Source organism: Hordeum vulgare, chromosome 2H, assembly GCF_904849725.1.
Source record: "Hordeum vulgare subsp. vulgare chromosome 2H, MorexV3_pseudomolecules_assembly, whole genome shotgun sequence".
NCBI lineage: Eukaryota > Viridiplantae > Streptophyta > Magnoliopsida > Poales > Poaceae > Hordeum > Hordeum vulgare.
In genome coordinates this window covers 449,464,991-449,537,079 of record NC_058519.1, presented here as the reverse complement: position 1 = coordinate 449,537,079, position 72,089 = coordinate 449,464,991, and positions in this window count along the sequence as shown.

Below are 72,089 nucleotides of genomic sequence, written 5' to 3'. Positions count from 1 at the left end.
CCTCCGGTGTCAGTGAGTTATATGATCTCATGGTCATAGGAATAAATACTTGACACGCAGAAAACAGTAGCAACAAAATGACACGATCAACATGCTATGTCTATCAGTTTGGGTCTAGTCCATCACGTGATTCTCCTAATGACGTGATCCAGTTATCAAGCAACAACACCTTGTTCATAATCAGAAGACACTGACTATCATCGATCAACTGGCTAGCCAACTAGAGGCATGCTAGGGACGGTGTTTTGTCTATGTATCCACACATGTAAATGAGTCTTCATTCGATACAATTATAGCATGGATAATAAACTATTATCTTGATACAGGAATTATAATAATAACTGTACATTTATTATTGCCTCTAGGGCATAATTCCAACAGTCTCCCACTTGCACTAGAGTCAATAATCTAGCCCTCACATCACCATGTGAATTACATTGTAATAAATCTAACACCCATACAGTTCTGGTGTCGATCATGTTTTGGCCGTGGAAGAGGTTTAGTCAGCGGGTCTGCTACATTCAGATCCGTGTGCACTTTGCATATATTTACGTCCTCCTCCTCGACGTAGTCGCGGATGAGGTTGAAGCGTCGTTTGATGTGCCTGGTCTTCTTGTGAAACCTTGGTTCCTTTGCCAGGGCAATGGCACCAGTGTTATCACAGAACAAGGTTATTGGATCCAGTGCACTTGGCACCACTCCAGGATCCGTCATGAACTGCTTCATCCAGACACCCTCCTTAGCTGCCTCCGAGGCAGCCATGTACTCCGCTTCACATGTAGAATCTGCTACGACGCTTTGCTTGGAACTGCACCAGCTTACTGCACCCCCATTAAGAATAAATACGTATCCGGTTTGTGACTTAGAGTCGTCCGGATCTGTGTCAAAGCTTGCATCAACGTAACCCTTTACGGCGAGCTCTTCGTCACCTCCATACACGAGAAACATCTCCTTAGTCCTTTTCAGGTACTTTAGGATATTCTTGACCGCTGTCCAGTGATCCACTCCTGGATTACTCTGGAACCTGCCTACCATACTTATGGCCAGGCTAACATCCGGTCTAGTGCACAGCATTGCATACATGATAGAACCTATGGCTGAAGCATAGGGGACGGAGCGCATATGCTCTCTATCTTCATCAGTTGCTGGGCACTGAGTCTTACTCAATCTCGTACCTTGTAACACCGGCAAGAACCCTTTCTTGGACTGTTCCATTTTGAACCTCTTCAAAACTTTATCAAGGTATGTGCTTTGTGAAAGTCCTATCAGGCGTTTTGATCTATCCCTATAGATCTTTAATGCCTAGAATGTAAGCAGCTTCTCCTAGGTCCTTCATAGAGAAACTTTTATTCAAGTAACCTTTTATGCTCTCTAAAAGCTCTACGTTGTTTCCAATCAGTAATATGTCATCCACATATAATATTAGAAACGCCACAGAGCTCCCACTCACTTTCTTGTAAATACAAGATTCTCCAACCACTTGTATAAACCCAAATGCTTTGATCACCTCATCAAAGCGTTTGTTCCAACTCCGAGATGCTTGCACCAGTCCATAAATGGATCGCTGGAGCTTGCACACCTTGTCAGCATTTTTAGGATCGACAAAACCTTCGGGTTGCATCATATACAACTCTTCCTTAAGGAAACCGTTAAGGAACGCCGTTTTGACATCCATCTGCCAGATTTCATAATCGAAAAATGCAGCTATTGCTAACATGATTCTGACGGACTTAAGCATCGCTACGGGAGAGAAAGTCTCATCGTAGTCAATTCCTGGAACTTGTGAAAAACCCTTTGCCACAAGTCGAGTTTTATAAACGGTCACATTACCGTCAGCGTCCGTCTTCTTCTTAAAGATCCATTTGTTCTGAATAGCCTTGCGGCCCTCAGGCAGTATCTCCAAAGTCCACACTTTGTTCTCATACATGGATCCTATCTCGGATTTCATGGCTTCTAGCCATTTGTTGGAATCTGGGCCCACCATTGCTTCTTCATAATTTGCAGGTTCATTGTTGTCTAACAACATGATTGATAAGACGGGATTACCGTACCACTCTAGAGCAGCGCGTGATCTCGTCGACCTGCGTGGTTCAACAGAAACTTGAACTGGAGTTTCATGATCATCATCATTAACTTCCTCCTCAACCGGCGTTGCAACGACAGAGGTTTCTCCTTGCCCTGCGCCACCATCCAGAGGGATGAGAGGTTCGACAACCTCGTCAAGTTCTATCTTCCTCCCACTCAATTCTCTCGAGAGAAACTCCTTCTCGAGAAAAGTTCCGTTTTTAGCAACAAACACTTTGCCCTCGGATTTGAGATAGAAGGTGTACCCAACTGTCTCCTTTGGGTAACCTATGAAGACGCATTTTTCCGCTTTGGGTTCCAGCTTTTCAGGCTGAAGCTTTTTGACATAAGCATCACATCCCCAAACTTTAAGAAACGACAACTTTGGTCTTTTGCCATACCACAGTTCGTATGGCGTCGTCTCAACGGATTTTGATGGTGCCCTATTCAAAGTGAATGCAGCTGTTTCTAATGCATAACCCCAAAATGACAACGGCAAATCAGTAAGAGACATCATAGATCGCACCATCTCTAACAAAGTACGATTACGACATTCGGACACACCATTACGCTGTGGTGTTCCAGGTGGTGTTAACTGCGAAACAATTCCACATTGTCTTAAGTGAGCACCAAACTCGAAACTCAGATATTCACCCCCACGATCAGACCGTAGGAACTTGATCTTCTTGTTACGATGATTTTCTACTTCACTCTGAAATTGCTTGAACTTTTCAAATGTTTCAGACTTGTGCTTCATCAAGTAGATATAACCATATCTACTTAAATCGTCAGTGAAGGTGAGAAAATAACGATATCCGCCGCGTGCCTCCACACTCATCAGACCACACACATCGGTATGTATGATTTCCAACAAGTCACTTGCACGCTCCATTGTTCCGGAGAACGGAGTTTTAGTCATCTTGCCCATGAGGCATGGTTCGCACGTGTCAAGTGAATCAAAGTCAAGTGACTCCAAAAGTCCATCAGCATGGAGTTTCTTCATGCGCTTTACACCAATATGACCCAAGCGGCAGTGCCACAAAAACATGGCGCTATCATTGTTTACTCTAACTCTTTTGGTCTCAATGTTATGTATATGTGTAGTGCTATCGAGATTCAATATGAACAATCCTCTCACATTCGGTGCATGACCATAAAAGATATTACTCATAGAAATAGAACAACCATTATTCTCAGACTTAAAAGAGTAACCGTCTCGCAATAAACAAGATCCAGATATAATGTTCATGCTCAACGCAGGCACTAAATAACAATGATTTAAGTTCATCACTAATCCCGATGGTAGTTGAAGTGATACGGTGCCGACGGCGATTGCATCAACCTTGGAACCGTTTCCTACGCGCATCGTCACTTCGTCTTTCGCCAGCCTTCGTCTATTCCGCAGTTCCTGCTTCGAGTTGCAAATGTGAGCAACAGAACCGGTATCAAATACCCAGGCACTACTACGAGAGCCGGTTAAGTACACATCAATAACATGTATATCAAATATACCTGATTTTTCTTTACCCGCCTTCTTATCTGCCAGATACTTGGGGCAATTGCGCTTCTAGTGACCCATACCCTTGCAATAGAAGCACTCTGTTTCAGGCTTAGGTCCAGCCTTGGGTTTCTTCGGCGGATTGGCTACAGGCTTGCCGCTCTTCTTCGAATTGCCCTTCTTGCCTTTGCCGTTTCTCTTGAAACTAGTGGTCTTGCTCACCATCAACACTTGATGCTCTTTACGGAGTTCAGACTCTGCGACTTTCAGCATCGCAAACAACTCGCCGGGAGACTTGTTCATCCCTTGCATGTTGTAGTTCAACACAAAGCCTTTATAGCTTGGCGGCAGTGATTGAAGGATTCTGTCAGTGATAGCTTCTTGCGGGAGTTCAATCCCCAGTTCAGCTAGACGGTTTGAGTACCCAGACATTTTGAGCACATGTTCACTGACAGATGAGCTTTCGTCCATTTTGCAAGCATAGAATTTATCGGAGGTCTCATACCTCTCGATCCGAGCGTTCTTCTGAAAGATAAACTTCAACTCCTGGAACATCTCAAATGCTCGATGACGCTCAAAGCGACGTTGAAGTCCCGGTTCCAAGCCATACAAGACTGTACATTGAACTATTGAGTAGTCCTCCTTACGTGCTAACCAAGCGTTCTTAACATCCTGATCAGCCGTAGCGGGTGGTTCATCTCCTAGCGCAGCATTAAGGACATAATCCTTCTTTCCAGCTTGTAAGATTAGCTTAAGATTACGAGCCCAGTCTACAAAGTTGCTTCCATCATCTTTCAACTTAGCTTTCTCTAGGAACGTATTAAAATTCAGGATGACACTTGCGTGAGCCATGATCTACAACACAAAAACATACAAAGTGGACTTAGACTATGTTCAAGATAATTAGAGTTCAACTTAATCAAATTATATGCCAAACCCCCACTCAAAAAGTACATCTCTCTAGTCATTTGAGTGGTTCATGATCCACTTACACTATCCCAAGTCCGATCATCACGTGAGTCGAGAGTAGTTTCAGTGGTAAGCATCCCTATGCTAATCATATCAACTATATGATTCATGATCGACCTTTCGGTCTCATGTGTTCCGAGGCCATGTCTGCACATGCTAGGCTCGTCAAGCTTAACCCGAGTGTTCCGCGTGCGCAACTGTTTTGCACCCGTTGTATGTGAACGTTGAGTCTATCACACCCGATCATCACGTGGTGTCTCGAAACGACGAACTGTAGCAACGGTGCACAGTCGGGGAGAACACAATTTCGTCTTGAAATTTTAGTGAGAGATCACCTCATAATGCTACCGTCGTTCTAAGCAAAATAAGGTGCATTAAAGGATTAACATCACATGCAATTCATAAGTGACATGATATGGCCATCATCTCGTGCTTCTTGATCTCCATCGCCAAAGCACCGGCACGATCTTCTTGTCACCGGCGCCACACCATGATCATCCATCAACGTGTTGCCATCGGGGTTGTCGTGCTACTTATGCTATTACTACTAAAGCTACATCCTAGCAAAATAGTAAATGCATCTGCAAGCACATATGTTAGTATAAAGACAACCCTATGGCTCCTGCCGGTTGCCGTACCATCGACGTGCAAGTCGATATTTCTATTACAACATGATCATCTCATACATCCAATATATCACATCACATCGTTGGCCATACCACATCACAATCATACCCTGCAAAAACAAGTTAGACGTCCTCTAATTTTGTTGTTGCATGTTTTACGTGGTGACCAAGGGTATCTAGTAGGATCGCATCTTACTTACGCAAACACCACAACGGAGATATATGAGTTGCTATTTAACCTCATCCAAGGACCTCCTCGGTCAAATCCGATTCAACTAAAGTTGGAGAAACCGTCACTTGCCAGTCATCTTTGAGCAAAGGGGGTTACTCGTAACGATGAAACCAGTCTCTCGTAAGCGTACGAGTAATGTCGGTCCAAGCCGCTTCAATCCAACAATACCGCGGAATCAAGAAAAGACTAAGGAGGGCAAAAAAACGCACATCACTGCCCACAAAACCTTTTGTGTTCTACTCGAGAAGATATCTACGCATGAACCTAGCTCATGATGCCACTGTTGGGGAACGTCGCATGGGAAACAACAAATTTCCTACGCGCACGAAGACCTATCGTGGTGATGTCCATCTACGAGAGGGGATGAGTGATCTACGTACCCTTGTAGATCGCACAGCAAAAGCGTTTAGAGAACGCGGTTGATGTAGTGGAACATCCTCACGTCCCTAGATCCGCCCCGCGAACAATCCCGCGATCAGTCCCACGATCTAGTACCGAACAGACGGCACCTCCGCGTTCAGCACACGTACAGCTCGACGATGATCTCGGCCTTCTTGATCCAGCAAGAGAGACGGAGAGGTAGAAGAGTTCTCCGGCAGCGTGACGGCGCTCCGGAGGTTGGTGATGATCTTATCTCAGCAGGGCTCCGCCCGAGCTCCGCAGAAACACGATCTAGAGGAAAAACTATGGAGGTATGTGGTCGGGCAGCCGTGAGAAAGTCTTCTCAAATCTGCCCTAAAAGCCCCATATATATAGGAGGAGGGAGGGGGACCTTGCCTTGGGGTCCAAGGGACTCCCAAGGGGTCGGTAGAGCCAGGGGGGAGGACTCTCCCCCCCTAAACCGAGTCCTACTTGGTTTGGTGGGAGGGAGTCCTTCCCCCTTCCCACTTCTTCCTTTTTTTTTCTTTCCTTTGATTTTTTCTCTCTTGGCGCATAGGGGATTGGTGGGCTGTCCCACCAGCCCACTAAGGGCTGGTGTGACCCCCCCAAATGCCTATGGGCTTCCCCGGAGTGGGTTGCCCCCATCCGGTGAACTCCCGGAACCCATTCGTCATTCCCGGTACATTCCCGGTAACTCCGAAAACCATCCGGTAATCAAATGAGGTCATCCTATATGTCAATCTTCGTTTCCGGACTATTCCGGAAATCTCGTGACGTCCGTGATCTCATCCGGGACTCCGAACAACATTCGGTAACCAACCATATAACTCAAATACGCATAAAACAACGTCGAACCTTAAGTGTGCAGACCCTGCGGGTTCGAGAACTATGTAGACATGACCCGAGAGACTCCTCGGTCAATATCCAATAGCGGGACCTGGATGCCCATATTGGATCCTACATATTCTACGAAGATCTTATCGTTTGAACCTCAGTGCCAAGGATTCGTATAATCCCGTATGTCATTCCCTTTGTCCTTCGGTAAGTTACTTGCCCGAGATTCGATCGTCAGTATCCGTATACCTATTTCAATCTCGTTTACCGGAAAGTCTCTTTACTCGTTCCGTAATACAAGATCCCGTAACTTACACTAAGTCACATTGCTTGCAAGGCTTGTGCGTGATGTTGTATTACCGAGTGGGCCCCGAGATACCTCTCCGTCACACGGAGTGACAAATCCCAGTCTTGATCCATACTAACTCAACCAACACCTTCGGAGATACCTGTAGAGCATCTTTATAGTCACCCAGTTACGTTGCGACGTTTGATACACACAAAGCATTCCTCCGGTGTCAGTGAGTTATATGATCTCATGGTCATAGGAATAAATACTTGACACGCAGAAAACAGTAGCAACAAAATGACACGATCAACATGCTATGTCTATCAGTTTGGGTCTAGTCCATCACGTGATTCTCCTAATGACGTGATCCAGTTATCAAGCAACAACACCTTGTTCATAATCAGAAGACACTGACTATGATCGATCAACTGGCTAGCCAACTAGAGGCATGCTAGGGACGGTGTTTTGTCTATGTATCGACACATGTAAATGAGTCTTCATTCAATACAATTATAGCATGGATAATAAACTATTATCTTGATACAGGAATTATAATAATAACTATACATTTATTATTGCCTCTAGGGCATAATTCCAACACTTTGTATCAAAAGTAATTCTTTTTGCCACTTAAGGGAATAACTCTGCGAGTCATCTTCCTAAGGTGCCTCGTTATGGTATGATGGGCAAATTAACTCCTCGCTACTTTGAAACCTCGTCCCCATCTATTTTAAGCGTGGAACTGTTGCATACCAATTGAACGTTTGTTATATGCCTCATTTCCTCATTCCTGTTATGTGTTTTGCGTCTCATCTCAAGGGATGTTCCTACATCTCATTCTATGAGTTGATCATGAGTTGCTCGATCTTCGAGGAGATCGAATCTGGTAGAGTCTTCATGTTGTTTTGTCGTCGTGTTAGATGAAGACCTCGAAGACAAAGATGTCAAGACCAGCATGATGCAATGAACCAATATATCCGAGAAGGGCAATTGGATCATGAAGATTTTGATAGCCAGTGCCCCTCTTCCACTTACCCTAGCCTGAATCTCGGGACGAGATTCTTGTTTAGTGGGGGTGAGTTGTCACACCCCTAGATTAGACTTTCTTGTCATTGCATTTCATGCATGCATTTCTATTTTTTATTTTTAAAAATAAAATGGGGATTGAGTAAACCCTAGCATCACACTCTAACTAAACAAATTCAAATGGTGTGAATTTTCAAAGAACCCAAAATGGCCTTCAAAAATGTTCACCCTCTCTAATAAATGTTGGCAACAACATACCAAGGGTGATTCAATTTTTATCAACGCATTTGGCATTTTATCTAAACCAGCAAAGCTGCTGGAAAATGAGTAATAACATATTATAAATATTCTAGTTATTTGAAAAATTCTGGAAATTGTTGTGGGGCCTAGATATAATATTTATAAACCCCACAAATTTATTTCACGGGTTTTGCCTTAGGGTTTTTGCCAAACAAATAATAACAGAAATAATAAATTGAAAGAAAAGAAACGAAATAAAAGAAAGGAGCTCGCCTGACTTACTTGGCCCAGAACCAGCCCAGCCCACCAGCCTCCCTGTCGTCTTCGTCCTCGCGCAAGTAGGCACAGGAGAGGCGTGGCGAGCTCACTTAGCTCAATCGCCCAGTCCTGCTTGCTCCTCGCCAGCACGACAGGCAAGATAGGTCTCCCACAGCCTTCTGCATCGAGTCGACCCTCTCATTTCTTCTCTCCCTCGCTCTCTCGCCCTCCCATCACCATGGTTGAGCCTGCTCGAGCAAGCCACCGTCGTCAGCTAGCTTCGACCATCGCCTTGCCCCCTAACCCGACTAGAAGCTCCGCCTTGATGCTCTGAAGGTCCTCGACAAATGAATCGAGCTCGAGAGCCCTGTAGCCCCGCCATCGGCATCATCTTCACCGCCGGCCACCCGACGTCTTCGCCGTCAATTCGGCCACCCGAGTCCGTTCCCCGAGCCCGTTTTCTGCTTCTTCCGACTCGCGGTGAGTTTCTAAACCCATTCCCCTCTCCCCAAAGTCGTTCCCCACCTCTAACTCCCTCCTGCCGTCGGAGCCCGAGCTCCTTCCCGCCGGCCATGGCACCGTCGTGGCTAGAGCCACCTTGGGTCGCTGCCGAGCACCTCTCCGCACTCGTAGGAAACCATAGCCGCCTCCGTCTCCTCTTCTTGTTGCCCCTGACCTCGAGCCCGACCAAGCCGAGCTCCGTCCGCCGCCCAGCACGTCGCCGATGCCTATCCCGGCGACCTCGCGATCTCCCATGTGCCCCATTGGATGCACGTGAGCCTGAGCTTCGCATAGATGGCCTGAGTCGTCCGAATGGTCGGCGGATGGCGAAGTCCGTCGAGCCCCGCCTCGTTTGCTGCTGCCAGCGTTGAACCGCTGGTGGCCTTGACCCTGCTGGCCAGGATTTGACCTCGAGAGGTCAATGACAGGCGGGCCCCACCCATTTTTAGTTTTTGTTTAGACAACCATTAGCACTAATTACTATCGTTAGCCAAATGAGACACTGACGTGTGGACCTCACTGCTGGAAATATGCCCTAGAGGCAATAATAAATTAGTAATTATTATATTTCTTTGTTCATGATAATCGTTTATTATCCATGCTATAATTGTATTGATTGGAAAGACAGTGCATGTGTGGATACATAGACAAAACACTGTCCCTAGTAAGCCTCTAGTTGACTGGCTCGTTGATCAAAGATGGTCAAGGTTTCCTGACCATAGGCAAGTGTTGTCACTTGATAATGGGATCACATCATTAGGAGAATCATGTGATGGACTAGACCCAAACTAGTAGACGTAGCATGTTGATCGTGTCATTTTGTTGCTACTGTTTTTCTGCGTGTCAAGTATTTGTTCCTATGACCATGAGATCATATAACTCACTGGCACCGGAGGAATGCTTTGTGTGTATCAAACGTCGCAACGTACCTAGGTGACTATAAAGATGCTCTACAGGTATCTCCGAAGGTGTTCGTTGAGTTAGTATGGATCAAGACTGGGATTTGTCACTCCGTATGACGGAGAGGTATCTCGGGGCCCACTCGGTAATACAACATCACACACAAGCCTTGCAAGCAATGTGACTTAGTGTAATTTGCGGGATATTGTATTACGGAACGAGTAAAGAGACTTGCCGGTAAACGAGATTGAAATTGGTATGCGGATACTGACGATCGAATCTCGGGCAAGTAACATACCGAAGGACAAAGGGAATGACATACGGGATTATACGAATCCTTGGCACTGAGGTTCAAACGATAAGATCTTCGTAGAGTATGTAGGATCCAATATGGGCATCCAGGTCCCGCTATTGGATATTGACCAAGGAATCACTCGGGTCATGTCTACATAGTTCTCGAACCCGCAGGGTCTGCACACTTAAGGTTCGACGTTGTTTTATGCGTATTTGAGTTATATGGTTGGTTACCGAATGTTGTTCGAAGTCCCGGATGAGATCACGGACGTCAAGAGGGTTTCCGGAATGGTCCGGAAATGAAGATTGATATATAGGATGACCTCATTTGATTACCGGAAGGTTTTCGGAGTTACCGGGAATGTACTGGGAGTGACGAATGGGTTCCGGGTGTTCACCGGGGGGGGGGGGGGGGGGGGGCAACCCACCCCGGGGAAGCCCATAGGCCTTGGGGGTGGCGCACCAGCCCTTAGTGGGCTGGTGGGACAGCCCAAGAAGGCCCTATGCGCCATAGGAAGAAAATCAAAGAGAAAAGAAAAAAAAAGAGGAGGTGGGAAAAGGGGGAAGGACTCCTCCTTCCAAACCTAGTTGGATTCGGTTTGGAAGGGGAGGACTCCCCCCTTGGCTCGGCCGACCCCCTTGGGGGTCCTTGGACCCCAAGGCAAGGCTCCCCCTCTTCCCCCTATATATACGGAGGTTTTAGGGCTGATTTGAGACAACTTTGCCATGGCAGCCCGACCACATATCTCCACGGTTTTACCTCTAGATCGCGTTTCTGCGGAGCTCGGGCGGAGCCCTGCCGAGATAAGATCATCACCAACCTCCGGAGCGCCGTCACGCTGTCGGAGAACTCATCTACCTCTCCGTCTCTCTTTATGTATCAAGAAGGCTGAGATCATCGTCGAGCTATACGTGTGCTGAACGCGGAGGTGCCGTCCGTTCGGCACTAGATTGCGGGACTGATCGCGGGACGGTTCGCGGGGCTGATCGAGGGACGTGAGGACGTTACACTACATCAACAACATTCACTAACGCTTCTGCTGTGTGATCTACAAGGGTACGTAGATCGGAAATCCCCTCTCGTAGGTGGACATCACCATGATAGGTCTTCGTGCGCGTAGGAAATTTTTTGTTTCCCATGCGACGTTCCCCAACAGTGGCATCATGAGCCAGGTTCATGCGTAGATGTCTTCTCGAGTAGAACACAAAAGTTTTTGTTGGCGGTGATGTGCGTTTTGCTGCCCTCCTTAGTCTTTTCTTGATTCCGCGGTATTGTTGGATCGAAGCGGCTTGGACCGACATTACTCGTATGCTTACGAGAGACTGGTTTCATAGCTACGAGTAACCCCCTTTGCTCAAAGATGACTGGCAAGTGTCGGTTTCTCCGACTTTAGTTGAATCAGATTTGACCGAGGAGGTCCTTGTATAAGGTTAAATAGCAATTCATATATCTTCGTTGTGGTGTTTGCGTAAGTAAGATGCGATCCTACTAGATACCCATGGTCACCACGTAAAACATGCAACAACAAAATTAGAGGACGTCTAACTTGTTTTTGCAGGGTATGCTTGTGATGTGATATGGCCAACGATGTGATGTGATATATTGGATGGATGAGATGATCATGTTGTAATAGATAATATCGACTTGCACGTCGATGGTACGGCAACCGGCAGGAGCCATAGGGTTGTCTTTAAACTAACATTTGTGCTTGCAGATGCGTTTACTATATTGCTAGGACGTAGCTTTAGTAGTAATAGCATGAGTAGCACGACAACCCCGATGGCGACACGTTGATGGAGATCATGATGATGGAGATCATAGTGTGACGCCGGTGACAAGAAGATCGTGCCGGTGCTTTGGTGATGGAGATCAAGAAGCACATGATGATGGCCATATCATGTCACTTATGAATTGCATGTGATGTTAATCCTTTATGCACCTTATTTTGCTTAGAACGACGGTAGCATTATGAGGTGATCTCTCACTAAAATTTCAAGACGAAATTGTGTTCTCCCCGACTGTGCACCGTTGCTACAGTTCGTCGTTTCGAGACAACACGTGATGATCGGGTGTGATAGACTCAACGTTCACATACAACGGGTGCAAAACAGTTGCACACGCGGAACACTCGGGTTAAGCTTGACGAGCCTATCATGTGCAGACATGGCCTGGGAACACATGAGACCGAAAGGTCGAGCATGAATCGTATAGTTGATATGATTAGCATAGAGATGCTTACCACTGAAACTATTCTCGACTCACGTGATGATCGTACTTGAGATAGTGTATTTGGATCATGTACCACTCAAATGACTAGAGAGATGTACTTTTTGAGTGGGAGTTCTTAAGTAATATGATTAATTGAACTAATTGTCATGAACATAGTCTAATGGTCTTTGCGAATTATGATGTAGCTTGCGCTATAGCTCTACTGTTTTTATATGTTCCTAGAGAAAATTTAGTTGAAAGTTGATAGTAGCAAACTTTGCAGAGGATTGTCCTCGTTGCAGCGCAGAAGGCTTATGTCCTTAATGCACCACTCGGTGTGCTGCACCTCGAGCGTCGTCTGTGGATGCTGTGAACATCCGACATACACGTTTCTGATGACTACACGATAGTTCAGTGCAAAATACTTAATGGCTTAGAAGCAAGGCGCCGAAGACATTTTGAAACGTCACGGAACATAAGTGAAGTTCTAAAGAGATGAAATTGTGATTTCATGCTTGTGCCCTTGTTAAGAGGTACGAGACCTCCGACAAGATTCTTTGTCCACAAAGTAAAGGAGAAAAGCTCAATCGTTGAGCATGTGCTCAGATTGTCTGAGTACGACAATCGCTTGAATCAAGTGGGAGTTAATCTTCCAGATGAGATAGTGATGGTTCTCCAAAGTCACTGCCACCAAGCTGTGAGAGCTTCGTGATGAACTATAACATATCAAGGATAGATACAATAATCCTTGAGCAATTCGCGATGTTTGACACTGCGAAAGTAGAAATCAAGAAGGAGCATCAATAGTTGATGGTTAGTAAAACCACTAAGTTTCAAGAAAGGCAAGGGATAGAAGGGATACTTCGTGAAACGGCAAAACAATTGCTGCACTAATGAAGAGACCCAAGATTAAACCCAAACCCGAGACTAAGTGCTTCTGTAATGAGGGGAACAGTCACTGAGACGGAGCAACTCTAGATACTTGGTAGATAAGAAGGCTGGCAAAAGTCGAAAGAAGTATATTTGATATACATGATGTTGATGTGTACTTTACTAGTACTCGTAGTAGCATGAGGGTATTGGATACGGGTTCGGTTGCTAAGTGATTGGTAACACGAAATGAAAGCTACGGCATAAACGGAGACTAGCTAAAGGCGAGGTGACGATACGTGTTGGAAGTGTTTCCAAGGTTGATATGATCAAACGTCGCACTCTCCCTCTACCATCGGGATTGGTGTTAAACCTAAATAATTGTTATTTGGTGCTTGCGTTAAGCATGAACATGATTGGATCGTGTTTATTGCAATACGATTATTCATTTAAAGAGAATAATGGTTACTCTATTTTCTTGAATAATCACCTTCAATGGTCTATTGAATCTCGATTGTAGTGTTACACATGTTCATGATATTGGTGCCAAAAGATACGAGGTAATGATGATAGTACCACTTACTTGTGGCACTGCCGCTTGAGTCATTATGGTATAAATTGCATGAAGAGGCTCCATGCTGATGGATCTTTATACTCACTTGGTTTTGAATCACTAGTGACATGCAAATCATACCACATGAGCAAACCTTGTTTTCATTGAGATGAAACAAGATAGTAACTTGTTGGAAGTGATACATTTTGATGTATGCAGTCCAATGGGTGCTGAGGCACGCAGTGGATATCATTATATTCTTACTTCAATGACGATTTGAGTAGATACAAGAGTATTTACTTAATGAATCACAAGTCTGAAATATTGAAAAGTTCAATTCTGTTTCAGAGTGAAGTTCGTCGTAACAAGAGGATAAACGATCTACGATATGATCATAGAAATGAATATCTGAGTTACGAGTTTTGGTACGCAGTTAAGACAATGTGGAAATTGTTTCGCAGTTCATGCCACCTGGAACATCTTAGTGTGATGATGTGTCTGAACGTCATAGCCACGCACTATTTGGTATGGTGCATGTTATGATGTCTCTTATCGAATTACCACTATGATTTATGGGTTATGCATTAGAGACAACCGCATTCACTTTAAATAGGGCACCGCGTATTTCCGTTGAGATGACATAGTATAGACTGAGGTTTAGAGAAATCTAAACTGTCGTTTCTTGAAAGTTTGGGGCTTCGACACTTATGTGAAAAAGTTTCAGTCTGATAAAGCTCGAACCCAAAGCGGATAAATGCATCTTCATAGGATATCCAAAACAGTTGGGTACATCTCCTATCTCAGATCCGAAAGCAAAGTGTTTGTTTCTAGAAACGGATCCTTTCTCGAGGAAAGGTTTCTCTCGAAAGAATTGAGTGGGAGGGTGGTAGAACTTGATGAGGTTATTGAACCATCACTTCAACCAGTGTGTAGCAGGGCGCAGGAAGTTGTTCCTGTGGCGCCTACACCAATTGAAGTGAAAGCTGATGATGGTGATCATCGAGCATCGGATCAAGTTACTACAAACCTCGTAGGTTGACAAGGTCACGTACTACTGTAGAGTGGTACGGTAACCCTGTCTTGGAGGTCATGTTGTTGAGCAACAGTGAACCTACGAGTTATGAAGAAAGCAATGGTGGGCCCGGATTCCGACAAATGGCTGGAGGCCATGAAATCCGAGAGAGGATCCATGTATGAAAAAAAAGTGTAGACTTTGGAAGAACTACTTGATGGTCATAGGACTATTGAGTAAAGATGGATCTTTAAAAGGAAGACAGACGATGATGGTGATAAGTCACTATTAAGAAAAGCTCGACTTGTCGCAAAGATGTTTCCGACAAGATCAAATAGTTGACTATGATGAGACTTTCTCACTCGTAGCGATGCTGAAAGTCTGTTAGAATTATGTTAGTAGTTGTTGCATTATTTTTGAAATATTGCACATAGGATGTCAAAACATTGTTTCCTCGACGGTTTCCTTGAGCAAACATTGTATGTGATACAACCAGAAGGTTTTGTCGATCCTAAAGATACTAAAAAGTATGCAAGCTCCAGCGATCCTTCAATGGACTGGTGCAAGCATCTCGGAGTTGGGATATACACTTTGATGAGATGATCAAAGATTTTGGGTTTGTACAAGGTTTATGAGAAACTTGTATTTCCAAAGAAGTGAGTGGGATCACTATAGAATTTCTGATAAGTATATGTGGTTGACATATTGTGGATCAGAAGTAATGTAGAATTTCTGTAAATCATACAAGGTTGTTTGAAAGGAGTTTTCAAAGGAATACCTGGATTGCGCTACTTGAACGTTGAGCATCAAAGATCTATGGAGATAGATCAAAAGCGCTTAAGGGAAGTTTCAACAAGATGCATGCCTTGACAAGTTTTTGAAGGAGTTCAAAATAGATCAGCAAAGAAGGAGTTCTTGGTTGCGTTGTAAGGTGTGAATTTCAGTAAGACTCAAAACCCGACCACGGCAGAATAAAGAGAATAGACGAAGGTCGTCTTCTATGCCTTAGCCGTAGACTCTAAAGTATGCCATGCTGAGTACCGCACCTGATGTGTGCATTGCAGCAAGTCTGTTAAGAGGTACATAGAGTGATCCAGGATTGAATCACTGATCAGCGGTCAACAAAATTGTTTGAAGCACGCACAGAACCGAAGTTATCCTTGGTAACTAAATAGTCTAAGGAATTTTTCTCGATTATGGAGGTGGTTAAAGAGTTCGTCGTAAAGGGTTACGTCGATGCAAGCTTTGACACTAATCCGAATAACTATGAGTAGTGAAACGGATTCGTATAGTACAGTAGATATTTGGAGCATTTCCGAATAGCACGTAGTAGCAACATCTATAAGATGACTTAAAGATTTCTAAAGAACGCACGGATCTGAAAGTTCCAGAACCGTTGACTAAAACCTCTCTCACGAGCAAGACGTGATCAGACCCCATAACTATATGGGTGTTGGATTCGTTGGAATCACATGGTGATGTGAACTAGATTATTGACTCTAGTGCAAGTGGTAGACTGTTCGAAATATGCCCTACAGGCAATAATAAATTAGTTATTATTAGATTTCTTTGTTCATGATAATCGTTTATTATCCATGCTATAATTTTATTGATTGGAAACACAGTGCATGTGTGGATACATAGACAAAACACTGTCCCTAGTAAGCCTCTAGTTGACTGGCTCGTTGATCAAAGATGGTCAAGGTTTCCTGACCATAGGCAAGTGTTGTCACTTGATAATGGGATCACATCATTAGGAGAATCATGTGATGGACTAGACCCAAACTAATATACGTAGCATGTTGATCGTGTCATTTTGTTGCTACTGTTTTTCTGCATGTCAAGTATTTGTTCCTATGACCGTGAGATCATATAACTCACTGGCACCAGAGGAATGCTTTGTGTGTATCAAACGTCACAACGTAACTGGGGGACTATAAAGATGCTCTACAGGTATCTCCGAAGGTGTTCGTTGAGTTAGTATGGATCAAGACTGGGATTTGTCACTCCGTATGACGGAGAGGTATCTCGGGGCCCACTCGGTAATACAACATCACACACAAGCCTTGCAAGCAATGTGACTTAGTGTAAGTTGCGGGATCTTGTATTACGGGATGAGTAAATAGACTTGCCAGTAAACGAGATTGAAATAGGTATGCGGATACTGACGATCGAATCTCGGGCAAGTAACATACCGAAGGACAAAGGGAATGACATACGGGATTATATGAATCCTTGGCACTGAGGTTCAAACGATAAGATCTTCGTAGAATATGTAGGATCCAATATGGGCATTCATGTCCCGCTATTGGATATTGACCGAGGAGTCACTCGGATCATGTCTACATAGTTCTCGAACCGGCAAGGTCTGCACACTTAAGGTTCGACGTTGTTTTATGCGTATTTGAGTTATATGGTTGGTTACCGAATGTTGTTCGGAGTCCCAGATGAGATCACGGACGTCACGATGGTTTCCGGAATGGTCCGGAAATGAAGATTGATATATAGGATGACCTCATTTGATTACCGGAAGGTTTTCGGAGTTACCGAAAATGTACCGGGAATGACGAATGGGTTCCGGGTGTTCACCGGGGGGGGGGGGGGGTGGCAACCCACCCAGGGGAAGCCCATAGGCCTTGGGGGTGGCGCACCATAGGAAGAAAAGCAAAGAGAAAAAAGAAAAAAAAGAGGAGGTGGGAAAAGGGGAAGGACTCCTCCTTCCAAACCTAGTTGGATTCGGTTTGGAAGGGGAGGACTCCCCCCTTGGCTTGGCCGACCCCCTTGTGGGTCCTTGGATCCCAAGGCAAGGCTCCCCCTCTTCCCCCTATATATTCGGAGGTTTTAGAGCTGATTTGAGACAACTTTGCCACGGCAGCCCGACCACATATCTCCACGGTTTTACCTCTAGATCGCGTTTCTGCGGAGCTCGGGCGGAGCCCTGCCGAGATAAGATCATCACCAACCTCCAGAGCACCGTGACGCTGCCGGAGAACTCATCTACCTCTCCGTCTCTCTTGCTGGATCAAGAAGGCCGAGATCATCGTCGAGCTGTACGTGTGCTGAACGCGGAGGTGCCGTCCGTTCGGCACTAGATCGTGGGACTGATCGCGGGACGGTTCGCGGGGCGGATCGAGGGACGTGAGGACGTTCCACTACATCAACCGCGTTCACTAACGCTTCTGCTGTGCGATCTACAAGGGTACGTAGATCGAAAATGCCCTCTCGTAGATGGACATCACCATGATAGGTCTTCGTGCGCGTAGGAAATTTTTTGTTTCCCATGCGACGTTCCCCAGCACTCACATGTCAGGTTTGACTTTGAGTAGGTCAGTTGACCTATTGAGGTCATGCTGACGTAGTGCTGACGCAATAAAACATTTTCTGGATTAAAAATAGATCAGAAAATTCCAGTAAATATCCTAAACTTCTAAAAATCATAGAAAATAAAATATAACTCCAAATGAAACAAATAATATATGAAAAATTATCAGAAAAATGCAAGGAATCTAATGGCATCATCTTCATGCATGATAGAACTTTTCCTCTGTTTTGGACAAATCAAATAAATGCCATTTAAATAATCATATATGCAGTTTGAATTTGAACCTTTGGTTCAAACTAACTTCATTTAATCCTTCTACCAAATGCATTAGCTCAATCATTAACATTTTACCATGTCATGATCATGCATCATAGTGTTGCATTTGCGTGAATTAAATGTTTTTCTTTTTCTGTTTGTCGGTGTTGTTTCCCCACTAATTAGTACTCATTGCTATGTTCAGAACTGTGAGGCAAGCAAACCCCCCTTGAACATCCCGATACAATCCCACTCTTTCGCTCCTGCTCTCTTTTACTGCATTAGGACCACATCGATTCAACTGTTATTTGTTCTCAGTAGTTGAACCCATTCCTCTGCATAACCTGTTTTTGCCACAGTAAATAGTTGAAACCACTTAGCATGAGTAGCAACTCCTTGAGCCTTGATGTGCTACTCATCCGTGCTTGTTTAGTGTGTCCGCTATGCTTAGAGTTGCGTCGGGTCTGATCCATCGGGACGATGAATCAGAATGGTTGTGTTCATGTCCTACACTGTGAGAGTAAATGTGTGAATCTGATTTGGTAAAGGTAGCGATGAGAGGCCATGTAGGAGTACATGGTGAGTTATCTCATTGCAACCGTCCTTGAGAACTGAGTTCTGTGTATGTTATCCAAGACAAGATACTACCACAAATTAGGATCCCTAATTGACTCTCTCGGCTTACTAATCATTTAGATCTTTGTCCAGGAGTTGCAACTAGTTTCTGGTGTTTGTAGGAAAAGTGTTGGCGACCGTGTTTAGCTCTGCCCGACGGGGTAGGCTTCACTGTGGTAGATACACAGTGGCACGGTGTACCAAGTGGCACCCGGATGGTGGGCTTGGGAACCCTGCGCACATCATTTGGGGTTGTAGAGGAAACTTCAATCGGACTTCCTTGCAGGTTCAGTATCAAATAGGTGATAAACCTGGACTAGGGTCTTATGTGGTTAACGGTCGTGGCTGACACCCCATGCCAGTGCTTCCGCTTGAAGGTTGTCGAGATGCATGACGTGCATATGGTGATAAGTGGTGAGAGCGTGTGTGAAGAAGTATACCCCTGTAGGGTGAATTAATCTATTCGAATAGCCGCGTCCTCGGATATGGACTACTTGGAAACATTACGTGGTACATAGACAACTTGGAATGGACACTTTAAAATACGCAAGATAAGTGTGAGTGCTATGGATGGCCTTCTCGTAGGGAGACGAGAGTGGATCCATAGTGGTGTATTAATTGGTGAATATGTGGACTCGTGTGTGCTATCCCACCTCAGAGAAAGTACTTGTAGTCGTAGTATAGGATAGCCAAGAGTCAAAGCTGGCTTGCTGCACTCAAACCCCACAACCCCTTCAATGATACTGATGCATATGTAGATAGTTCTGACATAAGTCTTGTTGAGTACATTTGTACTCACGTTTGATTATTTATGTTTTGCACAGGAGACTTTAGTCTCATTAAAGGTTTCTATGTGATGTGTTCGATGTTCACCGGAATAGCTTGGGAATCCCAGACAGAGGTTTGGCTCCTTTGGTAGGGTCGTTCTAGCTTTTCATTCTCTTCCAGCCTATTTTAGTAGATGTCTGTACCCAGACATGTTATGCTTCCGCTTGATGCTTGTATGACTTGAGTGTAGGGTCATGTGACCCTTGTTTCTAATATTATACTGTGTTGACTCTTATGAGTCTTTAATAAATGCTTGAGTCATAGAGTTATGTTGTGATGCCATGTTGTATCTACACATACGGTGCATATTGTGTGTGTGTTTGAAATGCATTGGTATGTGTGGGATTCGACACCTAGTTGTGTGCCTTTAGTAGTACTCTTTACAGGGAAATGCCTCTTTGTTCTTCCACCGAGCCTTGGTAGCTTGCTACTGCTCCGGACACATTTATTGACCGACATGTATCCTTGTTTGCTGCTGTGTCTGTCCCTTCGGGAAAATGTCATGTGGTGTAATGGAGTCCGTGTAGCTTGCTACAACTCGTCTACACACGCTGTTGACCGACACCTGCTTCGTTGGGTTATTTATGCTTGTCCCTATACGGATGTGCCACTTGGGTTTATAACTAGTCATGTCGACCCGGGTTCTGCGTCGTTCGAATGCTGGCGAGATATACACATACGTGAGCTAAAAGACGCAAACGGTCTCGGCCGAGGTAAGGTGGCTGCTATGGAGTTAACCATGCGTGAGGCCGCAAAGTGATGTGTTGTGTTACAGGCTGGATTCTTATGACTTAGGATCGGGGTCCCGACAATCACTCCAATTTACTGCACATGGACTTAAATCGCACACAAGTAAACAAATATGATTTTTCAAACCTTTATGGTTAGTTGTTGCATGTACATGTGGTTCAAATTTGAATTAGGGTCATTAAATGGATAGAAAATAACTTAAATGTCTTAAAAATGTCAAATGACCCCTAGGTTTTCCATATTTTGACATGACAGTTGTATTAGTGCATGTTAACTGTAGAAATTTTTGAAGACCATAAGGGGAAGCTATCGCTGGTTCCTCATCAAACATGCATTGTGCCCTCTCGGAACCTTGAGACCTTTTAGTGTAGCTATGGTTTGTGAGGGTTGTATGTCCAAAGTTTTGTCGAATAGGAAATTTTTTTACCACATCATCTTGGTGGCATGCCATTACGTCAATTAAGGTTTCATGGATTTTTGATCATTTTTATATTTTTGGAATTTAAATGCCATGGCACTCGATCCTTTGTGTCCAAGTCATGACACCAATATGTTTGAAAATTTCGTCCAATTTATTGCACATGCAATTAACTCGCACACAAGTACATAAATATGCCTTTGGAACCATTATTGTTAGATGTTGGATGTACATGTAGTTCAAATTTGTATTACTTTAACTAAATGGCTAGAAAGTCACTTAAATGCCTTCAAAGGGCAAATGACTCCTGGAAATTTCCAAAATTTGACCTGACAATTGTATTAGTACTCCAAATTTTTATGTACATTAAAACTCAACCCGTTGCCTTTGTACTCTAAATTCGTCTTTTACAACTAATACATAGTTTGTTGTAGAAACCATTTGTAATGAAAATTTCTGGGTCTATTTAAGTATTCTTCCATAAGCTTCGTCGGCTTCATTTGCATTAGTGTTGTTCGCCCCCAAATCCACGAATCCCAGATTCCCATTCCCACAACCCCTTCTTGGAAATAATGACGTCATGGAAACGCTTCGTAAGGGCCCATACGAAGGACGTGTCCTCCCCTAGAGACGTCGCCTGCGCCGAGAGCACAGCCGCGTGCATCGAGAGTGCGGTTGCATCCGCACTGAGTGTGGATGCATCCGCCGAGAGGGCGTCCATGGTAGCCGACAAGACAGGTGCAACAGCCGAGACGGCTACAACAGATGCTACGACATCGGCTGCAAAGGACGAGAGCGCTCGAGCTGCCGTCTGTGCCGCTGATGTTCCCCTGGCCTTGGTCGAGTCCATCCACACCAAGATCAAGGTTGCACCTGCCAAAATATTCCAGGCCACCTTGGAATCCTGCAAGCAACCCATGTCCGAAAAGGCGACGGAGGCCATGGAGCACCTACTTCCTCAGGAGATCACCGAGTGGGAGCTGGACATGCAGGAGGTGGCAAGGATCAAGAAGCACCGGGAGGAGGAGTTGCGTGTGGTTGAGGACGACGTATAGAAGAGCCTGTCCCTTGAGGAATCTGTGGTGGAGTACCAATGTGAGCTCTGGCACAGCCACTTCTATGAGTACTACAACCTTGAGGGCGATGTCAAGGACAAGGACGAGGACGATGCTGCGGTCGATTTCAGCCAGGGGGACGCGAGTCCACCAACGGCGACATGTCACCAGGACAAGTCATCGACGTCTCATCTTACACCAACGAGGCATAGGGCCGTGCGACAACAGTTTTGTTAAAACTATGTGTACGTAGCCTTTGTTTATAACGTTGGCCTTTTGTTAGAGCAATATTTAGGTCAACTAGCTGCATTTAATTACTAAAATTGTTCGATTCAGTAAGTGTGATATGTGTGCTGTAGGCTCTTTTGTGTGCCCAAATTAGGAAGAGATGTTAAATGATACAATGACTTCGATGAGGACAGTACCCAACGAATTTTCCCCCAAACTTGAATTATCAAACTCATCACATGCGCGTAAAGCAGAAGAATTGTTTGCGATGCACACATTCGTTCAAAGTGAATGTTGTCCGACGACACGCGTGCAATGTTTCCCTCCACCTTTCTATTTTTCCTGCCTACCACAAAAATATCTAACTCCCCCTCCCCACCCACTTTTCTCCCCGATCACAAGTCACATTTCTCCTATTTCCTCCCCTTCCTTCCCAATCTATAGCTGATTACTTGCTCGCTTCCTTGCTCTCGCCATCTCGCATCCGACCGCCGCGGTCTCCAGGGTCTTCTTTAATGACCTCTCCAACGGTTCCTCCTCCGACGATGACTCTTTCACCACCCGAGTATGCCTCTCTTCCCTCTGGGGTTATGATTTGGAATAAATGATTTTAACCCAGTGGTCAATTTGAGTCATTTCTTCCTCTTGGATTTCACTAGGACCTTGAGTTGCAATGAATGGAGCGAGGTGGCTGAGGATCTCCTTGCTCGTTGTCACCATCAATCTCCATGCGTGAAGTTAGTTGTGTTTGAATCTATGGACAGTGGGAGGAAGTTTCTGGCATGTGCAGATAAGGTTAGCCCCACTTTCATTGTTACAAATCATTTGTTAGATGTGATTCAGACTCTATCATTGTGCTATGTTATTCTGGATGTCATTACGATAGTGTCACAGTTTCTACCTAGTATCTTAAAATGTTGCCATCTCATCAGCGGTGCCATTAGAAAGTTATTTGGCATCACTTCAGCAGTTTGTGTAGCCAACTTTGGTCCACACATCCGACCAGTCAAGCAGTAAAATCCTAAAACTTTATGACACGAAGGAACTGGGCATCAAAGCAACTAGGTGCTCCGGAGTCCGGTTCCTTGATTTTATTCGTCTGCATCGGCTCGCTAGAGTAGGGCACTCGTACCAAATGTAGCAACAGTTGTCTTGACACCGATTTTGGCATACATAGTGAACAACCATAGTGTTATTAGTTCTATGTTACTAAATTTGTGCGTGTACACACCTGTTAGTATCAATTTGATGTCATCGACATATTGTCGCTATGTTGTTGCAGTTATATTTCGCTTCCTCATAAAATGTTCAATTTGTTATTTATAGTACATTACCAAGAACTTGTACCATTGTTGTAGTTAATAAAAGCTTCTGATGTTTCTGAATTTACTTGTTGTCTCAGTAGCACTTAAGTCATTTTCACATTGATCTTTTTCACAAGATAAGTCATAATTAACCCGTTTTTCAGTTTTTGAAAATATGTATTTGGTGAATTCCTATGTTTCTAGAAACCCATTTTCCCTACAATTGTTACTGATTTAGTTTTAAATATTATAGGATGAACGGAAGTGTTCTTTCCTAGAGTGGGTTGATCAAGAGTGGCTATAGTCTTTGGAGATATGCCTAGCAAAGCTCTAGAGCATGTATGAGGAAGAAAACAGAGATAGGCTTGGAGAAAGTGTTGTCAACACTGAAGAATATTTCAAGATGCGACAAAACATGAGGAACATGGAGCATGAGCTCAGATTTCTTAAATTATACTATGCTAAGATGGTGTTGGTGAGTGCAAAACATGTTCTTACTGAACTAAAAGCACAGATGGAGAAGAAGAACCATGCTAATCATGTATGAGTTGATTAGGGAACTGAATATATTGTTGTAATATTGTTCTTATATATGAAGGTGAACTAGCTATATGTTGTAATGCGTTGTTTTCACGTAGCTATCATACTGGGATGTTAAAATATATTTATGTGCCAGATATGAAATTGGCAAACAACTCTTTGATATGAAATGTGAATTGCGTAATACTGGAAATATTAATTCTAAACTAATAAACCTGCTAAATGGGTCATGAAACTTTGCAAATGGTTCTAGCAGCAAACGCGGTTGTGATGGATAGCTCATTGTCATACAGTTTTCTTCATCCAATCGTGAGTGATATAGTTGAATAAAGAAAATAGTTTACAGAGGCACATCGCCTGTGCTTGTTACAACTATCACACATGAGGATATACGTAAAACTGGGTGTGTTGGAGATACGAATGGAAACACTCGTTTGGGATTCACTCTGTGGGATGTGCAAACGAACGAAAACATTTTTCTGGGATTCAATGTGTGAGATATGCAAACGAATGGAAACGTTTGTCATTGATTGATTGTGTGAGTTGTGCAGATGAAGGGAAACACTTCTTTGGGAATCACTGTGTGGGATCACACGAGCTAATTTGCGCAGCATGTGTGACCAGAGGGCCTATCTCCGACGGTTTCTAGATCGTGTGGGAAGGACCCCCCTATCGCCCACACTCACTAGGAAACATTTTCAAATAGCTGTCATGGAAAGTCTTTAAAAACCGTTTGTATAGGGCGACACTACATCAATGCCAACATGCATCTATAGTATTAAGTGAAAATAGAGTAATGCTAGGAGGATGACGACATGATGTAGACAAAGTAAATCCAATTAATATGAATGAACCCCCTCGTTCTACACTTAGTGGAAGCAATACAATATGTGTCATCTCCCATTCCATCATTGGGATTGAGCACCGCAAGATTGAACCCACTACAACACACCTCTCCCACTGAATATAAATCAATCTAGTTGGCCAAATCATATCGATAGATCGGAGAGAGTTACAAAGATATCACAATCATGCATACAAAAATTCAGAGAAGACTCAAATATTATTCATGAATAGTCTGTACATAAACCCACAATTCATCGGATCCCAACAAACGCACCGCACATAAGTGGTTACATATGATAGATCACTGTGGGAATCGTTGTGATGATGGCGACAAAGAACATAGAGAGATAGATAGTCATCTACGTACTAACTATGGACCCGTAAGTCTATGGTGAACTACTCACATATCACAATTGGATCAACAAGGGTGATGTAGGGGCCCTCCATGATCGATCCCCCTCCTACAAGGCACAGAATAGGGCTCCATATGGGCACACGCTGGAACAGAGACTTGCGGTGGCAACAAAAGTGTTTCGGGAGGCTCTCTAGGGTTTTTTGGATATTGGAGAATTTATAAGCCAGAGAACAAGGGCTAGAGGGCTTGGAGGTGGCCCCAAGCCATCATAGTGCGACCACCCCCTCGGCGTGCCTTGCTGGCTTGGGGGCACATCATGTGCCCTTTGGTCTTCCTCCAAAGCTTCCAGGTCCTTACTTTATCTAGAAAAATTCATCAAAAAGTTTTGGGGTATTTGGACTTCGTTTGGAACAATATTCCTGAAAAGCCAAAAACATGCAGAAAACAGCAACTCGCACTGGGTTAATAGGTTAGTGCTAAAAAATAATACAAATGAGCATGTAAATGCCTAAAAAGCATCCTTGAATGATAATATAAGATTATGGAACAATAAATAATTATAGATATGTTGGAGATGTATCAACATCCCCAAGTTTAATTACTGCTCGTCCTCGAGTCGGTAACTGATAAAATAAAATAAAAATCATGTGACATGCTACTCAACATGTAAGATCTTCCATGTGTGATCATTGAGAGATGGTGAATTAACAAACATCAACATAGTAATATCCATGAACACAAGTAACACAATCATCAATTTTCAAAATAAATGATCCTTCAAGAATTTTAACCCCCCATTCATTTTCTCATATTAGCATGGCATGGCTCCGTCTTCACCACATAAATACAAATGTCAAGCACTACGGTGTTAAGCGTGGCAACTGGATCATAATTTTTAACACGCTTCAACTTTTTATTCCTTTCTCAATACATGAGAGTGAACCATGGATATAACATATTGGTAGAATAAATATGGTGGGAGGCTTTGAAGTGTTAAAAGTGGAGAAGAAAGTTTCGCATCAACTAGGCGGATCAATGGGCTATGGAGATGCCCACCAATCGATATCAATGTGAGGGGTAGGGATTGCATGCAACAAATGCACTAGAGCTATAAGTGTATGAAATCTCGACTGAAGGTAAGTGGATGTGCATCCAACTTTCTTGTTCATGAAGACCTCAGGCATTTGACGAAGCCCATCATCGTAATATACAAGCCAAGTTCTATAGTGAAAAATTCCCACCAACATATGGAAGTGACAATACATGAGACTCTCTATATGAAAAACATGGTGCTACTTTGAAGCACAAGTGTGGACAAAGAGGTAGTAGCACTGTCCCTTCTCTCTTTTCCTCATTTATTTTATTATTTTTATTTTTATTATTTTTCTTTTTGTTTTGTTTTTTATTTTCTTTTTTCTTTCTCTTTTTTTATTTCTCTTTATCTCTTTTTTCGTCCAGAGTCTCATCCGGACTTGTGGCGGAATCATTGTCTCCATCATCCTCTCCTCACTGAGATAGTGCCCTAATAATGAAAAGCATAACACTTCTATTTACTTACAACTCGATATGAAAAACTACTAAACAATATGACTCTATATGAATGCCTCTCGAAGTGTACCAGGATGTGTAATGATCTAGCGTAACATGTAAACAATGATGAATGGTGTCTTTGCCACAAATACAATGTCAGCTACATGATCATGCTAAACAATATAACAATGTGTGTACTTGTCATATGATGTAACAGTGGAAGTTGTATTGTAATATATCTATTAATGACTACGTAAATGCCACGATAGGTAGGTATAATTGCTGTTTTGAGGAAGATATAAGGCAGCTTATGTGCAACAAAGCGTATCATGTCATGAGGTTTGTATGCACCAACGAAGTTTGCACCGATCCTCGAGGTTAGAATGGGCAACGCACTGTATCGAAGAGTCTAGCAAATATGAGGAGGTGAGAGTGCGTACATCTAGGAACTCACATACTTATTGCAAAGTTTTATTAGATCTCTCGAGGCAAAGTACTACTCACATGCCCTTATGAGGAGGTCAGTAGCAAAGTACTATTGTGCCATTATTTTTTCAATAATAGTATAACATGTGGCAGTGCATAAATTTTCAACATTTGACTCCAGAGTAAATTTTGGGCATAACTACTAGGACCCAACCTAGCCGACAACCACAGTAATATGCCACATTTTGTGAATTATATATGTGGCTTTGACCCAACCACGTTAAAGCAAGGCCGACAACTAGGATCGACCCACCGCCAAAATGTATGCCCTAGCCCATCCATATATAAGGAGTCACTGAGTGACCATCCCCAACATGCCTCACCTTGTGCACTTCCTTCAAAACCATTTTTCCCATGTCGCACTTCAGGATTTATCTGAGAACCCTGGATGCAGCCTAAAGAAGTTTTGTTAAGATATTACAGGATTTGACATGCAGTACCATGGGTTCTGCCCACCCACCCCAGTACGAGTCGTTCAAACCGAGGGTCACTTCCACCGCCTCGAAATATTGGGCAGTTGTGCAGATCCCACTAGTAGACCTAAACCAAGACCCTACGGAAGTATCCTTCATCGAGAAACCAATGTCCACTCCACAAAGGGCCATAGAGGTTGCTGACTACAAAGCAATTACCCGCCTTTGATTTGCTGTACCCTATGCCAGTGAATGGGGGTATTATTACTTCCCGAACCGTGCAGCACCCGGAGAAGCAGGGTGTTTACCCTGTAGACACACGGAGTCAAATCCGTTGCATATCAAGCTTATCTAGGATGTCATTGCTCAAGAGCGTTTGACCCAACAAGTGATGGATTTTCTCCATACCCTTGCCGTTATGAATCTTCAAATCGACATTAGAAGTTCACTGAGGCTAGACCAGGAAGGACACGTCATGCGAGTCATCCATCCCCTCTCCCCAGAGGACGAAGGATATATCCCAGTTCCGGGAATATTTCCTCATGACATGTAGATTTAGTTTTACTTGTATCATAGATGTGATATATGTGCTATGTTATATGGATATATGTGCTATGTTTTAATTGCATGATGTGATATATGTGCTATGTTTTCTAATTTACTATATGGATATATTATGTTGATTGCAATTGTTTTGTTGCTATGATTTAGAAATCGATTGTTTCTCATCATAGAAATTCTGAGAGTGAGACTTTCTTAAGGACCACACCAAAAAAAATTCAATCACAAATTTAACTTGCATGCCATCACAACATCCGACTCACTACAACACCCACTTTGCCACATGCACTGAGTGCAGAATCACACACTCATTTAACACCTAATGGAACGCCTCGCTATTACACCACATTTTTTCTAGAGCGAAAAAATTGTGGGTATTTGATTTTTGTATTTTTTTGCCAACACACCAGCACCCACCTGTGCACGGTATCCATACCTAGTCATCATGGCCACCGCCGCCTCGGAGATCCACCATGCGAGCAGCAGCATCACGGTGATCATCGTGGATGATCACACATAGCAACATTGAGAACCAAATCAACGCCGCCACCGCTCCGGCTAGGAGTATCATAAGCCACCCGAGAAGCGCGTCCTCCATTAGAGCCTCGCCTCGAGCTCCTGTCAGCAAAAAAGAAGGAGGCAGAAGGAGTGAGGCCACGTGTGAGGAAGAAGAGAGGAACGTCACCCATTTTATAGCTCAAGTTCGGTGTATGGTGAGCAATGTCCACGAGTGCCGACACGGCATTGGCCCGCGACGTGAGTGCATGCTTCACCGACAACAAGCACGTGGCTTACTACCGTAGTACGACCCTAGGTGCCCTACGCGCTAGACGCCATAAGTGGAGAAAGCGTAGGAAAGCATGCACGAGAGATAGAAGGAAGAGGAGAGCCGGAGGAAGAAGAAGAAACTGACAGTGGGGCCTTGGTCCACCTATTATCCAAAGAGACCGTTCTACACTCGGGTACGACAAGCACAAATTTGAAATTTGAAATTTTACTTTTTCTGAAAATTGTCGTAGCCCTAAGCAGCAGTTTCCTGAATTCCCAACCATAAATTTTATTCGCAATATTAATATAACACCATAGTTGCACCAATTATCAGTGTTCTCACCATAACCACGTAAATAGAATATTTATTTTTCATGTTATTACCGCAGTGTAGTAGGAGTAGAATTTTTGCAACCACCTTAGCAAATCTTGAGGGCCAGATTTGTCTCAAGGAGGGTAGAGTTTGTAACACCCCAAAAAATTTACCAAGTTTTTATTGATTAAAATTTTGCCACAAATATTAATTCTTATTTTCTCGATCCTGTGCTGGTTTTAAGACCATTCTTTTTTCTTCAAATTCTATTTTTCCTTCCAAATAGAAACTTTTGAAAAATATTGTGGGTCTTGAATGCTTTACTTAAGAGCATTTCATTTAATTTTGTAAATTTAGTGTGAAATATTTTTATAATGAACTTGCCTAATTTAATTCTTTTAATGGCCTTTTTATTCTTTAAAGGGCCTCTATTGCACTACAACCATTTTAAATATTCATTGAAAATTCCACAATTTTTTCGGGATTCCATGTGATGTCTATAGATCACTTTTATGCAAAAACCCATCTTGGCCTTTTGAAAAGTTTGAGCAAACCATCCTCATTTCAATTATGGTTTAGTTTACTGTTTCTTTTGCTCTAATGACCATGAGATATTTCCTGCCTCTAGTACACCCTACCAAACCCTTAAGTCGAGGAGTATAACCCCATTGGAATAGTTTAAGCCAATGTAATTAACCCCTGGAGTTTCTGTCCAGAAAGGAAGTTTTGTAAAATTCAACCATCATCTTTACCATCTAAAGAGACTTCCCTCTGGAAATTTTGGGTTGCCAACAAAGTAATCTTAAATTTCCCTAACATTTTGTCAAACAGATTGTGTGCATGGCCAGATTCGGCAAGCTCCTACTTGTGCATTGGAAACTTGCGTTCCTGGCTAAACCAACTTGTCCCCTAGCCTTCACTTGCCCTTTTACCAAAGTCGGAGGAGTCTCATTGGCATCAAAGCCCACTGGTATGTCCTGGCATTTCGTTGAGGACCCTGTGTGCATGCGTTGGGCGTGTCTATAGTGCGCCTAGGGCACATGTCGGCAACCACGTCGCTGGACTCCACCTACCACCGCACCCCGTGGCCTTTCCCCGCTCGCAGAGCCACTACGCGTCCCCTTTGAGCTGCTAGTGTCACCCCAACAGCCTCCTTGCACCGTGCAAGGTATCACTGTAGCCCCTTGGAGGCTAGCCGCCGGCCGCATCCGCCTCTGCCATGGTCGACACCGTCCAATCCATTTGCGCTTGCCAGTTGTCCCCTAAAACAGTGTTGGGGTTAATCTGCTAGCTCGCCGACCTTGTTGGCCTCGCCACGTCGCCCCTCTGACACTGTGGGGATCCCGACTCATTAGTTGTGATGAGCAAATGTAATTGCACAGTGATCCCAGAGATCAATGCTCATTGAACACACATAAACTGAATAAAAAGAGTCCTATATCATTTACATATTGTTTTGCTCGAATATGACCTGTATGGCCAAGTCTTCATATATATTTGCAGCGGAAAATCTTCATCGCTAGCGTGAACCGATGACACTTGACTTAACCCTACATGCATTCTGACTGGGAAGCGTCCTAGCTCGCACATACGTCACCAATGTATTCTTCATCATATCCCGTTCTTTCATGCCTGGCCAATAAAATAACCAGTGGCAGGACAATGAGTACTTTGAATGTAGTCGCAAGCAACCCATGTTTGGAATAGGAACTAACAATGCATGATACATCTAAGTAGGTAAGTTGTAGAAAGCTAGTTTTGAGTGCAATGGCATGTTCAAATCAACTTGTGAAAGAATCCATCAACATGTTTCAGATATCCATATGAACAAGTTACAGATATCAATATGAGCCGGAGGCTAAACATCTCATGGTCATTCCTCATGTCAAGTATTGTAACTTAGCTCAAATATCATCTTTCTCATGCACACGCACACACATAGTTTTGTAACAATGGACGTAGCCTAAGAGCGGTCATCCAACTGTCCTTCACCATGGACATGACCATTCGAATAGTTTTACACTCAGCAGTGGTTGCACACTTTGCCCGCAAGATTTGGGAAACTCCCATGTCAATCCATGACTCGCGGTATTTTCCATACCTAAGGTAAGTACCCGAACAATGCCTTTCCCATGATGATACTAACAAAGAGTGAACTCATTGGTGCCATCCCTCGTGATGTACATCACAAGTATCATTCATGAGGGCACGCAACGGTGTGCCCGGTGTGTGTGAAAACAACCCATTGTCGTCCTTTCCGGAACGACCCTGTACCGAGAGTGACCACATCACTCCCACGACTGGTAATGTAGGATCTCAGCTAGTACCTACCACAATAATCAACAAGGCCCCATCCCATAAGGGGTATCTTGGTCATACATGTAAGGTTGGCGTAATGGTCACAACTTAAACCAATCCATTTTCGAAAACAACATACTCACTTGCCTCGGTACACCACTTCTTTCTCAAGTGGTTACCTAGCTCGACACCATCTCCCTCGGGCATTAGTGGCACCTCATGGGGTTTCCGAAAAGTCTTTGAAATCATTTGTTTTTCGGACACCATGTATATTTCCCATCCCACTTGCGTAGCAACTACTTTAGCATCTTAACTACTTCCCACCTGCACAACCCTCATAGGAAGGTAGGGTCATGCTGAGTGCAAGTATCAATGAGGAGTTATCGAAGACAGCCCACCAAGGTGGTCACCGATTCAACATGATTCACATGCAACGAAGAAAAGTGCCATATGACATGCATAAAAAGGTTTCAAGTCATGGTCAAGGTGTTGCTTCCCTGGTTCAACAAAGTCTTCAAGGTCTTCACGAGCTTCTTGTCCAACTCTGAGCAGTTCGTCTACTTCGTTAACTACCATCAGAAACACCCACAATAAGAAACACAACAAGCAGAGAAAATAAAAGCTTTCCAAAATAGGACTTCTATTTTTCTTGGATACCTCTTGTTACAAGAAAAATACCTAAAGTTGCTCTAATGGATTTGGATCAATGAGGGTTTTTGAAATGGGGGAAATGAAGGAAATGATGATTCTATAAGAAGTCTATAGAAAACATTTTTATAAAAATGAGTAAATGCATCTATTCCAAAGGGCATAATTTTAGAAACATTTACGAAGTGGTTTCAATGGATTTGGAGTTGGGATGATTTTCCTATGAAGTTATTAAGATGAAATAAATGGAAAATGGGGATATTTATTTGGTCCCACGACAATACAACATAGTTAAAATGTTAACCATATCTAGATAGATAGGCCATGAATTTACAAACATCTAAGAGTTTGAATCACTCCATTTGGAGTTGATTGGAGCTCTTTAGGAATTTTGAAAAGTGGTCCCTGGTGATCCAAATTTGAATTAATTTTGAGAGGGCAAAATATTATTGAGAAATTTTTTCGATGTCATGCCAACTGATAGCTGGGATTCTTAGAAGTTTGTAGGAATTTGAATCATTGAAATTGGAAGTCAAATGAATTCTTCATGAATTGTTTACTTTACAAAAAAAAAAAATAAGAAACTACCCACGGCTAAAATGCACCTTAGGCGCTGAATAGAGACTAGGCCAACACAGTGGCTCGACCGCACATGCAGGGAACCACCTCATAGGCGCACTCCCTCGAGTGCGTCTACCATGCATGAAGGCGGGAAAAGAGGGGGCGCCTCCACTTTAACCAGAGGGGTCCAGTCTGCCGGTTGCCGACAATCAGGGCCCACTCGTCAAGCCCTCCTTCCTCCTCCTGCTCGAATAGAGACGGCCAAGGGAGGCAGATCTGAGTGGCGTTGGTGCTCACCCCGATGGCTCTGGCTATCCCCGGCGGTGCTTCGGCCATCGGTGGGCTCAGGGCAGCTTGCCACACCCACCTGGGTGGTCCATGGCGCCGAGGGAAGTCGAGGCCGGCCACGACATTGGTCGTGGCATAGGTAGGCGGCGGCGGTGTTGGGCATGACACCTAGGCTACACAGGAGGGGAAATGGAGAGCGGAGAGGGCTATGCGGTGGAGCTGGGTCGTGCAGGTGAAGCTCGGAGGGAAGGACAGAGGCAGAGCATAGCCAATTTGACCGAGGCCGAGGCGGCACCATGATGGCCCCGGTGAAAGGAGTAGAGCTCAGGAGCTCCAATGGCTTGGTCCGAGAGTTTTCCGGGGGTGTGAGCAGTGCACTAGGGGGTCCAGGATGCTCGGGGGGAGGATAAAGAATGATGGGGCGATGGGTTGAGCTCTCGCGCGCCTCAGATGCTCTAGGCGTGGTGAGCATGCATGCTAGAGCTGTTTTGGGACGTTGCTGGCGTCAGGGAGAGGCGTGAAAGGTCTAGGGGGAACCCTTGGCATGAGTGGGCACCCTGCCAAGGCCAGCAGGAAGCTACATGATAAGGGGAAGTTGCAGAGTGCCACTTTTGCAGGTCAGAGGTGTGGTCACCATGCAAACTTGTGTCCATACATCATTTGGTTGGCTAAAGCTTGTCCCGAGTGCAAGGCAGACATGCTAGAGGGTATTGGTGGAGTTTGGATCCATATGGTGTTGGGTAAATGGGTTTTTGACTAAGGTTAAATTTGGAGTAGCAAACTTGGGGGTTATAAAAAGGGTTTGTACTCGAGAGAATTTTGGATGAAACCTTGTCTAGTGACTACATGAGCACCAACTTTCAGCTTAGGGAGATGAGAGTAGCTGGCACTTGCTGTTCAAGGCTACATTTGGTGCCAAAATCTGGTTTTAAATGGTCTACTCATATTTTCCACATGAGCATGGCATCTTTGTGTTTGGTTTGGTGCAATGGAATGCAAAAGATGTCCGGGTGGATTTTGGGGTATTGGTTTGCACATAATAGAAGGAGAGGTGGAAGAAGGGCCTGCCGAAGCTGACCAAAACAGCTCTATGGGAGGATTTTACTCACCAATGATTGTGACGTGGCCAAGAGAGAGTTACTCGAGGTAGAATACAACTATGTGGAGTTGTGGTAAAATATTGGAGGCAAGGATAATTATTTTGGGCCAAGTTCGATTATCCACTAGTTCATAGCAGAAGGTGTTTCTTATTGTGCTTGGGCTAGGCATAGGAATCCTATGGCCTTGATCACCAATTTGTAGATTATTTGGTGAAATTTGACAAAACAAACTTGGTAACCCCTACAAATTGGTAGAAATAGATTTCCTTAGATCCATCCATTAAATTCTATTCTCCATAATGCACCACTTGCCATGGTGGCATTATTTGAGGATTGTATCATGCCCAAAAACTTTGGGACGAAATGCGAAAACTTGACAATGTAAAAATTCCCTAATTCTAGAAACCAGCAGAGATGGGTTTGAGGGGATTTGTACAAGTGGGTGTGTTCTCCTTGATTCACCACTTGGTGTGGATGCATTATTAGAGAATTAGAACATGTCCACAAAGTTTGGGAATAATTGGTGACACTTACCAATGTAAAGTTGTTCAAGTCAGGATCTGGACAGAGAGGGTTTTGGAATATTTTGGTGAATAAAAAAAATAGGATTTGGAAGAAACTTGGCAAGATCACCACATATATCATGTGTGACTTTCAAGAATTTTACTAGAATTATCTGAGAATATTTCTTATGGAAATATTTCAAATACTTGAAATGAACACAAAGGGTTTTGGAGGGATTTGTCCAATATTTTGAACATGACCACGAATTGAAACTCTTATATACAGAAAATATATGTCCGTTGAGTCTCCCAAAATTTTCTCAATTATTTTTAAAACATTAAAAATAATTTTTATCTATAAAAGACCATTTCTGGCCTCAAAAAAGGTATTTAAATAAAATAGGAAAATAACTCTTAAAATAACAATTTTGTGGTAAGGAAGTCTTTTTGATAATAGGATCGAAATAAAATACTTGGAGAAAAACATATCTCATAATTTGACGACTTGTAGTACAAACCTCAATTCACGGGGTTTTGAAACCTTAAATCAAACAAATGCTTTTTGCTAAAAATAATATTTTATAAAAATAGTTTTAAGTCCTATACACATGGTATGGTCACTAGGCAAAGATTTGTATCAAGTAGTTTAGCCTTGAGAGGAGGAGAATATTTGTGATTTAAAACCCACACAAGAAAACAAGCAAATAGCCACAAATTCAAGCATCACTACCACACAACAGTTTGAATTGCTCCTTGTTTTTCAGTTATGTTGACTTACTAAGTAGTGCAGAATACAGGGTGTGTCACCCACTTCACCGAACTTATCTGTGGGAGCCGCAAAACCGTCCTCCCCGCTTATAAAAAGGGAACCCCAAGCTCGCCTAGCTCCTCAGCGTTCCTCGCATCCCTCGTGAGCCTCCCATAGCACCAATTTGACTGGAGTCGTCGTCTTCCTCCCGTCCGACCCATTTTGTCCACCACCATCCCACCATTAAATTAGACTCAACCAGGGATTCCCTTCCTCCACTCCCCACACGAGAAGGTCTCTCATGATCCTAGGAACCCATTACCATGAACAATTTTGCTGGAGGTGGCTTGTATGTAGAAGCCCCAAAAATTGCGCCCCCGGAGCTCTTCGGAGAAGCTCGCTGCCAGCATCCTCGTCTTACCCCGACGGCCATCGGATGGACGGTCAACACCGCCTGAGCCCATTTCTGCACCTTGCATCCTGTGGGGATCTACCATTCGCCGGTGAGGAGCGCCGGAGCTCCACCATGTTCGGTCAAAGGAAGGAGAAGGTGTCGGGCGATTAGTCAAATCTGACCAATAGGCCCGAGGGTCCCTCTGTCAGTGACCCAACGTCAGGCCAACCATCCTAAGTGGATACACACTTTGCAAAGTACATTTCCCTTGAATAAAAGCTTATTCCTTCCAAACCGTTTTGTTTTTTCTATTTTATTTTCAAACCAGATTTCTCTAAACTTTGCTTGCATCTAACTCCTAAACTTCAAATCCAAATGAGTTGATTCTTTTCACACATTCTTCAAATTTCATCCAGTTAATCTAGTATTTATTTGAAAATTTTCCGAACAACTTTTCATCACTGTTTCAGAATTGCGTGTTAATTTGAATATTTTCCAAATAGGAAGAACGGAGAGAAGATCAAACTTTCAAAAGTTTTGGAGTGCACCCTACCTTTCTACACATTGAAGGCAAGCATCTTGAACATTGATATGATATATGTTGAGTTTTTTTGCTATAAAAAATGAGTTGCATTTCTATGCTAAGTAAAATAGACATTTGTCATATGGAGTATTTTATGTATGAATGCTATTGGTGAGTATAATTTTTTCTAAACATGAGATACTTATGATAGTAGCCATTCCTCATGCACCCATGCAAGTGTTATTTTGGATGAAGTCCGAAGGAAGGTTATGTCTCGGGTAGACACGACTGTGGAACTAGTACCTCGTTGGATGGAAATGATTAGTAGGGCATGTTGGGGGCATGATAGGGGTGAGTCTGTCAAAAATTGTAAAGCAAGTATGTTGTGTTAATCATGTAGGGAAAACATGAACCTCCTAAGTTGACCATAGGTCGAGTCTTGTTCACGCAACCCTCATTCTTGTTTTCGTACTACCACTTGTTCCTGCCACAAGTGGCGTATGGTTCAGTAGGTCATCAACCCCTTTCTTGGAACACACCATACAGAGAGCACATAGTGGAAGATATCGGAGGCATCAGGTAGGCATGCCACTGGGTCTGGGGGTATGGGTGTTCCAGTTGGACCGAGGGGATAGTGCCCCTGTTTGCGCGTGGTATAAATATATTGATCCAATGCTAAGCGAGACTATGGTCTACCCACTTAAAGTTTTATTAACGACTATCGTGGGTGGTTCCACTTATCGGGAAGTTAAACTGGGGTGTGCGGGTCGGGTGTGTTTTCAACTCAAAGACCGTAATCGAAATTAGTTGACAGCTCTAGTTGACAAAAGAAATCCCTTACTCATGGGTAAATAGTACACCCCTTACAGAGTAATACATCTATTCGAATAAATGTGGCTGCGACAAGGTTGTCAGAATCGCGATTCTGAATTGGATTGGAACTCCATTGGTAGGATTGTGAATCATAGAATCATAACTACCCGGATCATAGAAACTTAGATTCTATGAGCAAAATCGTAGAATCGGAGGGGATAGTTTGGATCATAAAGTCGTAAGATTCTAAGACTTGAGTCGCGATTCTGACAACTTTGGTCTGCGATTAAGGACTACAGTGTGGGATAGGTCAAGTTTCGGCCTTAGTTTCAATCTTTGGAGGAATATAATAAATCATGATATTAAATCATGAACCATGATGGGTGATCATTATTATTATAAATCTTGTTGTGGACTAACCTCTTCTCATATATGAATTTTTTAGTGTCCCTCGGAAGGTTCTACCTCGTTGATACTCATTCTGATTTATTTTCTTATAAGCCTTTATGTGGCGTCACTTAGACGCCCGACTATGGAACACATGTTATTATTTTCTTTATGATCCCTTTAGGTGACGTCGCTCCAGACTCTGACTATGGCACTTATTATTATTGTTTGTTATTCTAAGACCTTTTCGTGGGGTCGCTCGAGACGCCCGACTGTGGCAACACTTATTATTTTAGTATGAGCCCTTTATGTGGCTTCACTCAGAAGGTCAACTGAGGCGTTTTATATTTTTGTCCTTTCGAGGCGTCGGTTCAGACATCCAATTTTCTTGGAATTCTTGGCAGGACTACCGCCTGATGTTGCATTTTACTTTTATTCTCATTCATTGATTGCTTATTTATTTTTAGTATGGGTAGATTACCTTCTTAGTTGCATTTATGAATTTGTCTTTTGATGGATTGAATATCCGTAAATAATTTCAGTAGTTGTAAATCACCTTCTATATTATGTTTGTTTACATGATGTTTCCGAGTACATCAAACGTACTCACAGGCTTGTCCCTGGCTATTGTCTTCGCCAAATTGCGTATTTCAAGAGGAGCATTATGATGACAATCCCGGAACCTAAGCATCGAAGATAGCAACCACGCGAGATAGGACTTATCCAGGTTAGCTGTTCCTATGGGACATGGAGTCCCATAGACGCTGGAGATCCACGAGCCACTTCCGCCATCAACCACTAGAAACCTTGGTTGTACTCCATAGACCATCATGGTCTTGTACTCCAATTTATATAATGGGTTGGAAATTTTGTATCAAGGATATGTACACAAGCTAACAGTAATCCTGGGGATGGTGAGCACATTGGTCATTTGCTGGGAAATTCATATCTCGGAAAACCCGCCCTAGGAGTAGGTTCCCATTCATCATACAATTTTCTACATATAGAAACTTCTAGCTCAAGTTTCTCAATATAATATTTATTTCATTGCTTCCACTATATGTTTAGTAAAATCTTTATTTTGTTCATAGGCACTGGGTCCGATAATAATGGATTGCCAAAAGGAAATACATTATACGAAAGAGAAACTCTCATAATTAAAGTCCTTGTAATCCAAGATAGCGGGTGTACGACTAGTTAAAGTTTTGACCTCTCCAAACCCACTTTTTTCATTTTTATCACTAGTATCATCACCCTCCAAACAAAGGGGACACCTTCTAGATAAAGTTGAATCATATCCAGTCCATTTATCATCTATGTTTAGATTGGTAAAAAAGATTCAATGAGAGAAGTACCAATCATTTTAAGATATTCCTCATGGTCATGGTAAAAACCGAGTGGAAGAGCCTTTTCTAAGAGTTCTCGCTTAGCTCCCAACATAGCGGTCCTCTCCTTACTTTCATTAATAGATATTTGGATGGATTTAATAGAATCATTGATATCATGATTTGGTGTCAAATTTTCATTTTTAAGAGTTTCCACATCAATAGCAATTCTATTCATGTTCCTACCATATCATCAACATTATGCAACTTTTCTTCTACCATAGTATTAAAAATCTTTGTAAACTACTGCATTATTTAATGGTGTTCTCAAGATCATAGGAGACCCTATTATCATTTGAATAATAATTTCCATAAAAGTTACCATAATTTCTAGTGGAATTACCACGATACGGTCTAGCATTGAATTTTTCTCTATATGCATTGTTATTAAAAATTGTAAGATAAAGTTCACACCAATGGCTTCATCAATTTTCTCAATCAAGGTTTACAAAGGCATATAATTGGGATCAACATGAGCATGTGTACTAGTGACCATATTCATAAGAGAATCCATTTTCTCACTCAAAATAGTGATTTCCTCATCATAATTTACCTTCTTACCAATTGGAGCTCTTTCAGTATGCCATTGAGAATGATTTGTCATGATGTTGTCCAGAAGTTTGGTGGACTCTCCTAATCTCACCTCCTTGAAGGTACCACTTGTAGCAGGATCTATAAGATTTCTATACACAAAGTTTAGTCCAACATAGAAATTTTGTATAATCATCCCTAAGTTGAAACCATGAGTAGCGCAATTGTTAGTCATCAATTTCATCCTCTTCCATGCTTGTATAACATATTCTTGATCATGATGCTTGAAATTCATAATTTGATCACTAAGAGAGATGATTTTAGCAGCGGAAAAATACTTGGTAATGAAAGCATCTTTACATTTATCCAATGTTCCAATACAATTACATGGTAAAGATGAAAATCAAACTTTAGCTTTATCCCGTAGTGAAAAAGGATATAATTTTAATTTGACCACATCATTATCCATATCCTTTTTATTTTGCATATCACATAATTCAACAAAAGTATTGAGATGCATAGACGAATCCTCATTAGGACTTCCAGAAAAATTTTCTTTCATCACAAAATTTAGCAATGTAGCATCAATATCATAAAACTTTGCATCGGTAGCGGGTCGTATAGGAGTACAAACAAAATTATTATTATTATTCGAGAAGTCACACAACTTTGTGTTGTCTTGAGACATGGTGACCAAGCAAGCAAAGTAACAAGCGAAGCAAGTAAACTAACAAGTATGGTAAGCAAACAAGTAAACTAGACAAGACAAATATTTTTGTATTCTTGATTTTTATAGAAAGGAAAATATAACAGAAAATAAAAAGTAGAGCAAGTGAATGATAATTTGTGAGAAGGTACTTGATAGGAAATTGGTGATACTCCCCGGCAACGCCGCCAGAAATCGTTCCCCATACTTGCGATCTGCATTGGGTTTTCCCTGAAGAGGAGGGGATGATGCAAGAAAATATAGATAAGTATTTCACTTAGTGTGAACCAAGTTTATTGAACTAATAGGAGAACCATGCAATTTTCCGTCTTCAGCGCCTACACACAAAAGAGCACACACTTGCACCCAATGTCGGCTAGAGGGTTGTCAATCTCCTTGAACACGTTACTTGCAAGCGGTAAGTTGTGCTAGATACAAAATTTAAATATATTAAATGTAAAAATTAAATACAAATAATAAAAGTCCGCAATGTATTTACAGTTTTTGTAAATATAATTGTGAATAGAGTTGGGGACCTAATTTTCTCTATAGGTTTCTCTCTCATAGAAAGCATACGGTGGGTAAACAAATCATTGTTGGGGAATTGATAGAAAGGCGCATAGTTATGCAATATTTATTCATGGAAATTATCATTACATATAGGCATCGCATCCATAAACAAGTAGGCCGACTCCTGCCTGCATCTACTACTATTATCCACCCATTGGCCGCTATCGAGCATGCATCTAGAGTATTAAGTGAAAACATAGTAATGCTTGGAGGATGATGACGTGATGTAGACAAAGTAAATCCTATTAATATGAATGAAACACGTCATTTTACCCTCGGTGGAAGCAATACAATATGTGTCATGTCCCTTTCTGTCATTGGGATTAAGCATCACAAGATTGAACCCACTACAACGCACCTCTCCCACTGAAGATAAATCAATCTAGTTGGCCACACCATATTTATGGATCAAAGAGAATTAAGAAGCTATCACTATCAGGCATATAAGAATTCAGAGAAGACCCAAATACTATTCATGAATTGTCACATCCCTAATCCCTATTAGGTTTAGTAAGATGTGCTCATGTTTTCTTTCAATGCATCCAAGGAAATGAAATGAAAAGCCAATAGCAAAGCAAGAAAACCAAAGCAAAACCCTATAAACCCCTCATTCAAAACCATTTCAAACTTGATGTCAAATCAATGAACTCAACATGGCCTTAAAAAAAGTTCATCTTTTTTGATAAATATAGAAAACAAGATATCAGAGATGAAACTTATTTTCAATCCACTTTTGGCATTTTAAATTTAAGTTAAAACCTACTGAAATCAATTATATATTTGTTTTCAAATAATTTAAAGTTTTCAAAAATGCTCAAAACTTTATGAGTAGTTGGAAATATTCCAACTAACAACCCAGGATATTTCAAATTAATTTTGATTTACTTTTGGAGCCAAAACAAATAGCTACAAATGCGAGCAGATTAAAAAATAAAAAAAAGAAATAAAACCTATTCTATGCCTACCTCCAGGCCCAGCCCACCAAGGGCAGGGTCGTCTTCTACCTCTGCCTACTGGCAGAGGAGAGACCGAGCGGCGGCATCCTCCACCTCCTGCTTCGCCGTGTCACGCTCCAACGCTCCCAGGACAGCGCGACAGCGGGAACGAAACCCCCACGTACTCCCTTATCCTCTCCCTCTCTCCATTTCTCCTCCCCCCTTCGGTTTCTTCCTCTCCTCTTCCTGCCGCCATTGGAGGAGTTTGAGCTCGAGGCAACCGAGCTCTCTAGCCACAGGAAAACCTCCCCGAGCGTTCCATCACCTCCGCCTCGTCGAGCTCGTCGTCTACGCCAAAGGAATCGACCCCCGGGGCTCTCCAACGCATCAATCGCCGTCGTCTTCAACCTCCGGCCGCCGTCAAGTCGTCGTTGGATTGCCGGCTACACCACCTCCCCGAGAAGTCTGATCCCCGCGTCATCACCACCGTGAGCTCACGAGTGTTTCCCCTCTCTTTTCTCCCTCTCTCCTGCACTCTAGCACTGTGGCCATTGAAACCGAGCTTCGGCAGCCGCCACAGCTCGTCGCTGGTGCCCTCCGGCCACCCTCAGGCTCTCCTGCTGCCCTAGTTGGATGAGGCCGAGCCTGGGAGTCATCCCAGTGCTTTCGGCACTCGAATCCGAGCACCACAGCGAGTTTTGGACCAACTCCGGCGAGGAACCGCCGCGGGTTTGGTCGCCACCGTTCAGCTCCGGTGGGGAATGACGTGGCTACCCTAATCCCCTGTTAATTAACGCTAACAGCCACTGATAGTGGGCCCCAGGAGTGGGTCAAACCCACTTAGGGGTTGGTCAGCGCGGGATTAGCCCCTGCGACGCTGACCAGTGGCCCCCACATGTCAGGTTTGACCTAACCAGGTCAGCTGACCTGCTGACGTAGTGCTGACGCAGAGCTGACACAATAATGGCATTTTCTGTTATAAAGAAATTCCAGAAAATGCCTAAAACTTCTAAAAATCATAGAAAATAATCTGTAAGTCCAATGGAAATAAATTATATATAAAAAATGATCAGAAAAATCCACAGAATCTGATTATGGCATTTTCATGCATGTTTGAATAAGTCAACATCACCAAATAGGTAAAATGGTGAATAGGACAAATTAAATAAATGGGTTGGAGTTGGAATTTGATACCTATTTGAAGTCCACTTCAATTGTTATGACCAAACATTGATCAAGAACAATCAGCACCTCAAAATACCATCTTCATGCATGAAAACCAAAGTTATGAAACAACATCAGGTCAAATCAATTAAAAGAATTTGATAATTTTATAATTCAAATGATAATTGAATTATGATTTCAAATCAAGATCACCCAAAGGGTTCTGCTAGTCATTTCAAACCATGCTACATTGCATTTCATGCATCATTTTGTTGCATATGTTTGATATTGATTGATTGTTGCTATTCCGGTAGGCTCCGCCCCTCCGGATACGTCTGATTATCCGACTGACGGATATCACCCCTCTGCTGAGCAACAAGGCAAGCAACCATTTTGATCATCCCGATAAATCCCATGTTTTCGCTCCTGCTCTTATTTATTGCATTAGGATCAAATGCTTTAAATGCTTTTGCCACGTTAGTTGGACCCACTTCCTTTGCATGACCTATCCTTGTCACAGTAAATAGCTGAAACTTGCAACCTAGCATACCTGGTAGATGCTTGAGCCATGATATGCCTTATCCTGCTATGCATGCTATGCTTAGAGTTGTGCATGGTCTGTCATCTGGGTGATGAACAGAATTGTGAGAATGTGTTCAGTAAGTAAAGGTTGTGTGTTGAACCTGATTTGGTAAAGGTACCGGTGAAAGGCTATGTAGGAGTACATGGCGGGTTGTTTCATTGGAACCGTCCTTAGGATCTGAGTTCCGTGTATGTAATCCAAGACGAGATACTACCACATGTTGGGCCATGAAATATAACCCCGCTCGACTTATTAACCGCTTAGTACTCGGTCGAGCAATTGCAAGTAGTTTCTGGTGTTTATAGTCATGCTGGAGGCCGTGCGTAGCGCTGACCTTAGAGGTTGGCTATGATGCGGTAGGCAGTGGCACGGTGTACCAAGTGGCACCCGGATGGTGGGCTTGGGAACCCTGCGCACATTGTTTGGGGCCGTGGCGGAAACCTCGGCCGGACTTCCGTGCGGGTTATCCTCAGATAGGCGATAGACTTGGACTAAGTATTAGCGTGGTTAACGGTTGTGGCCGACTCCCTCGCTGGGCTTCCGCTTGAAGGTTGCTGAGGTGCATCACGTGCACATGATGATAAGTGGCGAGAGCGTGTGTGAAGAAGTACACCCCTGCAGGGTTATGATCTATTCCAATAGCCGCATCCGCAGATATGGACTACTTGGAGGCATATGTTGTTCATAGATAACTATAATGGCTACTCATAAAATTGTCAAGATAAGCGTGAGTGTCATTGACGGCATTTCCATAGGGAGACCGAATGATTCCACGATAGAGTATTGTTGTGGTGTTGGTGGACTCGTGTGCAAGAAACATAGTTGTCAAAACTATTTAAAAATTCAAGTTGTCTTGCCAAGAGTCAAATGCTGGCTTTCTGCATGAAACCCCACAACTCCTTGTTGATACATTGCATGAGTAGATAGTCTATCCTAAAGTCTTGCTCAGTACTTTGTACTCACATTTTCTTAATAAATTGTTGCACAGGTTGTGAATGACCCTAATTGAGGGTTCTACCTAGACATCGACGACGACGAGTAGGTGGTATCCCAGCTACGATTTGGCCCTAGGATGGGTCTGTAGATAGTCAGGCCATGTGCCTTTATCTTTCCATCTGTCTGTACTCAGACAGTTTTAGAACTTCCGCTGGCTTGTAAGAATTGTGTGTATGACTTGTGATGATGGGTCGTGAGACCCCTACCTTGTAATATAATGTGTGAGGCTCTTCTGAGCCTTCTAAATAAAGGTTGTATGCTTATGGTTATGTTGTGATGCCATCGATGTATCTATACATATCGGTATGCCATGCGTACGTGTGTTGTACTTGATATGTATGGGGTTCGAATACCTAGTCGTATGCCTTAGTAGAACTCCTTACGGGGAAATGCCCCTTTGTGATTCCATCGAGCCATGGTAGTTCGCTACTGCTCCGGACACATTGGTTGACCGGCATGTGTCCTTCTTAGATGTTGTGTCTGTCCCTTTGGGAAATGTCACGCGTTGTAATGGAGTCCTTGTAGCTTGCTACGACTCGTCTACATACGTTGATGACCGACACCTACTTTGCTCAGTCATGTATGCATGTCCCTGTACGGACCTACCACTTTAGTTTATGACTAGACATGTCGATCCGGGTTCTTTGACATTGGATTGGTAGCGACACAATCGCATACGCGAGTCAAAAACCGCAAACGGTCCCGGCTAAGGTAAGGCTGCAACCGTGGGGATAACCGTGCGTGAGACCGCAAAGAGATGCGATGTGTTACAGGCTGGATTCCGACAACGTTGGTATCAGAGCCTGACTGAGTGTAGGATTACTAAGCCAAACTGGTCGAAGTTGAGTCTAGAATTGCTTTAGTTATACATAAGGGAATTGTTTGTGGAAGGGAACGTAAGATTCTTGCTTCTATTATTTAATTATTCTATTCTGGTAATCCTCGTCTTTTCTGCGGGGATTAAGGACTAGGTTACTTATCTTTCTCTTAGGCTCGTGTTTCTGATTGGTAGATTATAGGACAACGACTCGAGAGTTACTTAGGGTTTCTTTTATTCCAAGGAAAAGAAAGTAGGTTTTGATGACCATGTAATTGAACTTGGTAGTTTAGTGGTTACGCTACCCTATTTTTATGGGTTGTCTCAAAATTGTTTTTGAGCATTTACAGCCGTTATGCTGCCCAGTTTTGTCTTCAGAGCTCTAATGCTTTTGCATTACTCTCTATTTTCATATGCCTAGCCGTCCTTCTCGTCAGGTGGTTCGTCTAACTAGGTGCATTGATGTGTCGGGTCATACGGCCATGCTAGTCAGGATGATGTCAGTATCCGGTTACCGCTGGTACCCAGAGTACACAGTGGAGGAGCAGTACCGGGATTTTAATTAGAGCCAGTACCTCTGCACTGTTAGGGTATTCCCAGATTACCCTGGAGTTGAGGAGCTGATCCATTGGTCTTATGGATTGGGGGTCACTGTTGACATGGCAGTACAAGATGCTGCCTATTCAATGCTGACCATCATGAGGGCTAGACATGTAGTGCTGCAGAATTCAGAGTTCTGCTATGTTCCTGTCTCTCAGCCAGGGGAAGAAGGATACCTCAGTGGGGTCTACTTTGATTCCTCTATGGAGGATCCGCTGCTGCAGTCCACTGCTGAGATGCTAGAGAATAGAGACATGGATGCTCGTGCCCTCCGTATGGAGCTTTATGCTACACGTGCCTGTCTGTGGACGGCTTTGACACAGCTGGCACCTGTAGTCCAGACAGGGTATGGAGATATGGAGATGTTGAACCCTGTTAGGACCCATCTCCCAGCTGATGCTGACTGGCCTGCTATAGGAGGAGTCACCCCTCTTCGGGGACCTCTACTACCATCAGTCAAGGGACCAAGGACACACCCGTGTCCTTACAGATCCTAGGGGTCTCAGGCTGGAGTATTTCCTGATCCGCAGGTTGAGCTTCCAAGCCATGGAGGCAATCTTTATGAGATGTTCTATGCGGATGACTGAACCGTGAGCGAAAGGATAGTATGGTAGTAGTTGTACTTCCACAGTCTTGTGTGACTTGTGAAGTATGCTTGTGTCGTGAGATGAATTCCTGAGGCATAGATAAATAATGTATAGGAAGCTTGGAAAGTCTCTGATGAGTAGTTTCATGTTTTTAGTAGTTTGCTCTTCGGTTAAGGTTGTACTGAACGAGGAAATGGTGTGTATGAACCATGGTGTATATATAGCAGTTGCTTGTTACCATGTTGTTCGGATGTTCATTTCGCATTCCGTGTGTTCAGTGCATTCTTAATCCATAGTTAATGTTGATGTTGATATTGGTCTAAGCTATGAGTTTGTTTGTCAGGATGGTGTTCACCAGGTTGAACCGTGCCCCTGCTCATGAGAAAGGAGAGGGTAGTCAAGCATCGCAGGACGAACTGCCTCACCGGCCCTCTCTTGTAGAAGTTATGCTTGAGGCAGAGAGGAACAAAAGGGAGACCAACCGTCTGTTAGAGCGTATTGAGCAAAATACGGCTCGTCGGCCTAGGAATGATGCAGTATCCCTCAATGGCTTCGTGAAGCTGAATCCTCCGAAGTTCCATCACTCCGTCGATCCCCTCGACGCTGATGATTGGCTGTGCAGTATATCGCGCAAGATTCGCTCTGCAAATGTTTCTGAGGCCGACAAGGTGACCTTTGCAGCGTACTTTCTGGAAGGACCTGCCAATCTATGGTGGGATAACTTTGAAGATATGCGTCCTGTCGGACCAGCAGCCACATGGGGCAGACTTTAGTGCAGCCTTCCGTCTGCACCATATTCCAGAGGGCCTGATGGACAGAAAGAGAGAGGAGTTCTATGCATTCACCCAGGGAAAGTTTACCGTGGATGCCTATAGCCGCGAGTTCGGTAACCTCGCCCGCTATGCAACAGAGGAGGTGTCTACTGACGCCAAGAAGCAAGCAAGATTCCGTAAGGGTCTGAGCACTGAGCTTCGTCGTGATTTGCGCCTCCACGAATGTACAAGCTTCCAAGCCCTTGTCAACATGGCAATCAGTGCCGAGACTGGCCATACTGACTATGAAGCCACAAAAAAGAACTCCCGTGACTCTAGCTCGTCATCTGGTTCCGCGTTTCCGAAACGCAGGCTCTGGGTTCCAAATAGTTCTCTGCCGCCAAGATATACTCCGAGGCCACCCTATGGGGCGCCTCAGACAAATCAGACCAACCCTCCATTAAAAACCTATGGTGGTCCAGCTAGCAATGCTGCACCACGTGCCAATCAGGTGATATGTTACAAGTGTGGAGAACCAGGGCACTATTCCCGAGAGTGTCCTCAGAACATGGGTGCCAAGCAACCCGGAAAGTCTGTTGGGCAAGGGAAGTCGGGCAAAGCTTACTATGTGAAGCCAACTCCTGCATGTGGTTGTGTGAACTATGTTTCAGCAGAAGAAGCCGCAGAGGATCCCGACGTCATACTGGGTACGCTCCTTGTTAATCATCACCCACCGTTTGTTCTTTTTGACACTGGGTCATCTCATTCCTTCATTTCAGAAAGTTATGCACAATTGCATAACATGTCTTTCTGTGATATGCCAATCCCATTGGTTGTCCAAACCCCTGGTAGTAAGTGGCAAACCTCCAGGATAACCTATGACAATTAAATTCTAGTAGACATGCTAGTTTTTCTAGCATGTTTGATAGCCCAGAAATCTTCGGATATCAATATCATCTTGGGTATGGACTGGATGTCAGCTCATTATGCCAAGATTGATACTCATTCTAGAAATGTTCAGCTTACCCATCCCTCGGGGGAGATAATGAAACTGCGTTATATCGACTAGAGGGGGGTGAATAGGAGATTTTATGAATTTCATCACTGAGGAAATTCCTTTTGAGGAAATTCCTCACTGATGACTAACTTACAGCAGAAACAGTAAAGGATCAGAAGTGCAAAGTTTCACAACAACAGTTTTTCAGAGTGAGGAATGTGAAAACAGATTGCACAGTGAGCAGGCACGCACAAAACAGATGAGGATTAACTAGTGTAAAGAATTTGGGGTTGAGGAATTTCAGAGAAAGTCTTCAGCAAATTCTTCAAATAGTAGCAGTGAAAGTCATCAACACATAATCTGAGGAAAGTAAGGAGATGAGGAATTAGAACCCGTTTCACAGCGAAGACAGTAGTTGATGACCCAGTTCCAACTGCTGTGACAGTCGTACATCTGGTTTGGAGCGGCTTGGTATTGAAACCAAAGGACACACAGTCCCGGGACACACAGTCCCTACCGTGTTCTCCTTGGGCTAAGAACACACAATCCTCGCCCAACACTCGTGGTAAGTCTTCAGGGCAGACTTCCAAACCCTCACAAACTTGGTCACCCGGCGATCCACAATTGACTGCTGGAAAGCTCTAGACCATGACGCCTAACCGTCTGGAGGATGCACAGTCCTCAAAGGTAAAAGGCTTCAGTCCCACACAGGAACAACTTCTTCAGTGATGCTCAATCACTAGGTCTGGTTTGTGGTTTCGGTGTATGGGGTATTTCCTCACTAATGAATTACTCTCGAAGACTCTGAGGAATTTGGGTTGCTCTTATGACAAGTGTCGGTTCCTAACGGAGCAGCCAACCAGCTAATGGTTGTGGGGGGCAGCCATTTATAGCCTGGGAGCATCCCGACATGATTTGACACTAATGCCCTTAAATAATATGACCGTTGGTGTGGATAAGACCAATGACTTGGCGTGGCTATCGAAACGGTTGGAACCCTCAACTGTGAGAGTCCTCATGTCACTCGTATTCCTCACTTGAGGCTTTTGGTAGGATTAGGCTTAGGTTGAGCATCATGAGGAAATTCATTCCAAAGTGTAACTTCGACCCCCTTTAACAGTACGATGTTCCTACTACTCAAGTGTGAAGAAAATAAAACAGAAAGAGTAAATCTCATTGCTTCAAAGTCTTCAAAATGATTTTCTTTAGAACACACCGAATTCCTCTATTTCAGTATCTTCATGAGGAATATCAATTTCATCGCAGATTCTTCGCGATTCAATTCTTCAGCTTCAGACCAATTTCTTCAACCGAGGATATACATTTTTAGGGGTCGATATTCATCAAATATCTCAAACTCCTCAGTGACTTATAGATCCTGTGTACACTCATAAACACATTAGATACTTAACCTATAAGTCTTCAAACCACCAAAATCACTAAGGGGCACTAGATGCACTTACAATCTCCCCCTTTTTGGTGGTTGATGACAATTAGGTTAAGTCTTCAACAGGGATCAAAAATATGAAATGTAAATACTCATTTGAGTAATTTGAAATCAAGATTCAGAGAGACTCCCCCTGAAGATGTGCATATCTTGAGGATTTTTATTTTTGCAGCAAATGCACATTGATGATATATATCATGGAGATCTCCCCCTGAGTCTTGTAAATCATGCATACATGTAACATATCGTATGAAGAAAATGAAGATGCATGATGACAAATGGTATCTGACGAATTCCAGCATGCGTGCATTAAAACTTGAGGAATAAGCATGCGAAGAAAAACGTTCAAAAGCGTCAGAGTACCATCGGGCTTAAGTTACAACTCATTACATAAAAACTTCAGAAGAGCCAAGAGTTTGTAACTTAAATATAGTTCATAAGCCCCAAAATATCCCGCTTGAAGACTAACTCTCAAGTTTCTCCCCCTTTGTCATCAAGTGACAAAAAGGGAGAAACTCAGGACTAACGCCCGTGAAGACTTCACTTCTTGGCGGTTGATGAAGAGGCGTGATGCTTCTTAGGAGTAGTCTTCTTCCTTGGACCGGTAGCAGTGTCAAGTTGTTCTTCATCAGTTTCAGCAGTGCAGAATGAAGAAAAGGAACTGTCTTCAAGGTATGGAACTGGAATGGGCCTGAACTTCTTCTTGGGAGGCCACGACCAGTCAAAGTCTCGCTCAAAGTCCATTTCTTCAAGCTCTGTCTGAGTCTTCAAATGTGCAAGTGTAGCCCAGGTGCGATCAAAAACCTCATGCAGATAGTGATGGTTAAGCTTCACAGAGTTCTGTGTTTCAGTGAGGGTTTTCACAATGGCGCCAAACTGGCGTTTGACCCACTTGTGATTGCGATCCACCTTCTGGTGAAGACTGAGGAGGAGCTCTCTTGTATTAATCACGCGAGGAGGAACGGGGCTTGCTGGGCGAGTCTCAGTATCATCCCATGAAGAATAAGCTTTTGGCTCTCTGAACTGGCCATCAAGGGGCCTACTGCCTTCATCAATCACTTACTTGCCTTTCCTTCAATTGGCTCGAAAGTCTTCTTGTTGACCCGGATAGGAGGCATATAAGCAACATGGTTTTGGAAATCAACGTGGAAGTTGATGCCTATCCGTGTCCTGATGAATCTCATGATCCATGGGGCATATATCTTGTGATGAAATGGACACATAGCATTATCGGCCAAAGTCCTTAAGAATAAATCGTGAATGTTGATAGGAATACCATGAATGATGTTGAAGAGGATATTCTTCATGATGCCTACGACATCTTCTTCGTCATCATGGCCTTTGATCGGCGCGAGCACACTGCAGAGGATTCTGTAGACAGACCTTGGTGTATATTTGAGCTCGTGGACGAGGAAGGTTTTTCTCGGTGATTGTCCTTCAGCCAAAGGCTTCATGAGGACTTCCATCATCCCGTTGGGCAGCTCACGCTCACCGTAAAGCTTCACAGCCTCATCTGAGGGAATTGGTACAGGCAGTTCACGGAGGAGCTCAGTAGCAGGAGCCTTGTAGTTAGTGTTTTGTGTCATCCAGTCAAACACCCAGGTGTTAATGTCTTCAGGGTCGTCAGATATGAGAAGAGTGGCATAAAACTGAAGAATGAGCTCACTATTCCAATCAGAGATGTCGGAGCACATTGGCAGCAGACCAGCGCCATGGAGTACATTAAGGAATATGTCTGTGCTGGAATATCTTGTTTCTTCCACACAGCACAGAGGCATAGTAATTCAGCTGTGTCCTCGTCCAAAACTTCAGATGCCTCATTTGAGGCTTGTTATAGGGATTATCTCCAATGAAGTACATGCGCTCTTCAAAGAAATTCTCCTTTTGAAACTGTGGTCCCTTGGAGAATGGCTGACGCTGAACTGGCTGAACATTTTGCTGAGGAACAGGAGGGGAGACAACAATTGCAGTCTCGGGGTTGAGCAGGACGAAGGCATTGTCTTGATCAGGTGCATTTTCCTCAGCATTGTCCTCAGGGTGAGGAATTTCATCAGCTGGGGCTTCAGGCTGAGCAGCTTTCTCTGGCTGGGCTTCAGGCTGAGGGGCTAGCTCTGGCTGGGCATCAGGCTGAGGAATAGGTTCATCTTGCTCAGGTGGAGGAGTTGGGTCAGCCTGTTCCTCATCTTGACGATTTTTCTCAGGTGGAGGAGTTCGGTCAGCCTGTTCCTCATCTGGAGGATTTTGCTCAGAACTTTGAATTTTATCAGCTTGAGGAATTTCACTTTGTTCTTCCTCAGCTGGCTTGGTGACGGAGGCAGTTTCATCAGCTGGTGCAGCTGATCCTTATGCAGTGTCTTTCTGAGGAATGGAGGGCTGAGGACTGTCGTCAATACGAATTTCTTCGTCAGTGTGTTCCTGAGAGGCGGCATCCTTAATTTCCTCATCTGTCCCTTTCGCTTGGTCATCAAGGATGACCATTTCATAAGACGGAGCGACATTTAGGGGCACAGGGTCCAGTGGAGCAGTATCTTCAAGCGCTTTGAGGCGCTTGGCCTCTGTGTCTTCTTCTACTGAGGAGGCCTTTCTCCTTTTGGCTTCCTTCTTAGCAGCCCTGGTTTTCTTCACGTCTGATGCAGACGGAGTCATCTTCTTCACCTTTGAAGCTTTTGGTGAAGGGGTTCTCTTGACAGATTCTTCAGCTGGCTTTGAGGAACCAGCTGGAGCAGAGTCATCAGCTGGATTTTCCATGGTGATTTCTTCAATAGCCGGTACATCCACACGGCTTTCTTGGTGTATTTCCTCAACTTGAGGAGTTTCCTCAGCTCGAGGAGATTCATCAGCTGGCTCTTCAATCAAGGGCTTGGGAGTTGGTGCTGGAGGTGCAGCCTTCTTGTTGTAGTTATCAACATCTTTAGTGGCCAGCTAGATGAAATTGCTCTTGAGACTCTGACGATCTGACAGCTTGGAGTACTCATTAGCCAAATTCTTTAACTCAGCCTGAGTTGACACCAGTGCATCAGGCGTCAAGTTGATGAGATTCTGCTTGAGGAATTTCTCCTTTTTCAGCTTCGCAACCTTAGCGTGCTTGGCTTGCTGTTCTTTCCACTTGGCTTCATTGATGAATGTGGCCACCATGTGGCTGATGGCAGGGGGAAGTTTCAAATCATCAAGCGGAGCGTTTGGGTCCTCATACCAGATGTTTATGTAGTCTAGGAGGACCTTGGGGTCCATGGCCAGAGGAATGGCGCTTCCTCATGCTTGAGCTACCCTTTCCTGCTTGCTTCTGATTATCGCTTGTAGGGTTTGATCATCATATTCATCACTACCCTCTGATGCAGACGGGACTGTGATGATTTTGCTGGGGCTTGGCAGAGTTGCTCTTTCAGCAGACACCTGAGTCTTCACAGGAGGTGGTGAAGACTTTCTCTCTGAGCTGGTTGCAGCCGGGAGTGAGGAGCTGGAGGTGGCGGTCAGTGGCTTCATGACCGGCTTCTGTACTGGTATCTCTTGAGGCTTTGGTGGTGGTGCTAAGGATTTTGGAGCTGAGGGTTTTGGCGCTGAGGGTTTTGTAACTGATGCCTGTGGAGACTTCTCTTGAGGCTTTGGAGCCCTTGGTTTTGACGGCACAGACTGTGGTTGAGGAATTGCTGGACCAGAGGTCTCAGTGGCAGAGGAAGTAGCTGCAGTTGAGGCAGCAGCTGAGGATTCATTGAATTTCCTCACTGCAGCATCTGCCTGCTTCTTGAGCTTAGCCAGATGCTTTTCCTTCTCATATGGATAGTCATCAATGGTCTTGAGGCTTGAGGGATGTGCTACTTGATGAGCCTCAAGTGGGGCCCGTTTGCCAGGAGGCTTCACGGCGAATTTCTTCGCATACTTGGCAGTTACAAACCTATATTCCTTCCATTCCTTAGCCCATCGGCGTTCTATTTTCTGCAGCCGAATCTTTCTCTTGGCCATTGTTTCATTTTGATCAGGTGTGCAATAGTCCAAGTAAATATCCTCAGGGATATCCAAAGCTGTGTTCTGCTCAAGTTTTTTTCCTCCCTTCTGCTTTCTGTCATCCTCCATTTTCTTCAGCTGAGGATTTTGCTGATGAGATTGAAATCTTGAGGATTCTGATGAGACTTGAAGATTTTCTTCAAGAAACACTGCAAATAAGTTAATGTGATGAGAACTGAGAGATTCATCAGCTGACATGTGTGTACCTGTGAACAGAGTATAGTTGCGAGGAATTTGGAGAGGTCATATGTGTTCTCAGATTTGAAGAAAATGAAAAAGTTTGACAGTTGAGGAATTTAACCAGTGGTTGAGGAATTTGCCTAAGCATACTGTTCTTGGGTTCCAGAGTTGTACAGATCCGAAAATTTGCACAATTGAGGAATCTCGTGAAAATATTATATACTTAGTGAAGTTCATCAATGGTGTGGTGATAGGTAGTGTTTGAGGAATCAAGTGCATATCGATTCTTGAGGAAAAACAGATTTCACATAGGAGATGTAAAATAGCAGATCTAACTTGCTGTAAAAATTGGATTTTTATTTACCCTTGAAGGCGCGCACGAAGAACACAAAAAAGTTATGTAGAGAGGCTCGTCGGTCGCGTGTCCAATGCGCCCTAACCCGGCGGCAGAGGACGTCTACGGCGGCGGGGGACGAAGATGGTCCGACTCCGGCGTGGTTCTGGCGACGGAGAAGTCGAGGCAGTGAAGCTCTTCTTCACCGGTGACGAGACTTCCAGCAGTGGCGCTAGGGTTCGGTGCTTTTTGCTGTAGCAGGATAGCGATGGGGCGAAGAAGTGTTTGCCGAGGGGGATAAGGACATATTTATAGCCAGACACTTACTGTTGGCGCGAAGAATTCGGACCAAACAGCCCCTGCCTCTACGTCTCCGCAGGACACGTGTAGTTCCCGAGCAAGGCGGTGGAGATAGTGGAGATCGTGGTTATCCGAATGTGGGAAGTGGGGTTCAGTTACTGTGCATTAAAGAAATAATGTTTGAAGATTTGAGGATTTTAGTTACAAAATCATCAGCTGACAAGGACGTAGTGAGGATTTTGAACAAAGTTTCAAGTAGAACGCATATGAAGAATCGAATAGACTGGATGAGAATAGCATAGAGGGAAAGTAGGGTCCGATGACATTCACTTAGAAGAAATATCAACTTGAAGAAATAGCTATAAGTGAATGCTATTGAGGACTTGAAATCACAGTCTATCTAGTCAAACGAAAGTCATCAAGTGTTTTTGAAGATTTGAGTAACTTGAGGATTTTGTGATAAATCGTCACAATGAAGAACAACTGTTTTGAAGAAAAATACATTTTTAGGAAATGGAACATTTGAAGAAAAACAACTTGAGGAATTTCACGTTGGGCGGTGGCGTGACCCACCATATAAGAATGTTGATTACACACGCCGCGTACAATTGTCGTAGGGCCCTGAGAATCAATTTCTTCGTTGATTTCTTCACATTGAGAGTGATATTCTTCATCGGTTGAAGAAAACCGATTCATCATGTGTTGCACATCTAAGTCATCAATTTTGCATAAGTGTTAGGATGTTTGCATGTTTTTATAAAACATTTGAAGATTCTAAGATATTTAGCTCACACCGCAACTTGCAAAACCTTTTCTCATCCAAGGGCTTAGTGAAGATATCTGCCAGTTGATCGTCAATCTTCACATGGTCGATGAGGATATTGCCCTTGAGGACATGGTCTCGAAGAAAATGATGAGAATCTGGATGTGCTTGGTCTTCGAGTGTTGTACTGGGTTGTATGCAATCTTGATTGCACTCTCATTGTCGCAGTAGAGAGGCACATTCTTCATGTTGATGCCGTAGTCCTTGAGGGTTTGCTTCATCCATAGTTATTGAGCACAGCATGAACCAGCAGCAATGTACTCAGCTTCGGCAGTGGAGAGTGATACGTAGTTCTGCTTCTTTGAGGACCAGCAAACTAGTGATCTTCCGAGGAAATGTCATGTGCCAGAAGTTGACTTGCGATCCACACGGTCACCAGCATAGTCAGAATCAGAATACCCTACCAGATGAAGATTTGAGCCCTTGGGATACCATAATCCTAGTGTTGGTGTGTGAGCTAAGTATCGAAGAATATGCTTCACAGCCTTATGGTGTGATTCCTTCGGTTTTGCTAGAAAACGTGCACACATGCAAACACTAAGCATTATATCTGGCCTAGATGCACATACATACAATAAAGAGCCAATCATAGAGCGATATACCAGCTGATCGAAGTCTTTACCATTTTCATCTGTGCCGAGGTGGCCATTGGTAGGCATTGGAGTCTTGGCACCTTTGCATTCATGCATGTCAAATTTCCTCAGAACATCCTTGAGGTATTTCTCCTGTGATATGAAGATTCCATTGCATTGTTGACGAATTTGAAGACCTAAGAAGAATTTCAGCTCCCCCATCATAGACATCTGATATTCTTCACTCATCATGTAAGCAAATTCATCACTGTATCGCTTGTCAATACAGCCAAATATGATATCATCGACATATATTTGACACACAAATAGCTCATTATCATAGGATTTAGTGAAAAGAGTTGGATCGAGTGAACCAGGTTTGAAGCCTGTCTTCATGAGGAATTCCTTCAATGTATCATACCATGCCCGAGGGGCTTGCTTGAGACCATAAAGAGCCTTTTTGAGTCTGAAGACTTTGTCTGGATTCTTTGGATCCTCAAAACCTGGGGGCTGAGCAACATATACTACTTCCTCAAGATTACCATTGAGGAATGCACTTTTCACATCCATTTGATATAAGATGATGTTATGATGATTAGAATAAGCAAGTAGTATTCGAAGAGCTTCAAGTCTAAAAACAGGTGCAAAAGTTTCATCGAAATCTATTCCTTCAACCTGGGTCTAGCCTTGGGCTACAAGTCGTGCCTTGTTCCTCACCACTTGACCGTCCTCATCTTGCTTGTTTCGGAAAAGCCACTTGGTGCCGATGATGTTGTGCTTGGGAGGATCTGGTCGTTTGACGAGCTCCCATACGTCATTCAGCTTGAATTGAAGAAGTTCGTCTTGCATAGCTTGGATCCACTCCGGTTCCAGAAAAGCCTCAGCAACTTTTGAGGGTTCTGTGATGGATACAAAGGAAAAATGCCCACAAAAGTTAACTAAGTGTGAAGCTTTTGAGAAAGTGAGAGGACCTAGCGCGTTGATGTCGTTGAGGATTTTGTCAAGTTCTACTTCATTTGCAATCCTCGAATGAGCTGGTTGAGGATTTCGTCTAGGCTGAGGAAGTGGTTCTGGTGCAATTTCCTCCGGATCATCTTCTTGATTTTCATCAGTGATGGGGATCATTTCTTCACCAATTTCTTCAGTGGGAACAATGTCTTCAGTAGGTTTGAGCTGTATTGCTTCCTCAGGAGACAACTTATCTGGATCAGAAGGCAATTGCTCTCTTTGCGAGACATTAGTTTCATCAAACCGCACATCTACAGTCTCAACAACTTTGTTGTGATAGTTGTTGAAGACTCTGTAGGTGTGCGAGTCCTTTCCATAACCGAGCATAAAACCTTCATGTGCCTTAGGTGCAAATTTTGAGCTATGGTGAGGATCTCTAATCCAAGATTTTGCACCGAAGACTTTGAAATAACTTACATTGGGTTATTATCAGTGAGGAGTTCATATGAGATTTCTTGAGGAATTTGTGAAGATATACCCTGTTGATGATATGGCATGCAATGTTGATTGCTTCATGCCAAAAGCGACGAGGCGTCTGATATTCTTCAAGCATAGTTCTTGCCATCTCAACCAGAGTCTTTTCATCCTTTCAACGGCACCATTCTGCTGAGGAGTATAAGGAGCGGATAATTTGTGAGTAATACCAAGTTCATCAAGATAATCATCAAGACCAGTGTTTTTGAACTCTGTTCCATTATCGCTCCTGATATGTTTGATCTTGATGCCAAAGTTCGTCGAGGCCCTTGAAGAAAATTGTTTGAAGATTTCCAGTACTTCAGTTTTATACACTATGATATGCACCCATGTATATCTGGAATAATCATCAACTACGACGAAGCCATATAGAGATGTTGCATTGGTTAGTGTGGCATAGTGAGTAGGTCCAAATAGATCCATATGAAGCAATTCGAATGGACGTGTAGTGGACATGATAGTCTTCGAGGGATGCTTGGATCTGGTCATTTTCCCAGATTCACATGCACCGCAGAGATGATCTTTGAGGAATTTGACTGATTCAAAGCCGATGACATGCTTCTTCTTCGCAAGCGTGTGCAAATTCCTCATGCCTGCATGACCTAGTCTTCGGTGCCACAGCCATCCTTCTGAGGTTTTTGCTAGTAAGCAAGTGGCTGGTTGAGGACCTGTAGAGAAATCAACAATGTACAAATCCCCTCTTCTTACACCTTCGAAGACTTTGTATCTGTCAGATTCCATGATGACTACACATCTATATCTACCAAAGATAACAATCATATCAAGATCACAAAGCATCAAGACTGACATGAGGTTAGAACCAAGGGATTCAACAAGCATCACTTTGTCCATATGCCTATCCTTGGAAATAGCCACTTTGCCAAGTCCTAGTACCTTGCTTTTACCTTTGTCAGCATATGTGATTTGCTTCAGAGGTGATGGGGTTAGTGGCATATTCATCAGCAAGCTTTTATCACCAGTCATGTGATGTGTGCAGCCACTATCAAGAACCCACTCAGTATTCTTTGGTTTATCATCCTGCAGATGAATTAGTATAGCTTACCATCTCATATGCTTCAGATTTGAAGAACATGATATCAATTTCATCAGATAAGAATTTCATCACAACAGAATTATAAGGACGTGTGAAATATTTCTATTTCATCAATATTGGCTTGCATCCTTTCAAGCATTTCCTCAGGTCTCCAGGAAATTCTTCAGATGATGAATTTCATCTGGAGACCTGTCCTGCAGAAGTGATTAGTTCGATTTCCTCACCACCCACATCTGAAGGGGTGGTAAAGCATTCATCATTCTGCGAGCACCATATGAGAAAGGTGGCGTTGAAGCTAATGCACTTCTCTTAACAGTAGGGGGGTTAAAGTACTCATATGAATATGCAGAGAACTAGTTTGAGGATTTATGAACATAATGATTTGAAGAGTAACGCTCATATTCATATTCCTTGTAGTTTCCGTACATGTTAGAAGCATTAGCACGGGTACGAGCATAATTTTGACCAGTTGAGGATTTTGATCCTCTTGAAGACTTTGGTCCTCCTGAGGAATTTGATCTGGGGTTCAGATTCTTCAGTGGTGGTGTCATGAGGACATTCACCTGAAGATTTTCAAGACAGCTTTTGGGAACCCAGATTTTCCTCAAGGGAGGGCCATTCCTGTAGTTAGTTCCGACATATCGAGCAAATACTTCACCAGATTGATTTTTGAACATTTATAGTTGGAGTCAAATGGCTCATCTGAGAAATAGGATAATTCACCTGAAAAGCCAGTTAGATTAGATGGATCAAAAGGAGGCCCAGTAGCAGCAACCCATGAGGTTTTGGGATACTACTCAGGTTTCCAATAAGATCCATCAGCATTTAATTTCCTCTCAAAGGCAATTCCTTCTTTCCTCGGGTTCCTGTTCAAGATCTGCTTTTTGAGCACATCACAAAGGGTTTGATGTCCTTTGAGGCTTTTGTATATGCCTGTCACATACAATTCCTTCAACCCTGCATTTTCATCAGTAACATTTGTGTTTTCCTCAAGTGAGGAAATAGACACTACAGGTGCAGTTGAAGAATTTGTAGCAATAGAAGCATTTGATCATTCTGGTGAAGAATTAGCAGTTTCGTGTTCAATGCATTTAAGACATGGAGGAATGAATTCAGCTTGAGCAGCGCTGATCTGTTGAGCTAGTAATGAATCATTTTCCATACGAAGATCATCATGAGACATCCTCAGCTTCTCTAGAACAAGCTTCCTTTGAAGAAATTTATAGGAAAGCTTCTCATGATCAGCGAGGAGTGTATCATAACGATCTTGACGATTATCAAATCTAGACTGAAGACTTTTCACATCTTCAGTGAGGGTTTGGGTAAGGTTCATTTCATCATTCAACAGATCATCACTTCTATCTAGCAGTTTCTGAAGCTTTTCCAGGGCAGTATGTTGTTTAGTGGCAATGATAGCAAGTTTACTGTCACTGGGTTTTTTATAATCATCAGGTTCACAGTCACTTGAATCAGAGGAGGAGGCATCATTTGGTACCTTTGAACCTTTTGCCATGAAGCAATAGGTTGGGGCGAAGTCATCAGCATAGTCATCAGTGTGGATGGTATTATCATCTTCTTCAAGATTGAAGATTGACTTGCTGACGAAAGTGGTTGCCAGTGCAAGACTAGCCTGTCCGGATTCTGAGTCTTCATCAGAACCCTCTTCTTCATCACATTCCTCTGATTTTGCCTCGGAGTCCCTTTCCTTGCCAATAAGTGCTCGAGCCTTTCTGAAACTAGTCTTCTTGTGCGATGAGGGCTTTGAAGATGAGGATTTTGAAGATTTCTTCTTCTTCTTCTTCGAGTCATCAGAACTGTCATCCTTGTATTTCTTCTTCTTTGATTCCTTTCCCCAACGGGGACAATCAGCAATGTAATGACCTCATTTCTTGCATTTGTGGCAGGTTCTTTTCTTGTAGTCCTCAGATGAAGATTCTGATTTCCTCATGTCTCTTCTTGAAGATTTACCGAACTGGCCACGTCGTGTAAACCTTTGGAATTTCCTCACGAGCATTGCAAGCTCCTGTCCAAGTTCTTCAGGGTCACCAACACTGTCATCTGAGTCTTCTTCTTCAGATGAGGAAATTGCTCTAGCCTTTTGTGCACGTGGTCTGCAATAGCTTGGTCCATATAGATCTTTCTTTTCTTCTAGCTGGAATTCATGAGTATTGAGTCTTTCGAGTATATCAGCTGGGTCAAGCATCTAGTAGTCTAGTCTTTCTTGAATCATCAGAACTAACGTATCAAATGAAGAATCCAAAGATCTCAGCAGTTTCTTCACAACTTCGTGATCAGTGATGTCTCTAGCTCCCAATGCTTGTAGTTCATTTGATATGTCAGTGAGGCGATCAAAGGTGTCTTGGCAGCTTTCATTGTCATGCCTTTTGAAGCTATTGAAGAGATTGCGAAGAATATCAACACGAGAGTCACGCTGGGTTGATACTCCTTCATTTACTTTGCACAGTCTCTCCCAGATCAGTGTTGTAGAGCCCAAAGCACTCACTCTTCCAAACTGGCCTGGGCTCAGATGGCCACAGATGATATTCTTCGCTTGAGAATCGAGTTGCTTGAATTTCTTCACATCAGCAGCACACACACTAGCAGAGATGATGGGGACACCATGTTCCATAATATACGAGAGATCATTATCAATAGCTTGTAGATGCATTTGCATCTTGTTCTTCCAGAAGGGAAAGTTCTATCCTTCGAAGGTAGGACATGCTGCAGTCACCTTAAACATGCATGCAGTCGACATAACTAAAACTCCAGGTGGTTAAACCAAAATCACACAGAACAAGGGAGTACCTTGCTCTGATACCAATTGAAAGTGCGTTATATCGACCAGAGGGGGTGAATAGGAGATTTTTAGAATTTCATCACTGGGGAAATTCCTTTTGAGGAAATTCCTCACCGATGACTAACTTACAGCGGAAACAGTAAAGGATCAGAAGTGCAAAGATTCACAACAGCAGTTTTTCAGAGTGAGGAATGTGAAAACAGATTGCATAGTGAGCAGGCACGCACAAAACAGATGAGGATTAACTAGCGTAAAGAATTTGGGGTTGAGGAATTTCAGAGAAAGTCTTCAGCAAATTCTTCAAACAGTAGCAGTGGAAGTCATCAACACATAATCTGAGGAAAGTAAGGAGATGAGGAATTAGAACCCGTTTCGCAGCGAAGACAGTAGTTGATGACCAAGTTCCAACTGCTGTGATAGTCGTATATCTGGTTTGGAGCGGCTTGGTATTGAAACCAAAGGACACATAGTCCCGGGACACACATTCCCTACCGTGTTCTCCTTGGGCTAAGAACACACAATCCTCGCCCAACACTCAGGGTAAGTCTTCAGGGAAGACTTCCAAACCCTCACAAACTTGGTCACCCGACGATCCACAATTGACTGCTGGAAATCTCTAGACCATGACGCCTAACCGTCTGGAGGATGCACAGTCCTCAAAGGTAAAGGGCTTCAGTCCCACACAGGAACAACTTCTTTAGTGATGCTCAATCACTAGGCTTGGTTTGTGGTTTCGGTGTATGGGGTATTTCCTCACTGATGAATTACTCTCGAAGACTCTCAGGAATTTGGGTTGCTCTTATGACAAGTGTTAGTTCCTAACGGAGCAGCCAACCAGGTAATGGTTGTGGGGGGCAGCTATTTATAGCCTCGGAGCATCCCGACATGATTTGACACTAATGCCCTTAAATAATATGATCGTTGGTGTGGATAAGACCAATGACTTGGCGTGGCTATCGAAACGGTCGGAACCCTCAACTGTGAGAGTCCTCATGTCACCCGTTTTCCTCACTTGAGGCTTTTGGTATGATTAGGATTGGGTTGAGCATCATGAGGAAATTCATTCCAAAGTGTAACTTCGACCCCCTTTAACAGTATGGTGTTCCTACTACTCAAGTGTGAAGAAAATAAAACAGAAAGAGTAAATCTTCATGCTTCAAAGTCTTCAAAATGATTTTCTTCAGAACACACCGAATTCCTCTATTTCAATATCTTCATGAGGAATATCACTTTCATCGCAGATCCTTCGCGATTCAATTCTTCAGCTTTAGAGCAATTTCTTCAACCGAGGATATACATTTTAAGGGGTCGATATTCATCAAATATCTCAAACTCCTCAGTGACTCATAGATCATGTGTACACTCATAAACACAGTAGATACTTAACCTATAAGTCTTCAAACCACCAAAATCACTAAGGGGCACTAGATGCACTTACACATAATGAATGTCTCTACTCGAGTTGCCAAATGCCAACTCTATTCCCTCAATGCCAACCCTCTTCCGGAACTTGAAGACATTCCGGTAGTCCGTGACTTCCCGGATGTTTTTCCAGAGGAACTGCCAGGAATTCCACCTGACAAAGATGTAGAGTTTGTGATAGACCTTGTTCCGGGAACCGTTCCAATAGCCAGAAGACCTTATAACATGGCACCCCTGGAGCTAGCCGAACTTAAGAAGCAATTAGATGAGGCCTTGAATAAAGGTTTCATTCGTCCTAGCTCTTCTCCTTGGGCTTGTCCAGTCCTCTTCGTCAAGAAGAAAGATGGAACGGATTGGATGGTTGTAGATTATCGACTAGTTAATCTGGTCAACATAAAGAACAAATATCCGCTCCCCAGGATCAACGATCTGTATGATCAGCTCACTGGATCCTCAGTCTTCTCAAAAATGGATTTGAGGTTGGGATACCATCAAATCAAGATCAAGAATGGGGACATTCCAAAAACGGCTTTTGTCACTCGTTATGGCCAATACGAGTACACCGTCATGCCCTTCGGTTTAACCAATGCCCCAGCCACCTTCTCTCGCTTGATGAATTCAATCTTCATGGAGTATTTGGATAAATTCGTCGTAGTATACCTCGATGATATTCTCATCTACTTGAAGAACGAACAAGAACATGCCGAGCATCTAAGGCTGGTATTGATGAAACTTCGAGAGCATCGCCTTTATACCAAGTTTTCAAAATGTGAATTTTGGTTACCTGAAGTGACCTATCTAGGTCGCGTGATCTCTGGTAAGGGTATTGCTGTCAATCCCGAGAGAGTTCAAGTTGTCCTTGATTGGACTCAACCTGAATCGGTTAAGCAAGTTAGGAGTTTTCTTGGTCTAGCGAGCTATTGTCGCCGTGTTGTCGAGAATTTCTCCAAGGTTGCAAAGCCTCTAACTGAACTCCTCAAGAAATATAGAAAGTTCGAGTGGACACCACAGTGTGAGCATAGTTTTCAGGAACTGAAAATATGCCTCACTTCCGCACCTGTGTTGTTACCACCAGATTTCTCTAAGGACTTTGTTATCTATTGCGATGCCTCGCGACAAGGATTAGGTTGCATTCTCATGCAGGATCGTCATGTGATTGCATACGCATCTCGACAGTTGCGTCCACATGATGATAATTATCCCACACATGATCTTGACCTTGCAGCAGTAATCCATGCACTTAAAACCTGGCGACATTACCTTCTTCGTAATCGTTGTGAAATATTCACTAATCAGCAAAGTCTGAAATATATCTTCACCCAGCCGGATTTGAATCTCACGCAAAGACGGTGGGTTGAGTTGATCACCAATTACGACATAGGGATAACTTACACCCCGGGGAAGGCTAATGTTATGGCTGATGCACTAAGTCGTAAGTCTTATTGTAACAATCTGATGCTACAACGAGGTCAACCACATCTCTATGAGGAATTTCAGAAGTTAAATCTTCACATTGTTCCTCAAGGATTCCTTTCTACCCTGGTGGCGAAGCCTATTCTTAAGGATCAAATCATAGCTGGCCAGAAGCGTGATAAGGGTATATCACGGATCGAGGAGAATATTATTAGCGCAAATGCTAAGGAATTCTCCATGAATGATCAAGGTGTTGTGTTCTTCCAGAATCGTCTAGTGGTTCCTAAGAATCCACATCTAAGGCAGTTAATCCTTAAGGAAGCTCATTATTCTCCTCTCACCATTCATCCTGGTAGTACTAAGATGTATCAGGTCCTACGCCAGAGGTTTTGGTGGACTAGGATGAAGAGAGAAATTGCTGAGTTCGTTGCTAACTGCGACGTTTGTCGTCGAGTTAAGGCAGAACATCAAAGGCCTGCTGGCACCATTCAACCTTTAGCTATTCCTGAATGGAAATGGGATAAAGTCAATATGGATTTCATCACCGGATTTCCCAAGACCAAGAAAGGAAATAATGCTATCTTTGTGGTCATTGACCGTATTTCCAAAGTAGCTCATTTTCTTCCAGTTCGTGAGAGTATAAAAGCTAGCCTGCTAGCAGAGTTATATATCTCTCGAATAGTGTCTCTTCATGGTGTTCCTCTGGATATTAACTCAGACCGTGGAAGTATCTTTACTTCTCTCTTCTGGGAGAGTTTTCAGAATGCCATGGGGACTCACTTATCTTTTAGCACTGCTTTCCATCCTCAATCAAGTGGTCAAGTAGAAAGAATGAATCAACTCCTAGAAGATATGCTCCGAGCTTGTGTTATATCATTTGGTATGAATTGGGAGAAGTGCCTTCCATTCGCCGAATTTGCCTATAACAATAGTTATCAATCAAGCTTGGGCAAAGCTTCTTTTGAAGTTCTCTATGGACGAAGATGTCGAACACCTCTTAATTGGTCACAAACCGGAGAGAGGCAACTCTTTGGCCCGGATATGATCCAGGATGCAGAAGAGCAAGTTCGCATTATTCGTGAAAAGTTGAAAACAGCCCAGTCTCGTCAAAAGAGCCAATATGATCGTCATCATAAGGCTGTGACCTTTGAAGTTGACGAGAAGGCTTACCTTCAGGTTACACCTCTCAAGGGTACCCATTGATTCGATATCAAGGGCAAGTTGGCTCCTCGTTACATTGGTCCTTTTCGCATTCTTGCCAAATGAGGAGAAGTTGCCTACCAGTTGGAACTTCCTCCGCATCTTTCTAAGGTTCATGATGTATTCCACGTCTCGCAACTCAGGCGTTGCTTTTCGGATCCTATCCGTGAAGTGGACCACGAAACGCTTGATCTCCAAGATAACCTTTCATACCGAGAATACCCTGTGCGTATTCTTGATCAAGCTGAGTGTACCACTTGACGTCGAAACCTCAAGTTTCTTAAAGTTCAATGGTCAAATCATTCTGAAAAGGAGGCAACATGGGAAAGAGAGGATCGTCTCCGACTTGAGTACCCCGCACTATTCTCGACGACTTCCAAATCTCGAGACGAGATTCTTTTGAGTGGGGGTGAGTTGTCACATCCCTGATCCCTATTAGGTTTAGTAAGATGTGCTCATGTTTTCTTTCAATGCATCCAAGGAAATGAATTGAAAACCCAAAAGCAAAGCAAGAAAACCAAAGCAAAACCCTAGCAACCCCTCATTCAAAAGCATTTCAAACTTGATGTCAAATCAAGGAACCCAACATGTCCTTAAGAAAAGTTCATCTTTTCTGATAAATATAGAAAACAAGATATCATAGATGAAACTTATTTTAAATCCACTTTCAGCATTTTAAATTTAAGTTAAAAGCTACGGAAATCAATTATATATTTGTTTTCAAATAATTTAAAGTTTTCAAAAATGTTGAAAAATTTAAGAGTAGTTGGAAATATTCCAACGAACTCTCCAGGATATTTCAAATTAATTTTGATTTACTTTTGGAGGCAAAACAAGTAGCAACAAATGCCAGCAGATTAAAACAGAAAAAAACCTATTCTACGCCTACCTTCGGGCCCAGCCCACCAAGGGCAGGGTCGTCTTCTACCTCTGCCTACTGGGAGAGGAGAGACTGAGCGGCGGCCTCCTCCACCTCCTGCTTCGCCGTGTCACCCTCCGATGCCCCCAAGACAGCGCGAAAGCGGGAATGAAACCCCCACGCACTCCCTTATCCTCTCCCTCTATCCATTTCTCCTCTCCTCTTCCTGCCGCCATTGGAGGAGTTTGAGCTCGAGGCAATCGAGCTCTCTAGCCACAGGAAAACCTCCCCGAGCGTTCCATCACCTCCGCCTCATCGAGCTCGTCGTCTACGCCAAAGGAATCGACCCCCGGGGCTCTGCAACGCATCAATCGCCATCGTCTTCAACATCGGCCGCCGAGAAGTCATCGTTGCATCGCCGGCTACACCACCTGCCCGAGCAATCTGAGCCCCGCATCATCACCATCGTGAGCTCACGAGTGCTTCCCCTATCTTTTCTCCCTCTCTCCTGCACTCTAGCACCGCGGCCATCGAAACCGAGCTCCGACAGCCGCCACAGCTCGTCACCGGTGCCCTCCGGCCACCCTGAGCCTCTCCTGCTGCCCTAGTTGGATGTGGCCGAGCCTGGGATTCATCCCAGTGCTTTCGGCACTCGAATCCGAGCACCACAGCGAGTTTTGGACCAACTCGGGCGAGGAACTGCCGCGGGTTTGGTCGCCGCCGGTCAGCCTCCGGCGGGGAATGACGTGGCTACCCAAATCCCCTGTTAATTAACGCTAACAGACACTGACAGTGGGCCCCAGGAGTGGGTCAAACCCACTTAGGGGCCGGTCAGCACGGGATTAGCCCCTGTGACGCTGCCCAGTGGCCCCCACATGTCAGGTTTGACCTGACCAGGTCAGCTGCCCTGCTGATGAAGTGCTGACGCAATAATGGGATTTTCTGTCATAAAGAAATTCCAGAAAATGCCTAAAACTTCTAAAAATCATAGAAAATAATCTGTAAGTCCAATGAAAATAAATTATATATGAAAAATGATCAGAAAAATCCACATAACCTGATTATGGCATTTTCATGCATGTTTGAATAAGTCAACATCACCAAATAGGTAAAATGGTGAATAGGACAAATTAAATAAATGGGTTGGAGTTGGAATTTGATACCTATTTGAAGTCCACTTCAATTGTTATGACCAAACATTGATCAAGAACAATCAGCACCTCAAAATACCATCTTCATGCATGAAAACCAAAGTTATGAAACAACATCAGGTCAAATCAATTAAAAGAATTTGATAAATTTATAATTCAAATGATAATTGAATTATGATTTCAAATCAAGATCACCCAAAGGGTTGTGCTAGTCATTTCAAACCATGCTACATTGCATTTCATGCATCATTTTGTTGCATATGTTTGATATTGATTGATTGTTGTTATTCCGGTAGGCTCCGCCCCTCCGGATACGTCTGATTATCTGACTGACGGATATCACCCTCTGCTGAGCAACAAGGCAAGGAACCATTTTGATCATCCCGATAAATCCCATGTTTTCGCTCCTGCTCTTATTTATTGCATCAGGATCAAATGCTTTAAATGCTTTTGCCACGTTAGTTGAACCCGCTTCCTTTGCATGACCTGTCCTTGTCACAGTAAATAGCTGAAACTTGCAACCTAGCATACCTGGTAGATGCTTGAGCCATATGCCTTATCCTGCTATGCATGCTATGCTTAGAGTTGTGCATGGTCTGTCATCTGGGTGATGAACATAATTGTGAACCCTGCACACATCGTTTGGCGCCGTGGCGGAAACCTTGGCCGGACTTCCGTGCGGGTTATCCTCAAATAGGCGATAGACCTGGACTAAGTCTTAGTGTGGTTAACGGTCGTGGCCGACTTCCTCGCTGGGCTTCCGCTTGAAGGTTGCCGAGGTGCATGACGTGCACATGGCAATAAGTGGCGAGAGCGTGTGTGAAGAAGTACACCCCTGCAGGGTTATGATCTATTCCAATAGCCGCGTCCGCGGATATGGACTACTTGGAGGCATATGTTGTTCATAGATAACTATAATGGCTACTCATAAAATTGTCAAGATAAGCGTGAGTGTCGTGGATGGCATTTCCATTGCGAGACGGAGTGATTCCATGATAGAGTATTGTTGTGGTGTTGGTGGACTCGTGTGCAAGAAACGTAGTTGTCAAACCTATTTAAAAATGCAAGTTGTCTAGCCAAGAGTCAAATGCTGGCTTTCCGCATGAAACCCCACAACTCCTTGTTGATACATTGCATGAGTAGATAGTCTATCCTAAAGTCTTGCTGAGTACTTTGTACTCACATTTTCTTAATAAATTGTTGCAGAGGTTGTGAATGACCCTAATGGAGGGTTCTACCTAGACATCGACGACGACGAGTAGCTTGTATTCCAGCTACGATCTGGCCCTAGGATGGTTCTATAGATAGTCAGGCCATGTGCCTTTATCTTTCCATCTGTCTGTACTCAGACAGTTTTAGAACTTCCGCTGGCTTGTAAGAATTGTGTGTATGACTTGTGATGATGGGTCGTGAGACCCCTACCTTGTAATATTATGTATGAGGCTCTTCCGAGCCTTCTAAATAAAGGTTGTATGCTTATGGTTATGTTGTGATGCCATCGATGTATCTATACATATCGGTATGCCATGCGTACGTGTGTTGTACTTGATATGTATGGGGTTCGAATACCTAGTCGTATGCCTTAGTAGAACTCCTTACGGGGAAATGCCCCTTTGTGATTCCATCGAGCCATGGTAGTTCGCTACTGCTCCGGACACATTGGTTGACCGGCATGTGTCCTTCTTAGCAGTTGTGTCTGTCCCTTTGGGAAATGTCACGCGTTGTAATGGAGTCCTTGTAGCTTGCTACGACTCGTCTACATAAGTTGATGACCGACACCTGCTTTGCTGGGTCATGTATGCCTGTCCCTGTACGGACCTGCCACTTTAGTTTATGACTAGACATGTCGATCCGGGTTCTTTGACATTGGATTGCTAGCGACACAATCGCATACGCGAGTCAAAAGGCGCAAATGGTCCTGGCTAAGGTAAGGCTGCAGCCGTGGGGATAACCATGCGTGAGACCGCAAAGAGATGCAATGTGTTACAGCCTGGATTCCTATGGCTTAAGATCGGGGTGCCGACATGAATAATCTGAACATAAACCCACAATTCATCGGATCCCAACAAACGCACCACACAAAATTGATTACATAAGATAGATCACCGCGTGAATCACGGTGATCATGGCAACGCAGAACATAGAGAGAGAGATAGACATCTAGGTACTAACTTCGGGCCACTAGTTATGTACTGAACTACTCACACATCACCATGAGAGTAGCAAGGTTGATGTAGAGTCCCTCCATGATCGACCCCCCTCCGACAGGGCACTGGAACAGGGCTCTCAATGGGCACACAACGTAACATAGATTTGCGACGGCAGAAAAAGTGTTTCGGGAGCCTGTCCAGGGTTTTTGGGATATTAGAGAATTTATAAGCCACGGAACAAGGGTTGGAGGGCTTGGAGGTGGCCCCAAGCCATTAGAGTGCCACCACCCCCTAGGCGTGGCTTCCTGGCTTGGGGGCGCCTTGTGTGCCCTTTGGTGTTCCTCCAAAGATTCCAGGTCCTTACTTTGTCTAGAAAAAACCATCAAAAAGTTTCATGGTATTTGTACTTCGTTTGGTACAGTATTCCTGAAAAGCTAAAAACATGCACAAAACAACAACTAGCACTGGGCACTGGGTTAATAAGTTAGTGCTCAACGGTAATATAAATCAGCAAATAAATGCCTAAAAAGCATACTAGAATGATAATATAATATCATGGAATAATAATAAAATATAGATACATTGGACACGTATTGGTCCTCCTTTCCCGCCACGTGTTGGGGGCGGCGCGCGATCTCCTCCTCTCGAGCCGTGCAGTGGGTATGCACCCCAGGCTCGTCCTCGCCCTGCCATGGCATGGTATGCAGGAACCTTGCCGCAGCCTCTTGGTGGGAATCACCCCCTCCGGTAGGCACGGAGTTCGTGTGAGGGTCCGCACTGGTGTCCACCTCCATCTTGGTGGCGCCATTAGTGTTTGGCACCCTCGGAGGGACCTCCTCCTCCTAAGGGGACTTCTCCCAAGTCTGTACCTCCTCAGGGGCAGGAGGCATGTCTTCGCGGGGGACGAGAGGCACCTCGTGCCCCTCCCCACCTCGTCGCGCTCTACCTTGTCCTCCAACCAGCGGGCGACTTCTTCAAGCCCCACAGGGCCTGGTGGGGGCACGCTGGCATGGGCACCATGGTGATTCAACAATTTAGTGCGTGGGTCGCAAATAGAACAAAAAGAAATGAAAAAGAAGAGGAAAAGAAGTACTTACTCGTCACTGGCAACCCAGCGCTTCCTCCTCTGGAGGGGGGTTGGAGCGGCTTCCGCTGCTGCTCCCGTGATGCCCGCTGGAGGGTGCCTCGTGAGGCCTGGTGGAGCTCACGCCAACCTCGCTGGGCTGGCCCGTATCCTTTGGGGGCTTGACAGCCCCCTCGAGTTCCACCTTGTCGGGGTCTTCCTCTACCACCACCTCGTCCTTGTAATGGTCCCCTAATAGCAACTTGAAGTGACTGGGCATGCGGTCCTGCCTACTGCTGCTAGCGCTGGCGCTGAACGAGGTCTCAACATCCTTGAAGTCCCCTGAGGTGGGCACCACGAGGATGGACTTATTGAGAGGGCCCAGGTGTCCTTCGGGGACCAGTCCCTGCTGGTCGAAGACGGACATCTCAGCCTAGATCTCCGCCCTATGATCATGGTGCTCTAGAGGGAGTGCCCCATCCGACATCTCCTCCTACATGGAGTCCATGAAGAGGGCTTGCATGATTGCCTCCAGCGTCTCCTCCTGCAGGATGTCATTGCAGAGGCGGGTTGTGCCACGACGGCCCATGTACTCCCACACGAGGCGAGAGCTCCGCTATAGGGGCGAGATGCAGTTGCACATGAACTCCCGAGCCACCATGTCACTCGTGAGCTTAGCCACCCGCAGAACCAGCAGCGTGGCAGTGACAGGTCCGATGCTTGGTTCTATTAGCTTATCTTGATTCTAGCCGAAGCTATTCACAGTAGAATGATGACCCACAAGTATAGGGGATCAACCATAGTTCTTTTGATAATTAAGAATGTCGAACCCAATAAGAAGCAATAGGAAATGATAAGCACTTTCGGCAAGGTATTCTGTTCATGTGCTATAAGTAACAGTGATGAGTAGTTTTGAAGCAAGATAATTCATAACATGTGAAAGGCAACAATAGTAGCAAGTATGCACCAAGATAGCCCAATCATTTTTATAGCAAAGGACATACGTGAAATTATTCTTATATGAGGCACGCCCTCCCAAGGACACACGGCAATTTTTGTCTAGTCATGTTCATCATGTTGAGTTGATTCACATTCGTTAATTTTATAATTCGATATGTGTCTGGACCGATGCTAAGGTGTTTTTCTTAACTGAAAAAGCTACCCACTTATGATTACCCCCTCTCGCAAGCATCCACAACTATGAAAGAAGAAGTAAGATAAATCTAACCATAGTATGAAATGAGTGGATCCGAATCAGCCCCAAATGAAGCAACGCATACACTGGGGCTTAAGCTTCTCTCACTCTCACAACCCATTGTCTACTTGTTACTCCACAATGCCCTCCCTTAGGCCCATAACATGGTGAAGTGTCGTGTAGTTGACATTCAAATGAAACCACTAAGAGAAGTAACAACATACACATCATCAAAATATCGAATGAATACCAACTTCACATGATTACTTATAACAAAATTCTCCCTTGTCCTCTGGAACAATAGTAAATAATCACACCTCACGAACTTGTTCAAGATAAGAGGTATAATAATGGTAATTAGGGAGTTGAACATAATATCTTTCAACAAATGAACCAACTAGCATCAACTACAAGAT